General features: G+C 34.1%; 2 protein-coding genes across 2 annotated transcripts in view; one reads left to right on the top strand and one right to left on the bottom strand.

Annotated features, from left to right (window-relative positions):
* Positions 1 to 3516: 3516 nt before the first annotated feature.
* LOC124372428 (transitional endoplasmic reticulum ATPase TER94-like) lies at positions 3517 to 38740 on the bottom strand. The gene is given in 14 exon segments (XM_046830827.1): positions 3517 to 3675; positions 11692 to 11850; positions 14299 to 14423; positions 14934 to 15117; positions 15657 to 15992; positions 16187 to 16351; positions 18341 to 18589; positions 22007 to 22140; positions 23114 to 23261; positions 23263 to 23349; positions 24145 to 24337; positions 25357 to 25610; positions 27126 to 27231; positions 38581 to 38740. Coding segments are annotated over 14 exon segments (2316 nt in total). The 5' UTR covers positions 38598 to 38740.
* A 19799-nt stretch (positions 38741 to 58539) lies between these two features.
* LOC124372429 (60S ribosomal protein L12-like) overlaps positions 58540 to 63819 on the top strand; it is a 15156-nt gene continuing 9876 nt past the window's right edge. The window contains exons 1-2 of the mRNA XM_046830828.1: positions 58540 to 58721; positions 62771 to 62844. Of these exons, the coding sequence (XP_046686784.1) occupies positions 58685 to 58721; positions 62771 to 62844 (111 nt within the window). The 5' untranslated portion in view covers positions 58540 to 58684. The remainder of the gene's footprint in view (positions 58722 to 62770; positions 62845 to 63819) is intronic.

The following is a 63819-nucleotide window of genomic DNA, read 5'->3' as shown; positions in this document are numbered from 1 at the left end:
ACAATGGAAGTAGATTACCTTGTGTGAAGCACTCTTGAAATTGTTCTTAAAGTAAATCATTGGTTGACAGCTCATTTGCATCTAGTAGATTCTGAAGGCACTTTCCGAATATTGAAGTTGAAAGAGTTTTTGGAATAATTGAATTTTTTTCTTCTTCATTTGTCAGATCAGACTTCCAAGCAATAACCTAACTGTTTTCACGGTTTAGAAATGATTTCCAAGATATGGGTTAAGGTAAAAGTAGCAATGTTTTGTGCATAGAAATGATTTCCAAGATATGGTTTATGGTAAAAGTAGCAATGTTTTGTGCATAGAAATGATTTCCAAGATATGGTTTATGGTAAAAGTAGCAATGTTTTGTGCATAGAAATGATTTCCAAGATATGGTTTATGGTAAAAGTAGCAATGTTTTGTGCATAGAAATGAGTTCCAAGATATGGTTTATGGTAAAAGTAGCAATGTTCTGTGCGTAAAAGCTTTTTATGATTTTGAGAATGTAATCAAAGCCCATAGATGCCATGTAATTTGCAAAAAGTACTGGATTTTTCTAAAAATTAATGTTCTAGTATTTTACAAACTTGAGAATTTTAACCTAGCAGTTTTTAAGTTAGGTATGAGTTAATATAATTTAGACCGACAAGAACAGCCAGTTTCAAAATGAACGAAGAATTATCCCACATAATGCTCAGTAATAAAAATGTTTCATTATAGGAGGAAGTTTAGCAAGTGGTTGATTAACCAACCTCTGACACATTTAATGAATTCTTCAACAAAGATTAACTCTTTCCTTCTTATCTGTGACTAATCTAACTACCATTAATGTAACTTTGATTTCATTATAATAACCCTGTTAATTTAAAAAGATACTTGACACCATTGTATTTCTCTATTACATTAGAAAAAAAACAAACTTCTATGTAATCTTAAATTTGTTCATGCCACAAACAAAAAACTTGAGCCAAGTCTGTATTGTTAGTTGATTCACCCAGAACCATTCAAAATCTTTGAGAAAAAAGTTTTGACATATCTTTTGCTATAGATGCCACTGTATTAGCCAACAAACAACTGAATTGATTTAACAGGACACGTTTCTTTGATGGCTGTCAAGATACAATCTTTTATTACTTGGCCATTAGTAAACTGTTTGTTTCCAGCTGTTTGTTGGTTTTAGCTGAAATTTGGCTGACTTTTGCTTTGTTGCTTAGTAAACACCAGTGAAATGAATACAACTTATCATAACAGAGGCTTTGTTTGGATGATTCTCGCCCCATGTAGAGTAATCACAAGACACAGTGGTACCAAGCAAGTACAGTCTAGAATGTAGAGCAGGGACTCATGCTACTGCACAACCTGTAATTCCATACACTGATTGCTCTTGAGCCATTGCACACGCTTATATTTTATTACTGAAGAAATTTTTATTGAAAATATGTAGACAAGTACAGGAAAATCATAGGTTGTATACTATACAATTGTTTATCTACTTTTGTTTTAATAACTTTATAAACGGAGGTTACTTTCCAATGGTATGGGGATATTCATAATACTAAATTTTATTTTATTTATAGGACAATAATTACAAATGGCACAATCCATTCCTCTGAAACTTAAACTATACATTAATGTAACTGAACCTGAGGTTTCCAACACAAGCAGGGAAGAAATAAATAAAATTCCAATTTTATGAAAATTTTATTCAGTTGAAACGTGCGTTTGGTTTATTTACTTCAATGACACTCCATCATTTCATAACAGAGACTTCATAAATTAATTAATCAAAGCTTAACCAAAGCATATGACGATTTTAATAACATAATATTATTTTAACCAATAAAACAGAGAATGTATCACAATGTATACAATTTTTATACAAAACAAGTTTAGTGATACATGAAAAGTAAATTAAAAATAACTTTTGTTTAGTATAAACCTCAAATAAGTAAATGTGCCCTGGTGGGCAAGGAATTGATTCATCCAGCATGTGAGTGGGACAACCGAGGGCTAAGTTTACCCATATAGGTCTTCGTCCCCTTCGTCTTGGAACGTGGAACTGGTCAGCGCCCGTGCGGTACCACTGGCACCTTGTGTTGCTCCCGAGGGGAACCTAGGAATATAAAAAACAATTCAGCACAGTGAAAATTATTGTTTAAATCGGGTCAAAAAATACATTCCTTTTGTGCACCTATTTGATGAGTTCTCCTATCACACCTGGTCTGATGCACAAAAATCATTCAGTGTTCAATTTTTAATTTCATTTCAATATTGAAATTGTCCAATATTTTTAAATAATTTTTACAAAACAACTGTTCCTTAATATTCTCAGATTAGATATATATGACTAATTAATACGGTTTTTTAAATATTTATAAGTTTCTGATAACTGTGTTGTCATCAATTTACTGATCACATAAGTACCTTTTTTGGAGACCATATATTTTAAATGCTCAAATTATGTGAAATCTAATCTCACTTATCTCTCTTAAGCCAAAACTGTGTGCTATTACAAACTGTACTCCTTGATTTTTATATTTGAACATGGTCAAACCAGTGACAATAGCACTATACACACTAGTACATATGATAAAACTTGTAAAATTGCTCATTGCAAGTGTTTGAATTATTTCGTACTCTTGCCAATTTAATCAATACAAGATCACACATGAATTTATGTATTTTGCTAATATCATAATATGTTGAAGATTGAGCTTTTATTGGTTACTTGTTAACTTATTTACATTCAAACACATAAACCAATATTTAAAACTTTTATTTTAGTGAGGCCTTTCAATAGCAAGACTTTTATGATGTGTCTGACGAAGATAGCCTTGCTATCGAAAGGCCTCACAAAAATAAAAGTTTTAAATATTGGTTTATGTGTTTGAATGTAAATAAGTTAATATCATAATATGTGAATGTGTAATCATATACATTTATTACAATACACATTACTGTTGAATTATTAGAATTTAATTCCAGGATTATTTCCAAACTTAACTTGACAACTTATGGGTCCTATGTTTTATAAAGAAACACATATTTGGACATTTTTTGTTACACTGCAATTGTTCCAACCAGTAGAGAGCATGCCAGTAATTGTTAACAACTGGCATGATTTCTACTGTTTGAGAAAGATTACAGTGCAATAGAAAATGTCTAAATATGTTTTTTTGTGTTTATTGTAAATCAGTGTCTCAAGTTTTCAAAGTAAACCTGTTGATTTTCCTATCCATTAGAAATAATACACATCAGTGTGACAAATCTACATAACCAGAAGGATCGTTCTTACTAGCCATAACACTTTTGATATTTTAGCAATGAAGTAACAACAAAATCTTACAATGAAGTAAATATACAAGAAGAAAGAATCAACTTTGCAAAGATTAACCAATGCAAAGGAAAATTTATCCTTGTGAATAGAATTAGATAAAGACTTCTAAAGCTTTCACAATAACCTAACTCAAACCAAGAGTTACAAATTTGAATAACTGAATAAACCCCTAGCCGTAACGTAACCACCTACCGGAAGTTGGTGCCAAATCCTCGGGACTGCTGGAGTGTCTGAGCAAACATCTCGTACTTTCGGATATCATTATCAGTGACGGAACGGCGTGCAAACCTCATTGCTTCCTCAAAGTGAGCTCGAGTTATCTCGGGCACAGGGTCCTCTTCGTCCATCTAGCACAAACATTCAAAGACAGTCAAATATCCTTAAAGAGAAAAATTTCCTTACTATAGCTGGGGATAGTAGACTGATGAGTTGATGCTTTCATAACATTCTCCATATATAATTTAAATTTACCATTTGCTAGTTAAGGTATGTAGCAGAAAACACTACTTTTTCAAGTTTTAGCAATGTCTGTTATATCCAATAATGCATAAGTCCTTCAACTTTTAAATCTTTTACTAACATGGGACCAGGCTGAGTCTCCACTCAGTGATTGCACAACCATGTATTTAGACTAAAAATTAAATGGCAGTATTTGAGCTACCAGCCTATAATTTCTTGTTCAGCTCAAGTGAAACTACAAACAATTGTCCTCTCAGCTCGGTGGGCCACACCTAGGGACCAGCTGAGTCTCCACTCAGTGATTGCACAACCATGTATTTAGACTAAAAATTAAATGGCAGTATTTGAGCTACCAGCCTATAATTTCTTGTTCAGCTCAAGTGAAACTACAAACAATTGTCCTCTCAGCTCGGTGGGCCACACCTAGGAACCAGGTGAGTCTCCACTCAGTGACTGCACAACCATGTATTTAGACTAAAAATTAAATGGCAGTATTTGAGCTACCAGCCTATAATTTCTTGTTCAGCTCAAGTGAAATTACAAACAGTTGTCCTCTCAGCTCGGTGGACCACACCTAGGGACCAGCTGAGTCTCCACTCAGTGATTGCACAACCATGTATTTAGACTAAAAATTAAATGGCAGTATTTGAGCTACCAGCCTATAATTTCTGGTTCAGCTCAAGTGAAATCACAAACAGTTGTCCTCTCAGCTCGGTGAACCACACCTAGGGACCAGCTGAGTCTCCACTCAGTGATTGCACAACCATGTATTCAGACCCAAAATTGAATGGCAGTATTTGAGCTTCCAGCCTATAAATTACTGGAATTTAAGAGTAACTCTCAAAAATTTACAATGTTTATTAGCTTAAATTTAAAAATATTTTCGATTGGTCATTTAAATTCTTTTGTCGTAAACATACAAAGTACTATGTAATTGAAACTATGATTTTACCTAACTTAAAAGTATTTTTCTTTACAATATAAAAAAATAATTAGTCTTACGTAGGTCTCCAATTTCAACAGAATATATATTTATTTCCATGAATATATGTGTTTTGATAGTTTGCTCCACCAATTCACAAATATTTCAAATAACTGATAGGATATACTAAAGCAACTACATTAGTATAACCCTTGAATGAAAAAAACAACTCAAAACAAACAATGTGCTACAAATAATTTTTATAAATTATTTGCTGTATATATATATATTTACCTCAATACAGACTAAGCAAAAGTGAAAAACCCCTCTTTATATAACATATTGTTTAATGAATAAGTTAAGTTTTCAATTAAAATCAAGCCATTAAGTGACTGTTCTTTTAAATAAAAATTATACAATGTCTTACTAAGTAATGCATTTTATTCTGTAAATGAGGTTTTATTGAGTCAATGGATTGAAGATGACCTTTTATAACTGGTAATAAATACATTTTACTTGAAATTTACTGACCTGCCCATGTATTTGCTTGAAATATTTTATGGCCAATAACCTATTCCAGTCTAATAGTAAATTTGTAGTTTAGTTCCTCATTTCGATGAGAGATTACAGCAATTTCCAGCCACACCTTTATAAGGATTCAGTTTTGTAACTGTATAGTAGTAGGCCACAGTCTGCCGAGCTTAACTAGAACTGCTGAGAGTGGTACAGGAATTTGTAGAACTTTACATGATCGAAATTCACTGTTCTAACTAAAGAAACTGCCATGGCCACTCACTGTGGTCGCCTGAGCTAAGAGAATAATCACTTAAGTTAAATCATTGTTAACAGTGACCTCTTACACTTAAATAAGAGCAAGAAAGGACATTCAACATGATAGTAAATGTATTTAATAATTACTAGATGAAGCAAAAGGTAATTATTAAAAAGGTCTGCCAACAATAGTTTCATATAGCCACTAATAGGTGGCTTCACACGGAAAACTCACATTAAAGGAGGAGTGGCAGGGTATGCAAAAAATGGCATGGAAAAGCATATAAAATTCCTTGGCGCAAGCAACGAAGAGTCTGAGCTAATATGCGAAACTGCTCTTTTTGAAGTAAAGCTAAAGAAAGAGACCATCCGCGTACTAGGAGTGTATAGGCCCCCAAGAGCCAAGCAATTGAAATTTTATCAGATCAACTTGAACATGCTCTTTGCACAAAGAAGCCCACTGTCATCATGGGTGACATACATATTAACAACCTTGACGAACATGCAAATGACTCTGACAACAATAAGCTTGAAGAACTCTTAACCTCCTTTGACCTTACTAGGCTAAACCTACCAACCACTAGAATCACACATGAATCAAAAAGCTCAATAGACTGGATCTGCACAAACGTCGACCCCCAGCTCATTCAAACCTCCATACTATTATCTGGACTCTCAGATCACACGACTCAAATCACCACATTTCAGCTACCATCACTAGACAAACCAAAGACAACCATAGAAAGAAAAAAGAATAATTAACAAAAACACATTACAGCTCTTTAAAAACCAGACTAATGGACCAAAACTGGGATACTGTCTGCCTAACACAAGATGCATCAATGTTCATAGAAACATCAATGAAGGAAATCTAATATCTGGAAAAAAGATAAACAGTAGTATAAAAATAAAGGATAATAAATGTCTCGCTATGCTACATTACAACATCCAAGGTGTTTAAGAGCAAAATTGATGAACTAGAGTTGTTAATAACAAACTGTAAATATGATGTACAAATAATTTGCCTTAATGAACACAACATAAAAATTCTAATCAAACTTTTTTAAATAAATTAAATGGTTTTAAATTAACTGACGGAATTTTTTAGAAATAGATCTAGGGGAGGGTCTTTGCATTCTAATTAAAAACCATTTACAGGGTACTCCTAGACCGGATCTCTCAATCCTAAATGAAGAGTTCATCTTATGAAGGATCATTTACAGAAATCAAATCTCTGAAATGTTAATTGTGGCAATATACAGAACACCAGGCTACTCAATGACTAACCTCTTTATACATAAATTAAAACTTTTAATGCAAATACTTGAAAAGGACTCAAAAACAAAATTTGTAGCTATTGCTTCAGACTTTAATATTAATTTGTTACAAAATGATAAATTTTTCAGAATCATTTCAGGATTTAGCAAAACAATTTGGATATAAGATAAATAATAGAGAACCAACTCGAATAACTGATACAACAATGAGTTTTATAGATAACATATTAACCAGTTTAATAATGGGGCAGTAGCAGTGTTCTCAACACAGATCCTGGCCTCTCAACCATAATGTACTTATCGTTTCCTTACCATACTCAAACAATTCTCAAAATTATAAAAAACCAACAAAAAAATATCAGAATATATAATGGAGACAATTCATTTTGTTTTCTTAAATAAAACTTAGACCGTGAAATGAATGAATTCCCTTTCCTGGATTGTGTAGAAGCAAATTATAAGTGTTTTCTCCATAAATTTATATCTTGTGTATGAATGAGGATTTTCCTTTAAAGACTGTTAAAGTAAATAATATGAAAAAAATAAAATGGATTACGAAGGTATAAAAACGTCTGCTAAGAGAAAAAGAGAGTTACATGTCATAGCCAAAACAAACAAAGATCCAAAATTCCAAAACTATGTTAAGAACTAACAAAAAAATGTTTTTAAAAAAGTAGTAAACAAAGCAAAAATTATAGCAAATGAAAAGTTTATAATCAATGCAAAAAATAAGTCAAAAGCCACTTGGGCCATTGTGAAAAAAGAGCTAGGAGTACAATGTAGCAGGGATGACAAAATCATTTTAAGCATTAATGGCGATGAGATAAGAAACCCCCGTGCACTTGCTGAACAGTTTAATGCCCATTTTGCTAACGTTGTTGATACGCTACATACACCAAAAACAGTACAAACACATAACATTGATGCTAGATCAGTAAACAAACTACCAGAGTTAGATTTTCTTCATTTTGTAATCAGTTACTGAGGTAGAAAAGATAATTTCTTAGTTTAAACAATAGTAAGGCATGTGGCTGGGATGGCATACCCATATCTTTACTGAAACTTTCGTCCAAAATAATAAGCCCAATATTGACCAAGATAATAAACCAGTCATTCCCTCTTAGGACATTTCCCAGATAAACTAAAGTTGTCTGAAATCATACCTGTATATAAAAAGAAAAGACTCCCCTAAGGACATCTCAAACTATCGACCTATCTCTTTATTGAGCACATTTCAAAAGTCTTTGAAAAGGCAGTACATTCTAGATTAACAAAATTTTTTAGAAAGAAACAAATTAATATGTGATGAGCAGTATGGTTTCAGAAAGAACAGAAATACAGAGTTAGCTATGGTTTCGTTTGTAAATAGTGTTTCAACTTCCTTGGATCAGTCAAGTATACCGCAGGTATATTTTGTGACTTATCAAAAGCCTTTGATTGCGTAAATCATAAATTGCTCCTCTCAAAATTATATCAAATTGGAATTAGGGAGTCTAGCTTTGGATTATCTGCAATCATATCTAAATAACAGGAAACAAAGAACCATTATCAATGAAAATTCGCATAGAGTCACATCAGATTGGGAAAATATTCTGTATGGTGTCCCTCAAGGCTCTATTTTAGGGCCTACCCTTTTTCTTATATATATATTAATAATTTACCAATCGACATACCAAACAAACAATTTATTTTATTTGCAGATGATACAAATGTTTCTTATTACAGAAAAAAACTTTTTCAATATGGAGGAATCTATAACAAGAACTCTTCAGTTGTTAGAAAATTAGTTTTAATTCTACTGGACTTCTGTTAAATCAAACTAAAACCAATATAATAAATTTCAGACCTAGTAACAATGGTAATTAGCTTCTTAGAAAAATTCTGGATTAAATCTAGTGGACTCTCACAAATTTTTAGGTATCAAAATTGACAAAAAACTTAAATTGGAAATGCCATGTAAACCACCTTGTAAACAAATTGAGTTCGTTCCGATTTGCAATGAAGATTTTAGTAGAATCCGTATCTATAAACACATGTAAAAATTGTATACTTTGCATATATTCAGTCCAATTCTTAAGTATGGTATAGTAATATGGGGATCATCTCCTGATTTAAAAAAAGTTTTCATGGCACAAAAAGCAGTGGTAAGAGCAATGATGGGAGCAAACTTCAGAGAAAGCTGCCGTCCTATATTAAAAAAGCAAAAATACTTACACTGCCATGTTTATACATATTGGACATTTTAAATCTGGTCCACAAACATCCAAATATTTATAGTTCATACACAAACCAGCATACCTATAACACCAGACATAAGGATCTTTTGTTGTTTCCAATTCATAAAACTACCTTATTAGAGAAAAGTCCTTTATATATGGGTATTCGTGGTGTACAATAGTTTGCCAACACCATTAAAACATCTTGAAGAAGCTCAATTTCATAAAATGTATTAAAAAAAATATTATTGAAAAAAGCCCTATTATAGTACAGATGAGATATTAAATGACAAGACAATTATATTTTAAATAAAATAAATTTATTTAAACATCCCAGCACATGCACAAGCATAATAAGTGTGTATGTTGAATACTTCTGTCTTACTTTTAGGATATTCCACTGTTTTACTTTTAAATTTAACATTGTTTATTAAATTATGACAATGCACCTGTTTGTATTACAAATTGTAATAATGTTCAAATGTAATGTGCAATAAAGACTTTGACTTTGATGCCAATCAAGCCTTATGACATTTTTCACAACACAATACAGACAATAATGAACGAAGTCTGCCCTATTAAAACAACCAGAAACAAGGGACATAAACAAAGAAAATATTGGGATGACGAATGTACCAGACTAAAAAGCCTATATATTGAAGCTCTGGAAAAAGAAACTCTGCACAGCCGACCTGAGGACAAAGCTGAAACTGCAGCAAGGAAAAAAAGACTATGACCAAAGGCTTAAAACACTGAAGAAAACACAAACATCTGACTACATTACAAATGCCGACAACAAGTCCAGAGCTTTATGGCAAGTAATAAACAATGAAAGGAAGGTAAAACCCAACCAGGTGAGCAAATGAAAACTCATTGCAGACGGCAAGACACTACAGGACCCTGCTAAAATAGCAAACTGCCTCAATAGTTACTTTGCAACAGCTGCTGATAGGACACTCCAGGCAAACAACATTAACATAAAAAAATAGCAGCCAGGAGACACCCCCAATCACTAACTTCAAACTTCAACTCCAGCCTGTAACCCAGACAGATATACAAACAGCCATAGACTCTCTAAAACCTAAAACTTCATCAGGAATTGACGAAATATCAGCTAAACTTGTAAAAACCTGCAAAGAAGAACTCACTATTTCACTAACAGTTGTTATAAACAAGTCTCTATTACAAGGTGCCTTCCCAGCACAACTAAAAATTTCCAAAGTCTATCCAAAATATAAAAATGGGTCAACCACTGACACAAAAAGTTACAGACCAATATCACTCATCCCCACATTCTCAAAAATTTTTGAAAAAATTGTTCTCAACAGAGTTTCTTTCTCATCTAGAACAAAATTCACTTCTAACAAACCAGCAACACGGTTTTCTCAAAGGCAGGTCTACTACTACGGCCTTAGTACAACTCACTGAGTACATAATTGATCAACTAGAAGATGGCTGTGCAGTAACTGGCTTGTTCCTGGATTTCAGTAAGGCTTTCGACTGCCTCAATCACAAACAACTCCTCAAAAAAACTAGAAGCCCTGGGCATTGAGGGGATGGCGGGAAAATGGTTCCAGAGCTATCTAACTGACAGACAACAACTAGTTGAAATTCAGCATGTAGAGAACAACACTCTTCATAAAATACATTCTGAAATGACTGCCGTGCAAAGAGGAGTGCCACAGGGATCAGTTCTGGGACCGGTCCTGTTCCTCCTCCTCACAAATGATCTCCCAGACTATCTCCAGGAACACTGCCAAATCACAATGTACGCAGACGACACGGTCCTCACACTAAAAAATAAATCGGTAGAAACTCTAAACAGAAACGCCAACACTACTTTCAATAAGACTAAACAGTACTGCACCCACAACGAACTTGCACTCAACGAAAAAAAAACTGTCCAAATCAATTTCACTACCAAAAATAAAAACACAAACATAACACTTCCTGGGCTAGAAGCACAACAGAATACAAAGTACCTTGGAGTCATTATGGATTCACATCTTACATGGAAGCAGCACATTGACCATCTCTGCTAGAAACTTAGTTCCGGCATTTATGTCATAAGGCGAATAATGCAAATAAGCGACCAGGAAACTGCAAGAACAGCCTACCATGCCTTATTCGAGTCACATCTCAGATATGGCATGGTGGTATGGGGAGGAACTTCCAACAACAACCTCGAAAGAGTACTGATCCAACAAAAAAGAGCTGTAAGATGTCTTGCAGGCCTTAGATACCGAGAAAGCTGCAGAAATGCCTTCAAAGAGCTGAAGATTCTTACAGTAACTGCACTCTACATCCGTGATGCTATTCTCCATGCCATTTCAACAAGCCAAACCAGACATAGAGACATACATCATCACAAACACTCGAAATGCAGCAAGTTTTACTCTGCCACCACATCACCTAAGTCTGTACGAGAAAAAAACCATCCTACAAAGGAGCACTTCTCTACAACCATCTGCCCGAAGAACTCAAAAAAGAACCAGCACAACGCCTCAAGATCCAGCTCACAACATGGCTACAAGACCGACCTTTCTACACTGAAAAAGAATTTTTTGACAACCAGCTCTTCTTTTAACAAACTGACTGTAAAATAAAAAAAAATGTTTGACGCATGTACTATTCTCAATGAATACGTAAATAAAGATTATTGTCTATTGTCTATTATGCGACATTTATTAAGATATTTCAATAAGTTTATATACTTACATCCATAGCAACCTGGTTGTTGGCTCTCTCTCGTTCCCGTCTCAATTCACTTTCTATGCACTGCCGGATTGCCAATTTACAAGCTCTCTGACAGATTTCTGTGATATCAGCGCCCGAGAACCCATGTGTTACCTTTGCTATGTATGCTAGATCTACATCCTGCAAACACATGATCACAGTGAGTACTTGTGTTACCAATAAAACCCATACAAATTAGCTGCTTTAGCAATAACTTCTATATAGTGTTTAAACAAGGATGTGTTTTCAACTGTCTGGTTGTCCAAACAACTAATGGATTAGGCATATAAGCTAAAGCTATACATCAATATTATTTCAAGGGTTGGTAATAGCTCCAATGGATGGATTCCTCAGCTTCAATCTGGGAATTCATTCTACAACACTATCACTAGTAACATGTTAAAAGTTTGTTTACCACCATTAAAAAAAAAAAAATATTGTAACAAACAAAATAAATTTCGCATTATAAAAGAAATAGAAATTAATTTAAATACAAATTCCACCTAAGCAAAAAAAAAATTAAATTCAAATAAAATACTAGTGTTGCACCTTGGTGTGTTCACTGTAGTCGCACAGTCAATCAATCAATTTATTGTTTTAAAAACTTTTTAAAAGTATTAACAACGTTAGTATTGCAGGACAACGCCAAGTCTAGATATACATATAGATATACTATAAGTTAAATTACAGATAAACTATTACATTTTAAATTCAAATTTTTTTATAATTTGATAATTTTTGTACGTTAAGGTGTGAAAATAGGTGTAAAATAACGCCATCAATTAGTTAATATAAATTACTTCAATTAAATGACAATTAAAACATGTAAAACAATGGAATTAATCAACAAAACTAAAAATTCAACAATTAATAAAATATTTATAAATAAACTAACAAAAAAAAAAAAAAAAAAATAACAACAAGCTGTTAAAACTCATTTAAAAATAACAAGAAAAAAGCAACATCAAATCAACACACAACATCAAAGAGTAAAGAATTCTCAAAATGCAATTGGACTAACTCTAAAATAACTCCTGATGGCTGTAAAAAGGATTCAAATTCAAATTCAGTGAACTATTCTTTTACATGAACTATCATCTATTATATGCATTGCCTAGGCCTAGTAACAAGTATCTATCCAATTACAGCATAATAATCACTGATGTCATATGGGCTGATATTAATCAATAGCTTCTTTACACTTTTCTTGAAACAATTAATTTCAAGAGATTTAAGATGAGAAGGAAGAGAGTTGTAGAGTTTAATGCCTGTTTCAACAAAAACAATTTAAAGTGGTTTTAAGACTACATTGAGATATTCTAAGAGAATTTGAGTTTCTAGTCATATGGTTATGTACAGATCTATTTGTAGGTATGGGATGTAAATTTCTTTTTATATACAATAGGCAATCTAAAATATAAAGTGCAGGTACTGTAAGAATGCCATACTTTTTAAATAAAGGTTTACAGTGAGTCCTTATGTTTTACATTAGCTATAATCTTAATAGCACGTTTTTGTAAAATTAATAATTTTTTTGTGTTACAATCATTGCCCCATACAATAATTCCATAAGACAAAAGAAACTATGAAGGTATGCATAGTAGACAGTAATGAGGATGTTTGTAGTTACAATATATCTTAGCCTAATTAATATAAAAATACCCTTAGACACTTTATTGCATAACATTTCAATGTGCCTATCTCATTTGATGTTACTTTGAAGAATAACTCCTTAAGAATTTCACATAGTCAACGTTCTGTTGTCTAGACGGTTTTTTTAAACAAAATTCTAGAGTCTGGGTTTTATCTGAATTAAGACAGAGTGAATTGGCAGCTGACCAGTCTTTGATAGTGTCACTAATATTAGAAAGAACATCTTTAGCAAATAAAATATCATTACATTTAACTTGTACAGCCAGGTCATCAGCAAACATATAAGAGCTTGCATGGTTAGTAGCATTTTAAAAAGGCATTATCGTAATATTAATTAATTGATACTAAGTAATAAGAGTAGCCGGAGCTCAAGACAGCTGGTAACTTGCTCCAGTGATGTCACACCACAATGAGCATGACCCCTCACTGTATATTCTAGTAACCATGGTTATATCTAACGATTAAAATATTCATGGCTTAGATGAACCCACAGCAGTGGTTCCCAAGTATCAGATAGGAAGTCTACTGTGCATCTGGCTGTGAAATGCTGGCTGGCTATCTCCTCCATCCCTAGACCACACGTGCATATATTTAGGCCAAATGTGGCATTTGGATATTTTGTGATTACCAAGACATATTCTTTTTTCTAACATTTTATTTTGTTTAGATTTTTGCCCAAAAACCATATTTTGATAACATTATAACAGATGTTCTGACAACCACTTTAAAGATTTTGGCTACTTTATTATTATTCAACCAAAAGCAGGTTTTGATTTCTTAATGTTTATTTTATTCATAATAAGAAACCTAACAAATTGATAAAAATGCATTTGAAAATTCCTGTGACAAACACTGCATAGTTTTAAATCCAGCAAGTTAATTTATAGATATCTCCAAATATCCTTATACTCTGAAACACTTATATCTGTTAATTACCTTGGCTACAGGAGATTTGCGTAAATCAGCCTTAAATATAGATTCTCTGGATTTCTCATCTGGCAAAGGAATGTATATAAGCTGGTCTAATCTACCAGGACGCAGGATTGCTGGATCAATGATATCTGGAACAAAACAATGAATATTTGCATATGGACTTTAAAAAGAAATAAACTATTAGTAAGAGCATAAATTGTCTCGTGTTACCTCTAGGTTGAGCTAGGATGTGCCGCATTTAAATCTTGCGGCATTCTGTGCCTCTCTTACATTTCAATATCATTAACTCTTGAACTTACTGCAAGCCCACCTGCCTAAAGCCCTTATAGCTTTCTTTAGATACACCTCCTCAACCACTTTTGCCTCGCCCTTGTTCTGATAAGGAACATTTCCCTTTTCTCTGCACATCTGAAGTTGGTTCATTAAAAAAATTTCAGTACACGAAGAGGAATTTTGTGTAGACAGATTTTGGCCTGTACTCTCCGTAGATTTGACTGTCGAATCCCAATGATCAATTCTCAAATCGGAATCTTTGTTGAAAATTCAGTGGATTCAAGATTCGGCTTCCACACATCACTAGTATTAGTATTTTTTCTGAAGATAACACACTCAAGACAAAAACAGCAAAAGTGCCTTACCTGGTCTGTTAGTTGCTCCAATGATGAAGACATTTTTCTTGGCCCCCATTCCGTCCATCTCAGTCAGTATCTGGTTGATTACTCTGTCGGCAGCGCCACCGGCATCACCTACGTTGCCTCCTCTTGATTTTGCGATCGAGTCCAGCTCATCAAAAAATAGTACACAAGGAGCTGCTGCTCTGGCCTTTAATCAAAGTAGTGTCAATTAATATAAAAAACCTAGTCATTTGTCAGAAACAAAAGTATTGATCACAGTACTGACCCAATTTTAAATCAGTTTTGTCGTCAGGGAAAAATTGTTTTCAAGAAATTGATTTTTTTAGTTCATTATCTGACTAGCAAAGAAATCCAGTGTTTCAGTATATTGTTTTCTAATAGATTTGACTTGCCAGAAATGCTGGTACAATGATTATTCGTGCAACTCTCTGAAGGGGTACAGATTCTACATTATTTTGAACCAGTACTAATCTTAAATTTGTTATGACAAGTCATCAAGATAATTATGGTATTTCAGAAAAAATTAGTCATCAAAGTGCAAACAAAGAAATTAAATGATAATGTAAGTAGCTGGAGTAACACTTTAATCATTCTGTGAGCTGAAGAAGTTCAAGAACATAATATTGACTTCTTCAAATCATACTGGATAAAAAAAAAAACATATTGGAAAATATATATTCCTCCATGAACATTTGTATAATCGTATTTTACTTATAACCATCTCACCTTATCAAAGATGTCTCTGACGTTGGCTTCTGACTCTCCAAACCACATTGTGAGCAGCTCAGGACCCTTAATAGAGATGAAGTTGGCTTGGCACTCGTTAGCGATGGCCTTGGCAAGCATAGTTTTACCACATCCAGGAGGCCCATAGAAGAGTACACCACGAGATGGCTGCATACCGAACTTGAGGAACTTGTCAGGATGTTCCACAGGGTATTGCACCAGCTCCTGCAGTTCTTGCTTGACGTTTTGTAGTCCACCAATGTCATCCCACGTGACATTGGGCACTTCCACAACGGTCTCACGAAGTGCACTCGGGCTGCTCTTGCTCATTGCATACTGTAACAAAACAAGCAGTTATGCCAAAATTCCAAGATCTGTAATGGTTTAATTTGATCTATTAGTCATATAATGTATTTGTTGTCAATACTTTATAGACCAACTAATTATACTCTCAAATTTTATTTAAAAAATTGTTTTTTGTTTTATTAATTGTACTGTACATTGTACTTTAGACAAACATTACAACTTACCCTGAAATCATCCATGGTAACAGCTAGAGAGTTCAGTACTTCTGCATCAATCTGATCATCTTCTAAGTCTATGAGATCCATCTTTTCACGAATCTGTTGGAGAGCTGCTTCAGAACACAAGGAAGCTAAGTCAGCACCCACATGACCATGAGACTCTGCGGCAATCTGAAATTAATATTTATATATGTCATATCTAACTCTTGTTTTAGCTTATGTATGATACTAAAAAATATATTTGTTGCCAATACTTAAATCACACAAATTTGTATTAACAAAGAGAACTTGACATTTAATCCATTGGCCTACAACTACGAGTTATCTTGTAGTATGGAAAAAGGACCCACATGTACAACTACGAGTTTTCTCTACATCTCTGTTTATCTACATTACTTTATCTATTAAAAAAGGTTTTGTAAACTAAATAAATTACGTCATTGATGAGAACAATAAAGTATAAACAATGCACAGCCGAGGTCAGCTGAGAGCAGCAGACAGCTGTGTTGCCGTCTACGTCGCAATTCAGTAGCTCTAGTTGCCGGTTCGCGCTAACAAGGTTATGTTATTGTTTACATTCATTTTATTTTGAGTTTCAAAATGAGTCAAAAACGTATAAGAAGTGATTTTGAGATTAATAATGTTTTGTTTGAAAGTGAATTAGAAGATAGTGAATTTGAGGAAAGTGAATAATCTATTGTTATTGAAAGGCGTAAACGTGACATCGGTTGTGAATCAGATTCTAGTGATGAAGATATTTGTGATGCAAAAAATTATGCAAAATTAACATTTGTGCCCTATTTTTTCATAAAAGTATGTTTAAGTTATAAAATAAATTAGTTTTTAAAGGGCATAAATAATTTTGAATGTAGAAAAAAATATTTAAAATTTATGTTTCAAAATATATAATTGTAAAATTGTTTATTAAAAATAAAAAAGTTATTTCTTAAATAATTTGTAAAGGTGTCTATATAAAAGTCAGTGTAAATCTGAACAATTTAGTAAAAGTTTTATGTAAATATGTTAATATTTACTATTTGTAGGGTTATTTATCTAAAACACTACAATTTGTGTAATATTTGCTGGCCTAACAGGGCCCAGCACCGACAGATATGGGAGGTATGGCAATGGGTTAAATATGAGGAATGCTCTTTAGCCTTTTTTTACTTGGATCCCAATACCATAAAATTGTGTCTAAATTTAATATAACATAAAAAATGGGAAAACTGAGAGTTGAAATTGAAATTATACCAAATTAAAGCAATATTAATTTTAATAATAGCCGCTATTGCAATAGATATAATTCTCATAACAATGTTGGTTTAAGGTTTGATTTTGATGATGAAGAGTTTGTGAAGGTATGTTTTGGACCATTGCCATAATTGAGGGAACACTAGATTTAGAGATGTGCATCTGATCTCTTCCATAAGTGGACAACTAACCTAACACATATACTTAAAACTAGGTTAAAGTTAGTATATTGTACCAATGTACCAGTTATTTAATAAAAATTTTCCAATGAAAATTTTAGATCAAAAATTGCATTTGTAGAGCTGTTTATTTATTTTATTTTAATGAAAAAAGTCAAATTAATAAATTTTGTTACCTTTGCACATTTCATTGTGATCAGTTTAATCTGTATACCAGGTATAAAAATAACAAATGCTGAGAATGTGTTCTTGAAGTGAGGTGCACTCTACTACATGTGACTTTGCACAATTTAATGTTTAGACCAGTATAAATTTAGGGTAATATGCACAATAAATTTAACTTTAAAAATGGTTTACAGCTGAGATAGATCGCACCAAGAACTCATACTCCACCTACATACAGTTGAAGTTTCAATACAGGATCTTGACTTCAGGCCTCTGCCATTTTGGAATCATTTGAAACCTCAGAAACAGTAATTATTGAAACAATCTTTGCATGAGTTGTAGATATCCCATACAAAATGTATTACTAAAATGAAAATTTGCTATCATATCAAAACATTTGTCTAAAGTTCATTATAATAATGCAATTCTCCAAGATGACTACTGCTGAAGAGCTGATATACAATTGAGAAGTTTTGAGTAATTAAGTTTTAAAGTCCAGCTAACATGAAGTGATAAGTCAACATCCTAAAAAGCTTCACCAGTTTCAAATGCCTTCAACACTCACTTGTTCCAAGTCAACATCATCGGCCAGCTTCATGTTCTTGGTGTGGATACGGAGCACCTCCAGTCTGCCGGTAGCATCTGGTATGCCGATGTCAATCTCCCGATCGAACCGGCCAAACCGCCGTAGTGCGCCATCGATGGAGTTGGGTCGATTTGTCGCCGCCATCACAATCACATGTGAGCTCTGCTTTAATCCGTCCATCAGTGTGAGCAGCTGGGAGACAATACGGCGTTCCACCTCTCCGTGTGTCTGTACAAGGATGACGTTAAGTGATTATTTTACAAAAATTAAAATTATTTCAATACCAAAATACATTACTCCTCTTCCCCCTCCAGAACAGAGAAGAATTTAACTTTCCATTAATCCATTCCAAATTCAATATCAGATAGACAACTATATCTTACATATAGATATAACTTATATCTATATATCTTATATACAGGGGTGCTGAAAAGTCCCGGGACGGTCTAATAACTTTTGAACTAATTACAATATAAGAACCAAAATTTACATCAAGCTTTTGCTCATATAAAACTATTATTTTATGTATTTCACCCATGATACCCTGCTTATGGGGGACGTCCCGCTAGGGGTTGGTGAAAATTCTTAAATAGAAGCATAGGTCGAGTCGTACATCAAATTAAAGCTCTTTTAAATTAGAAACATTTTGGCGAAAAATCTGATGACGTAAAACAGTTGACGCATTACAAAATGGCGGACACTCAAAAGATTATAAAATACAGAACTTTTCAAATGCAAACATTCGGTTGTTAGAGAAAAACTGAGACACAATCTTTTATTTTATTTCTTTTACTTCAAATCATTTACCAAAACAGTTATAACAAATGTTCAAAGTGTTTGCCTTCAGTTTGCTGACAATATCCCAATCGAACGCTGATACTGATATCACATTGTTTATCTGGAAATTCCTTATCAGCAGGTAAGGTTATTACCTTCCTTATCTGGAAGGTAATCAGCTGGAGCAAACAAGACCAAAAAGACAACAATGAAATTGCCAGCTGACAGATACTTGTTTTATCCAACTCAGTCACTTAGAAGTCTTCAAGCCCTAATTTTTGCAAGTAGTTTCAGTAGTGCTAGTTTATTTTGCTATGGCGCTTTCCGAGAGAGAAAGAATAACTTTATTAATGATGCGCGGGTTTGGTGATCGTATTAGATCATGTGATGAGGTAAGGCATCTGTTTAATGAAAATATCTGGTTTCAGCAAGATGGAGCCCCTCCCACATTATGGCGTACATGTAAGACATTTTTTAGACAATGTCTTTCCACATAAGTGGATTGGTAGAAGGGGAACAATAGAATGGCCTGCACCGTTCTCCAGATTTGTCCCCTTTAGACTACTTCTTTTGGGGCTACCTCAAAGAAAAAGTGTTTAAAACTAAAACCTCAAAATTTGGATGAGTTGAGAAACCGTATTGTAAGAGAAGCTCAGGGTGTTTCTCTCCAAGCTTTAAACAATGCGATATCAGCATTCTACAATCGATTGGGATATTGTCAGCAAACTGAAGGCAAACACTCTGAACATTTGTTATAACTGTTTTGGTAAGTGATTTGAAGTAAAAGAAGTAAAATAAAAAGATTAAGTGTCTCAGTTTTCTCTAACAACCAGAATGTTTGCATTTTGAAAAATTCTGTATTTTATAATCTTTGAGTGTCCGCCATTTTGTAATGCGTCAACTGTTTTACGTCAGATATTTTCGCCAAAATGTTTCTAATTAAAAGAGCTTTAATTTGATGTACGACTCGACCTATGCTTCTATTTAAGAATTTTCACCAACCCCTAGCGGGACGTCCCCCCATAAGCAGGATATCATGGTGAAATACATAAAATAATAGTTTTTATATGAGCAAAAGCTTGATGTAAATTTTGGTTCTTCTATTGTAATTAGTTCAAAAGTTATTAGACCGTCCCGGGACTTTTCAGCACCTCTGTATATATATATATATATATATATATATATATATATATATATATCTTATATATAGAGAACTATATTTTTCAATCCAGCATATTCAATAACCAGTCTGTTTATTAGATTCTAAGGAAGGTGGTTATGGTGCTAAAGAATGAAAGAATGTAAAAAAGTAAATACAAAATTGGTAATTTTTCGCTAAATCCTAAATTATTTTTGTTTTCCTTAAATACACCTCAACTTCTGTATGACATGATAAAAAAATCATTAGGGTTACTTTTTTAATAGTATAAAATGAGTCAGGTACAATAAAAGTTGAAACACTTTTTATTTGAATTTTACTTAAAATTTTGTATACAAAATTACAGCTTTGAGGTATGGATGCATAGAATTATTGTTACCTTACTACTTCCAAACAACATAAACTATTCTTGCTCCACCTTGAAGCTGATTATAAATACTATATTTATAATCTGAAAAAAATAAGTCAATCCGATATGCCATTATTGTATTTTTACAATAATCTAGGGAAAAACCCCTATCTCTTGTTAATATATTTCATGTTTCTGGTCCACTTAGTTGACCTTTAACAAAGACACTGAGTAATTTTGACCCATGTTTTGATATTACCAGAAAGGTTATTGATATACTGATGAAACTCAAATTATAATAGAGATTTAATTATAAAATAAATTAAGAAATTCCTTACCTAATACACATCTGGGAATTGTTACACAATTTAATGAAAAAAGAAGGAAATGTTCATTTTCAAATGAACCATTTTTTAATACAATACTTTCATTCCTTTAAACACTATTAAAAATAAAAATTATCCATTTACTATATTTGTTGTAAATTTTTTTTATTTATGTACCTGATAAAGAATTACTCAAATGAATGTTTATTAAGTTTGTCTTAACAATATTTGTTTCAAATCATGAATGTGTTTAGTATTTTTCATAGAGTGAAGATATTTTACAGTACAACACATCCATTCCTTACAATCGTAATATTTTACAGACATGTACAAATCTAGAACATGGACATCATAGTTTTACTTTACTCATTTTTTCAAACTGATTTATACTGTGTAATCTGTATTTTTATGGGTTCTGCTTTCTCTTTTACTTCTATCAGGGTGTTAGAAACAAAATTCCCTGCTGGAATACACCATAAATTGAATCAGTTGTTGACAAAGGCTTAGTGCTGTTGCTTATTATGCATATGCACTATTTATTATGCACTATGCAAAAACATGTTTAAGTTACTAAAAGTCATCATAAAGTATTGCACATTTGACAATATCAATGGATTTAGCTATGTTCAAATGAAACATTGCATTGCATGTAGATATATTTTGTTTAAATTTTTTGTAAAAAATTATGTATTAACTTTCTTTTTTTTTCAACAAAATTTAACAATTTTAAATCAAAAGAAAGTAGAATAAAGGGGAATTGTAGATATACAAGCATATATATATTAAAAATTTTGTTTACTTACATTTTTTATCACTAAAAGTAGCATTCTATGAGGAATGCGTGTGATTCAAGGTCAAAATTCAAAGTTAGCCAATGTTTCATCCAGAAAAACATTGCCCTTTATATTCAGTAGCCTATATTTTATTAATATCAAATTTATGAATAAATTAAGTGTTAAAGGAACCATTCATTCAGTAATCTAAATTAGAAATTGTATTTAAAGTGCTTTATCAATACGTCACCAGTAGCCTACCTTTTCTCTCTTTGGTGCTATAGCATCTAATTCATCAATAAAGATAATGGCAGGTGCATTTTTGTCTGCTTCCTCAAAAGCTTTACGAAGGTTGCTCTCCGATTCTCCTGCCAATTTGCTCATGATTTCAGGTCCTGAAATAAAAGTATTTTTATTTTCGTTCGGTCTATTTTGAATAAACAAAGCCATACAAGGGCTTACAACCTAATCACTTAGCATGCTATTGATATTGATTAATGAGTTACAAATTAAATGATTTTAATGAATAGCTAAACATTAAATGTGTTAAAAGTGTATTTGATATATAGAGGAAATTTACTAACATTCTGAACTAGACATTCAGAAATTAAAATTTCTGGTTTTTATAAAATTGTAAAATTATTTCAGTTAATCTAAATATATCGCACAATAAATGGGCCATAGAGAACACATCATCACAAACAAATATGATTGATCAGACAATTGCTAGTACAGCTCTACCATGACTCACATCTTTTATTGCACAATACAGCTTCAACAAGTCATTATATAAGTTATAGCAGTCTATGTTTAAAAGAGTTTTCATTGAAACTGGGAGAGACAATAATATAAACAGAATTATATTAAATTTGATTTTTTTTTCAGTGAGAAAAAAACATAATATTGCTAAAATAGATGTTATTTTTCTGTAGAACTAATACAAATACATGTCGTTGTACCTTATAACTATTTGACTACAATATTTCATAAAAAGAAAAATAATTAAACCACAGATTGTAAAAAAAAATTAAGCATACATGTTATGAGTCCGGAGAACAAATAGGATCCTCAGAACAAATAAGTCTACAGAATTTACTAAAATTTAATGTGATTTCTCATTCAAAAGATTTTATTTCATTTCATTTCAATAAAATTAATTGAAACTAAACAATCTATTTAACAACAAAACAATTACTATGCTGAATACCACCTAATACTATATGTTGAAAAACTTAATAGCAGTTAGTTAATTTATTTGGAAATTTACAATAATCCAGTTTGCATATTGCTAACATCTTTATCTCCAAATTAGAATTTGAACATAGAAAAAAATAAAGAAACCTTAATTTCTATCTAACAAATACTGACCGTTTATGAGGAAAAAGAAGGCGCCAGTCTCGTTAGCAACAGCACGTGCAATGAGTGTCTTTCCTGTTCCAGGTGGTCCATACAACAGTATACCTCGTGGTGGCTTCACTCCGATGGCCTTGAAGAGACTGGGGTGACGCAGCGGTAGTTTCCACCATTTCTTTGATCTGAGCCAGCTGCTTGCGGCAGCCACCGATGTCGTCGTAACCAACTGCATTTAACGCTTCCTCCTCTTCCTGCCCAAACACAATTCATTCAATACTTTCATGTTATCTACAAGTATTTGTTATTTTTTTTCAATTGTTATTTTGTACAGTGAAACAATTAAGTACATTTAATGATCAAGGCTAACTTTTTATTTTATACGAACAAAAATTTGTTTGAAAAATTGTTAAAAGTGATTAATTTAACCCTTAGCACTCGGACGAAAATAACAGAGAATGCCTAGCAGGTTGGATACTTAGTTTCGAGACGAATACTCACGAGTAAGGCGCACCCCTATACACTCAAAACCCTCTGTACTATGTTACTATTATTTCAAATATGAAATAAATTACTTGTCCTCTGGACTTGACTAGTGCTACATTCTATCGGGAAATGTGGCAACTACATAAATCAGTAGTTTTAGATTTCTTTAGTTTTGTTCTAATCAATATCACACGCTTCTACTGTTAGTAAAATACCAGTTAAATTTATTATTTACAAATTTTATTTTAACATTAAATAGTCATCATGGTACATTGTCGTAATCTAGGTTCTGACGGAATAGGACAAGTCATTGACTAGAATTTGATGATAAGTGAGTTAAATATAACATAAATAAAAATATTTGCTTAAGAACTTTACCATTTAAAGTAATAGTAAAAGGCGCTTTAGTTAAATATATTCACATATTTTAAAGCTTAACAAAAAACAATAATATAGTTTGCAAAACATAACATTGTTTTCAGTTTAGTTCTAAAGTCTATTTGGATCAAAAATTTAAAAAAATCATCTAAATCCATATCTGGTGAATTCAATTTTGTAAAGACCTCTCGTTTGATGGGATCTCCCTCGCAGTGGATAACCGTGTCTGGAGCCACAATGCAGTATGGTGATGGATCAGTCTCCACCACTTTGAACTCTACAGCCCGCATGCCACCACGCACTATGAATGCATCACCTTTGTGTATCGGTCGGTACGCTTCCAGGAAATAAGGCTTCAGGTACACTTCAAACAGGTTTCTGGACATAAAAAACAAGAACTCTTTAATCAGAATCAAATTCAGGTCACATCTAGCAACTCCAGGTTAATTGGGTTGACAAAATTATTAAGGTCAATTTCACCTCTGATGAGAATTGAAACTTTACTTTATCATCAGTCAATACAATAAGAACAATAACCTAGACCCATATACAAATGTTTCATCATTAAAAATCACTGTTATTATAAAATTAATGAGATAGGCGAAAATGAAGAATTGGTTATTTGTAGAATGCCCTGTATAATATTTTTTGTCATACATTCTTGTTCTTATGATCATGATTATTAGGACCATTAATAAACTCAGTGGCAAGAAAATTATAGAACTAAACTTAAGATTAACTACATTCATGAAATAGGATTAACAGTGCTTCACTTCAAGCACTGAACTTACATCTAGACCTATCTTCAAAATTGTAGTAAATGACTTTTCAAATTACAATATTTTTCCACACAAAATATTTTAGATAATAAAGGCAAAAATTGATATAACTTCTAAGATGTCTCACCATTTTTTAATATAAATAAACAAAACGTGATGTTAAAATCACATAACTTTAATCTAAAATTATTTAAATTAATGACGAACAAACATGTTACAAACTAGTTAATTGGAAATATTTTGTAAATGAATACTGAACACTTACTATAACGTTTTTAACAAATTAATTCATCAAGACGGTGGAATGATCATTAATAAAATATTAATTGTATCTAGGTTTTGGCAGGAAATAAAATATTTTATTGTTTTTTAAATATGAGGCATAAAAGCAAATTTGGATAAGTTAACATAGTAGCCTACTTCAAAAATAAATAGAAAATATAGAAGAAAATGTATTTTCCAGATAAGCAAATAAATCAACTTTACAATTTAAAGCCTCTTAAATTAATACCTGTTGATCCACCATTTGATCCACATACCCATACAAAATCCTCGCTTTAAACTACTTTAATGCTGTATTAACACTAAAAGTTGACATAAAGCAAAACAATAACCAACCCTGTGAGTCCTTCGACCGTGTCGTCTATGGGAAGCACATGGATGCGTTTGCCATACTTAACATCAGGACAGGGCTGTACTGACACGACATCCGACAACCGCACACGGAGGTTGTTGCGCACAACACGGTTCATCCGTATCTTCTCATCAGCGCATGTGTCGTCGGACAGAACAATGCAAACTGTCTCCTTCCTCCGCTTCCCCTTCAGAAGGACTGTATCACCCCTAAACAGCTGGAGCTGATCCATTTTGGCCTGAAGTCAAAAGTCACAACATAAATAAACTAATCCAAATCCTTTAAAAACACTTAAATAGGTTTGACAAAGAAGCACACGAATTAACTGTACACCCTATATAGTCATCAAAAGTAATAACTGAATACATGGAATTGTAATGTTGCTATTAGTTCTGGCTGAAAGTTAATAAGCACCTCATCGCCTAATCAGCTGCATTACATTGTTGCTTCTCAGCTCTATAGCTGGCTAATACAATTCTGCTCTTATTGTTTAATTCAATTCAAACTCAGATATAAATAGCATCATCGTCAATAACAATATAACTATGTTATTTATATGCTAATATGAATTATACACAATTAACTGTGTTCTAAAGTAAATTAGGGGAGTGAAAAAGAGACACCTTTGTCAAGACAGGCACAGAAATCCTTCTGGTAGGACCAGAGCCAGGCTGTGGAGTAACCTTTTCCTACAGTAAAGCTGGAAAAGAGGATTAGATCCTTAACCAGGAGAAAGGCCTCAGGGCTAAGACAATCTAAAACGTTTATCTCTTCTTATGTAAAAGGATAGTTAACACTCCTTGAACAAGGTAAGTCGGATATACGACTAGTATTACGGATGTTTAGAGGACACGACTCACTTAGGAAACATCTGATTAAGGTTGGTCTAAGCCAAACAAATGAATGCAGACTCTGCGAAGAAGCAGAAAAATATTTGACTAAACTGTCCTGCCGTATGCAAAATCAGGGGAAAAAATCTTAGGGGTGTATCTTCTCATCCCTAAGGATATCAGAGATCAGGAGCCCTCAAATCTTATAGTAAAAAGCTTCAGATTTCGAGGGTCTGAATATTAAGTAAGGGAGGTACAAAGGTCCTTTCAGGACTATATGCCAAAAAATTTGTCTTTCCTTCTATAAAAATATGTATTTACTTTACATATATATATATGGAAACCTCAAACAGTAATAATACAGAATTCCGCAAAAAAAATCCTTGATGGAAACATCATGTAGTTTAGTTGTTTTAATTAAAAACTTAATATGGCTGACCAGTGTCGTCCCAGTGATAATTCTGGTGAAAAAATTTGACTCCAGATACTTGTAGCCGTACAAATGACAATAAATGGGTTGTACCATACGACCTACAATGAATTGTAAAGTATCAAACTCGCATTTCTTTAGTTGTCCTGTAATTTTTATGTAAAACAATCTTTTCTTAATGATGCAGTAAACATTTTCAATAATCTGACACTTAACTTTCATTGGCATTGAAAACAGTATTGCACTTTTTCATTAAATATTTTTAAGTATTCTAAGGAAATAATCTTTTTGCATACTGGAACAAATGTACCTTTTTTTGTAACACATTCTATAGTCCATGCTGATTTAAAACTATACAGTGTACTACATCTTAGGTTTTCTACTTATATTTGTATAATTAAATTTATTAACTAATATATAAACAATTGTTTAATAGCAAAATGTAATATTACTAATTAAGATCTACTGGTTGAGATTTTACTGTGCAAATTACCTGAGACAAGGCAACGACTGAGTTGTCATCGTTAACTGCCTCCTCCACCAGGAGCCTATTGGGCTTGTCCTTCTTGCGCAGGATTGCTGTAGCCAAATCATCGGGACTGAAAAATATTAATGTTTACTGGACTTCATTCAGAAAACATAGTTTCTTTAATTCTCTGACTGTTTCTGCTAAAAAATAAGTATGATCCTTATGACTCAAAAGCTTTAGTTACTACCCTGACATGCTAGATTTCAGCTATGGAAGGTTTCAGTATTTAAAACTTATTGTAAATAAACAAATGTTCATATCTAAGCGATATACCTGTAGCTGTAGACTAAACAGAACAATCTACAGCATAGCAAACAACAAACTAACAGTTGTCTAAACAACTAGAGATTGAACCCCCTTATTTACAAGATGAAGATAAGCTTTCTCAATTAGTCACTATTTACCACTGTTCTATGCTTGTGTAGTTAAGTGAGTATTGATTAAGCTTGAGTCAATACTCAAGTGGATATTCAATATCCAAACCTGAAGTTGTGATTTATGCCATTTTAACCCTGTAACTGGGCGTTAGCACCATAATGGCTGGCTCGCTTTTTAACAAAATTGTTGCTCATCTATCTTTAACTATCATCAATTAATCAATATATCTTTCTTCAATATTTTAGTAGATGAATTGCTTCAATCAGTTTAAGATCTTCTTCAGTTTTGGTGTGCTATTTTGTGTTTTTATTTGAAGAGGTAATTTTGAAAAAGGTTTTAACCTGCGGTAGCTTGTTTTTTTTTTTTGTTTTTTTTTAATGGATTTCTAAATTTCACGTTTCCAAAACAATTAAATTCCAATTTAGAATATTGTAACCACGAGTTACTGTTAATTGTTTAACAGGTCATTTTGAAATCTTCAAATGAAGTACTGTTTGTAGAATATACAAACTATACACTATCATAAATCCCAGCTGGATAAAACTGGCCCTGGCAGCATCTCTTCATTTAAGCTTTAATATTTCCTTAACAGCTGTTTGTGCTAGGAGAATTTTGTCCAGATTTGCTCAACTAGTTGCACCATATAGACTTAAGCCAAATACAATGTGGGATTGAATAAGAGAAAAGTAGATGATTTTTTTAATGTTTCTAGATTACAAAACATAACCACATATTAAGGTAAGAGAGGTTAAGTGGTAGAGAGGACTTTATAGACCTAACTTCGCCTCCAATAAAGACATTTTTCATTTCATTTCATTAAAAATATTAGTATCTTTAAAAATAAACATAGTTAACATAAGTTAAAATTTTTATTTGACGCTAAAAAACATGTAAATATAAAAAACATCTTAAAGAATAATTTTTGTTTCAAATGTACATTACATTATCCAGCAATGTAAAGATTTTGTTAGGACTAAATCTAAAATGCACAAAAAATGTTATGATCGAACTCAAATATTAAATTTAAAAGCATTTGAGTAAAAGAAGTTTTTGGGTACTTTTGAATATTGTTTGTACAAATAGTAAAATATTCCGTAAGCAAATAATTTTTGTATGTATGACTGTTTGGCTTTCCATTGGATGTATGGTTTCAATACATGTAAAAGAAATGTATTATAAACATAGGGGATGTTGTAGGAAGGTTTTTTTAAAGCACTAAATTTTGTTTTTTTTGTTTTTTTTTTGTTATCTTCCTCCACCCAGAAACCCAGATCAAAGGATTAACACATTCAATGCGGATGACGCGTAAGTGCGGCATTTAGTTGCCTCGTCATGTGCTGATGACGCGTAAGTGCGGCATTGCGCGCGCACCCATATAACCCACAATCCTCGGTCCTACGTTTAGTTTGCTGATGTTAATGGCTAATGACAGTAGTGTATAGAGGTTATAGTATTATAAATTGCCCTTCGTTTTTAATGTATATTGTTTCATAGTTTTAAACATGAGTGATAAGGAACCATTAGATGTTCGTAATCCCGATTGCCTAACTCTAAGTGAAATAGATAGGTATGCAAACTATGAATCAGATTCCGATGAGTACAGTAGTGGGGACAGTTATAAACCAAGTGGAAATGAATCCAGTGACAGTGATGAGCCTGATGATGGCCTTGAAAACTCAGTAAGTATATGTAATGCTTCATCCTGTCTTCCCGATAATGACGTGCCCGGTCCTAGTGGCCTTCAAAACATGGACAATGCCACACCTCCCTTATCTCTACCAACTCAACTGGCAACAACACGAGGGAAAAAACCTCCCCGTGTTGAGTTACAGTGGGATGAATTACCTGAGATGAAAACATTTTTGTTTAGCCAACCTACAGGATTGAAAGTTCCGTTGCCTGGCAACAATCCAATAGACTATTTTCAACTTGTTATTGACGATTGCTTCTTACTTAGCATTATCAGGGAGACTAATCTGTATGCCGTTGATGTCTTTTTAAATGGAAATCTAAAACCGAAATCACGAATTAACCATTGGAAAGACATTACATTGCCTGAATTTAAAACTTTCCTTGACCTATTATTCCACACTGGCATCATGAAGCTGCCTCAACTCCAACAGTATTGGATGAAAGATGAATTATTTCATACATGTTTTGGTAAATATATGTCGAGAGACAGGTTTTTTATTATATTAAGATGTATGCACCTGGCATCTGAAGACCAAACTGACAGATTGCAGAAAATCAAACCGGCTATGGAATATTTCAATAACAGAATGTCTTGTATTTATGCCCCTTGCAAGTAGTTATCTCTAGATGAGTCCATGGTCTTATGGAGGGGTCGGTTGGTATTCAAACATAAAAAACAAAAGACATAAATATGGCATAAAGCTGTATGTTCTGTGCGAACCTAATGGCCTTGTAATGAAGTTTGCTATATATGCTGGTGCTATGGACATACTTTCTGGTGAGGGACACTCAAAGAAAGTAGTACTATATTTGATGGACGAGTGGCTCAACAAAGGGCACTCAATATATGCGGATAATTTTTATAATAGTATTGAGTTGACAAAAGCACTTATTGAAAAGAGAACTTACATAACAGGAAACTCTTCGAATAGACAGAGTTGATAATCCCAAAGAAGTTGTAAAACAAAAAACTGAAGAGAGGTGAAACAGTAGCTAAATATCACAATGGAGTTATGGTGGCAAAATGGAAGGACAAAAGAGACGTATTGTACATTAGTAGTCATCAACAAAAACTAGGGGACCAGGAGAGAATTGGGTTCAAAGTGGGGATAACTAATAATATTGGAGGGATAATAGGGCAAGGTAACCCACATGAAAGAACTGCTAACTAAGAAAAAAAAAAAAAAAATAACCACCAGTAAAACCGACCCTTTACTAATTGAAACTCTTCTCTAGCTACCTGTAGGGCCAACCTGAGCCAACCATTATAACTTATTTGCTGCCACAACTTCCTTAAATAATTTTTAATCACTCTAAATGGTCCATTTCTGCTTTAGTATACGCTATCGGAGGAGTTCTGAATGGTTTTTAGGACAAAAAAACTGGATGTCTCTAAACTGAATAAATACTTAATAATAACGAAAGGCTAGATCTAGTGTGGTTACAAGTACATGACTTTCTTGCTGAAATGTCACTAACCCAGAATGCTAAAACAAACACAATATTTGTTTGGTTGGTCTCAAGACAATGAGGTAGAGTCGCCAATCACCAAACGACGATATACCCATATTAGTCACTGTGATATAGCATACATTTATATAACATATTTAGCTTTACAAATTTGTTTGAAATAGCAGTTTTTATCAATATTCAATAACATACTGGATTTTGATTGTAACACAGTGTAGGGTACTTTGGGATTATACCGACCACACCCAGACATGAATCGTTATTTCACATTTTGCTTCTACTGATTACTAGATTAGTGTAGAACAATATTTCATCAATATAAAACAGGAATTGTCTTATTGCAAACCCCTCCCCATCCTCAGACAGAGGTCAAAGTCGAGCAGTCTAGTAGATAACGTGATTGCAGAGTCTCACCGCCCATTCAGCTGGTGCGTCGCTTTGTTGAACTTCCGTGTTTTACCCCTACATTTCTCCAAACACAAAAATTCAATAAAAACAAACATTACCAAACAAAAACTAAACTCTTTATTGAAAAAAAACACTCAAAAATTGTTTTTATTCTTGATTACACTCCGCCACCCAAAATGTAAGTGCCTCCGGCCGTCAGCACGGGCTTCGGCACCGCGGTGCTGCCCCGCGCTGATGTCAACGAAAGAAAAACATCCCTCGAGATAGTACCTATCAGTAAAATACCAAATTCTAGAGGGGCTGATCAGAAATATAAATTGAATTGTAATGGAAAGACAATTATGTACCGTGCAAAAAAACTTAAATAATCATGTGATGCCGCGCGGCCTGCCGTAATCGGGATTCTCGAGAAAGATAAGATAACAGCGACAACAATACTTGGAAATGCTTGTAATTTTGTAATTAAAAAGTTGTTTTTTTCGTTCTATCATGTTTGTTTCTATAAATTTATATTTTTGTGTTCTTCATACTGGTGTGGTCGGTATAATCCCAAAGTACCCAGTGTAGTAATATAACAAAAATTCTCAAAAAGCAATATTATATTATTATGCTTTAGCTTTAGAAAGTTGCCTAATTAAGGTCAAAGTCTATGATTTTGAACATGGTATTGATTAGATAAACACCATCAAGTCACACTGATCTACAAGTGTCTCTCTCCCAAGAAACACCTTTGCTTATAAAATTGTTTCAAAGAAATGAACTTAATGTTGTACTCAGCTTTCTTTCATATTATGAATAATAGAGATCTACCTAGAGTAGATGAGCCTAACTATGATGCTGTTCTAACATTCTGACCACTTCTTCAACAGTGCAATAGATTGTTTAAATTTTACTATAAAGGCAATCAGCAGCTTTCTGTTCATGAATCAATCATTGGAACCAAGAGCCAATCTCAACTTATGCAATATATGCTAAATAAGCATCACCGCCATTGAGGATAAAGTTTGGGGTTCTTTGTGACTCCATTTCCAACTACTGTCTTAGCATATGTTATTACAAAGGAAAATGGAAAAAGGAGAATGCCCAATATAGAGTTGAAATTTAAGAAAACAGTCTTGGCTACTCAGTCGTACAAATCTGCTGATGGGTTGCAATGACTTACCAAAAGGTTATCATGTCTTCATGTACAATTTTTTTTCTGATATAAAATTAGTGAGAAATTTATATACAAACAGAACATTTTTCAAGAGAACTTTAAAATGGGACAACCAGAACTGGGTGCCAACAAGAATTGCGTTGAATGGATTGCCGCCTCGCATTGCCACAACAGTGGGTATTTTTTTGTAGGGAAACAAGTGAGATTTCTTGTTAGAGTACCTAACCGCAGAGTAAACACATTAAAGGAGCAAATTGCCCCGCTTATTAAACCAAGCAGCACTATTATAACTGGTAGGGGTATAAAACTCGCAAATTGGAGGATGCTGGTTTTACTCATTACACAGTAAATCGTAAATAAAACTTCTTGGACCCAGACACAGTCGCAAGTACACAGCAAGTCGAAAGGATGTGGGGTTAGCTAAATGGCGAAACTAAAGACATCATGGTACAGCACGGCACTACCTCGATTCTCACCTAGCTGAGTACATGTGGCGGTTGGAGGTAGCAGCAGAGTACGGCAGAAATTCATTCGACGCAATTCTTGCCGACACTGTCCAGTTCTGGTCATCCCAGTTAAAGCGGTACACCTTAAATATTGTAAGTTTGTATTTTCGTCAATAAAGATTTGTTTCAGTTTGGTTACTTTATCTTTATTTTCAGAAATAATAGGGTGTGGTATTTTCATAGTACAATCAGCAACACATACGCAATTCAGCAACACGATTAGATAGACCGCACAAGAACGCAGTGGACAGAGTAGTAAGACGCCACGAATGCCCGTCCAGCAGACACTGACAGGCACCGGGTGGAGTCTCGTTGGCTGTGGGGGGGGAGTGGTCTTGTAGGGAGTGTTGTGTGAGTAAACAATGTTTGAGTTCTATTCACTAGAGATGGTTCTATATAGGCTAGTTTTTGAACAAAACACAACTAAATACACCCGTTTTCAGAAATAATAAGTGTAGTTGGTATAATACCAAAGTTTTATGGGATGAAAATGGTCAAAATATTGAATTTTAAAAACATTAAAAGTGGAACTTTTCTTACAAAGATAGTAGGAAGTTATGGTTAGGTAAATTTATAATATTTGTTTGCTTTATCAATTTGCATTTATTTTATTGGGTCAAAATTCCCCAGATTTCAGCATTAGTGGTAAGTGTAAACTTAACAGCCAGAGTGGCAAAATACGAGTTTCGCTTTATTAATCTATTGCTATTGTCCTCCTGAACCCAATGACACTGAAATATAAGGTTTCAATGTGTGTAAATGACAAATAACGAAGTTATCGAACATTAACCGTTTGAGTGCCACGGGTATTTTCCAAAGGCATATACATAAAGTGCCACGCTGTTTTTCGCATATTTGTAAGCTTTTGGGAAAAAAGCTGTTTAAAATAACTACCAAACAGATTTTCATCATTCTGTTGTTGTTTTTTTTCTTATAAAATGCAGAATATGATACATATTGTTACAAATAAAATTTGATTTATAAAAATATCAAAATTTTAGTATTTATAAAAAAAGTTTTTTACTTTTGTATAAAAAGTTAAGTTTTGACCTAATTTGTGTGTATACGGTATTTTTAAGATTTTTTTTCTTTAAATACCATGATAAAGGCCATATGATTCTAAATAAAACCCATGTGTAATATCTTATTCTAGAATTTTAAAAACATGGTATTATATGTATTAACAAAATGCTGCCCGGTATCGACATTTTATAAACTGTACTTCATTTGTCAGAGTTTAGAAATTACTTAGTAATGATGTAGTTTTCCCAATAAATCTAATAAAACATCAATATAACACAAATAAATATGATTAGTAAATGTAGAAACAAATACTTGCTAACATATTTACATAAAAAATTACATTTACTAAATAATAACCCTAATATTTACACTGAAAATTCACAATTTTAGCTTGGACACAACTCAAATCACTACAATAATTTTGTAAAGAAATACAGTACAATACTGTAACAGTTACTATTTTATTTTGTATTTACTCAAATGCTTGGTTATTGGCACATAAACAACAAGAAAGTCCGTTACGCAACACGGTACTCGTCCGCTACGTAGTGTGACTGGAAGACGGAATCATTGCACAGGTACTTCGATAGGCCTATTAACACAGCCCACTATTTTTGGACGAGTTTTCCTTATCAGAGATCAAAATAAACTTCATTATACGTTCCTTCTTCCATAATGAATCGAAAAATACTCGATGAGTCATACTTCCTATCTCCAAATCGTCTCGAAATAGACACACGACATTTTCGAATAATGAAACGTTGTTCTTGTAGTTTTTTATTTAATTGATTGTCGTAATAACTTATAAATTCCAAAATAGGTTAAATAAAGTCAGTTGTTTTTCTAATGTAATTTATTTTGTCCCCAATAAGAAAAACTCGTCCAAAAATAGTGGCTTCTTGATAAGTACCCAAACAACATAAGTTTCACAGATAAAATAGTAGAGAAACAACATAAAACTCGTATTTATTAATAGTTTGGAACCTATTGAATACAGCTGTCTGGTAAGTTGGCCAAAATAATCTTGTACTAAATAAAATATTATCAAAATTCGAAACGTCAAAATTGGCGACGCTGGCACTTTATGCACTCTTCATACCGTCAAAATTAGCGACGCTGTGGCACTCAAAGGGTTAAAAGTGGAACTACTTTTTTCACACCATGAGTAATAATTTCATTGTTCTACGAGGGTCACATGGTTTTGTTATGATCGTAAGTCAACCTCATATTGGTTGCTGCTGAAGTCAGCTGTTATGCCACCTTTGGATACATAAAATGACAATAATGCTGAAATCAGGAAAATTTCACCCAAATAAAGACGTGTTTGTTAATTTGGACCTTCTAAGAATAAAAGTCCCATATCAGCTTGACACAATTCCCTTCGGCCATCAGTGCAGGGAGCTCCCACTCTGATGGCGAAATATGAGAAACATCCCTCAAGATAGTACCTATCAGTAACTAGACCTAATCAGATTCTAAATGGTCTGATCACGAATACCTCCGGCCATTATTGCTTTATAGGAAATGTAACTTGAAATTCATCTGATCATAACTTCCTACTATCTAACAAGAAACGTAGCCCACTACGCTTTAGTGGATTGTTGTAGTTCCACTTTTAAAGATCTAAAACTAATTATTAGTCATTTTCATACCGTAAAACCTTATATTGTTTTGTTCAGTAGGACGATTGCATGTAATAGGTTAATATCATGAATCTTGTTTCTGGTTTGGATAAAAAATAAATTTGAAAATAATGCATAGAAATTGCATCAAAATTTCAACAAACCAAATAGTGTTTAAAATAGGATAGCTCTTCTCAATTTAAGGGGAGTCCAACGTCCCTATACCGCCCATGTTAAATTGACATATTTTCGGTACAATTATCTCCTGTTCTACTAATAGTACACTTTTGAAATTTTTTGCAGTTACTTATGTATGGTTGCTGAGGCATTGAACGAAAAATAAATGTTCAAAAATACATAAAAAAGTTTTAACAATTTTTATTTAAAAAACATGTTTTTTACAATTAATTTATTTATAAAAATATTGGTACTTTGGGATTATACCGACCACACCAGTATGAAGAACACAAAAATAGAAATTTATAGAAACAAACATGATAGAACGAAAAAAACAACTCTTCAATTACAAAATTACAAACTTACAAGCATTTCCAGGTATTGTGATCGGTATTGTTGTCGCTGTTATCTTATCTTTCTCGAGAATCCTGATTACGGCAGGCCGTGCGGCATCACGTGATTTGCACGGTACATAATTGCCTTTCCATTTCAATTCAATTTATATTTCTGATTAGCCCCTCTAGAATTTGATATTTTAGTGATAGGTACTATCTCGAGGGATGTTTTTCTTTCGTCGACATCAGCGCGGGGCAGCACCGAAGGTGCTGTCGAAGCCCGCGCTGATGGCCGGAGGCACTCGCATTTTGGGTGGCGGAATGTGATCAAGAATAAAAACAAGTTTTGAGTGTTTTTTTAATAAAGAGTTTAGTTTGGTAAATGTTTGTTTTTGTTAAATTTTTGTGTTTGGAGAAATGTAGAGGTAAAACACGAAAGTACAACAAAGCGATGCACCAGCTGAACGGGCAGCGAGGCTCTGCAATCACGTTATCTACTAGACGCTCGACTTTGACCTCTGTCTGAGGATGGGGAGGGGTTTGCGATAAGACAATTCCTGTTTTATACTGACGAAATAGTCTTCTACGCTAATCTAGTAATCAGTAGAAGCAAAATGTTAAATAACGATTCATGTCTGGGTGTGGTCGGTATAATCCCAAAGTACCAAAATATTTTTTCCTAGTTCAGTTTTCTACCAATTTAAAATCTTTTAGGTCCAAAGCTTACTTATAGAATAAAGGAAGTGCAGAAAAAATTTCATCAAAATATCTCCAACGGTACTTAAGATATGTGTACCTAAGTATGAAAAAAACTTATTTTCGGAAATCAACGATAAACAAAAAATTCTTTGAATATTGTACTTTAATTTGACAATTTACTGATAATCTTTGATCACACACTTTTAAAATCCTCCAGGGCAGTACTCAGTATCATCCACTTCTTCTTCTCTCGATCTTTCCCTTCTTCTCTTGATCCTGGACTCCTTGGATGCCAACCCCGCTGCGTACTCCGATTTTCTGATTCGAGCTTTTTCAGCAACCTTCAAAGCGTCTATTGTGTTACTACCGATATCTGAGATTCCCAAATGCTTAAAAACTTCTAATCTACCCAGGTTTCCATTATTGAAATTATTATGGCATCGTACACCCCTAGTTCGAGTGTTTTACGGCCAACAAAAAACATTTTTCGGCAACCTGGTCCACACAACGTTGTTGAAACTGAAAGTCGTCAGCTGATTCAACACAACACAGATTTCTGGGTAATTGAAACAATAACTATTGCCAACCTGATAAACAAAAACTACAAACTAAAACCACTCAAATAATACATGTACTATAAATAGCTATTGTATGAAAACCCACTGATGTGAGGCAATTGGTGCTGAAGTTCTAGCAATCAAAATGTGCGACGGCATGTTTTCAAAAATTATTTAAAAATATTTAAAATCAAGTTGACACCATGTTTTTGGTATTAAAATGTTCAGAAAATACTAAATTTGTTAATAAAACAAAAAAACTAAATTTTAAAATTTTTTAGTGTTGGACTCCCCTTAAAGTAACACACGATTTTAACAACTAACTCATACTCTCACTTTGAAAAAACACAAAGACCAATTAAAAGGAATAAAATTAATTTCCTAATATTTTAACTGCTCACGTAATCCACAACCAAAACACATAAATAACTTTCAAAGATCAAATGCATTCTCAAGAATATCAATATTTATGATTCGATTGTCGTGGTAGCCGCTTATTAAACTGCAGCCTAACTATTTATAAAAATAGTTTTTTTTAATTAATTGTTAATATATTCATTTCAAAGGTTTAAAACCAGGAGAACTTCATTGTTATTTGGAACATCTATTACGTAATTTGATCCGACAATTTGTTGTTTTAAGTACTTGTAAATAGTAATGAACATTGACGATTCGATTGTGTTGGTGACCGCTTATTATACTGTAGCCGTTATAAATAATATAAATTAAAATATAAAACGCTTAAATCATTGGAAGAATTTGAATATCCATAGCAAATGGGCCTGGGCTATGCCGAGAACTACAATAGATGGTTGAATTATATAAGTCTATCTTGATTAAGGTCATATGAAATCCTAGCTAGTGAAAGGACCAATCTGTGAAACTATGGTAGAGCAAGTTAAATACTTGAAAACTTAAGATTATTTTTTATCTTTAATGTTATAGTCTAGCCTAGGCTATATTTATTATTTAACTTAGGCTGGCTGATTTCACCAGGTACATGATACATATTATAAGTATCCTAATCTTAAATTGATTAATCTTAATCTTAAATTAAAGACCTTAGACATTTCAACAACCCATAGTTGCCCTAGGCCTTTTAGGAAAATATACCAAAGTATAGAATAAACTTTACAGATTATACATTAGATCATATTAAATAAACATCTAAAACTATCAGCACTCCTCAATTTCAAAACAAAATCTGTGATAGAATAAGACAAGCTGAAACAAAGAAATTGTACAATGCTACAATCGCAACACCACAATGACAATGTACTTTTGAAGGAACAGAGCCATTCTCTGAGATAAAAATAATTTACTTTATAACGTATTAATACAAAATACAAGCTAATAGGAAACTATATCAACTGCTAATAGATAAATTTGTACTTACTTCTTCGTCTCAGCCATTATAAAAGGCTAAAGGTAAATTAATAGAAACAATTAACTTTGTCCAACAGTATCACCTTCTTCCCAACTCGCGTTGCTCTAGAGTCTCAATCTCATCCACAGACCACGACCGTATAGCTGATTCGTGGTAGGTCGGTGACTCGCACTTCGTACTACGGTATACATACTTGAAATTTGACAACGTTGCCAGAAGTGAGAACTCATAGAGCAACGTTGCCAAACTCACGATGAGCTGGATATGGTTAGTCAAAGACTAAACAGTATAAACACTTTCCATAGTATAATATTCGCAGGTAATACAGTACCGATATTATGCTAAAATAACAAATTTTTTTCAGAATTACACTCATAATATATTTACCAACTGCGTGTGCCATTTTTCAATAAGATAATAGTATATAAATGTAATTACAAAACGAAAGTTCAATAACTTGAAATAATACTTATTCCGTACTTACCGCTTTTTCACATGATGCTCAAACTTTTGAGTCGATCATATGCTCATCAACGTTCCATAAAAAAGGCTGTACAGTTGTAGAATTATAATTTATTTAGGCAGAGAAGGAGTCAAGTCGTTTAAGTTATTATTTGTTGTTTCAAAATATTATTTCGTCACTTATCAGTGACATTATCTAAAACAAGTACCGTATACTAATTAAAATTTCCAAAATTAAATTTCACGAAAATAATTCATTAGCCTTTTAGCAATAAAGAAATGTTTAAACATCATTGTGATAGACATTACATTTGAAAAATAGGAATGAAAAAGTATAATAAAATTGATTAATCGCTTAGAACATTGGGCTAAAAACAAATTTATAATTTTGAAAGTGTTAGTCTTGAAACATTGAAACAATAAAAGAAGTTTCAAAATAAACTAATTTGGTCCTATGTAGTGTTGAAAAATTGTCATTGCTAGCAAACTATTACTACTAAAATTGACAATTTATTACAAGAAACTATGTTAAACGTATTAATTTTATTTCCAGATTCGTTGGAATATGTTATTGTATGAATGTTCTGTTAAGATAGCACTGACTCATTATCTCTCTGTAAGATTATTTTTGTTACTTCTATAGTTCGTTTTGTCACAGTATAACTCCTTCTGCCATTTACGGATTTCAAGATAAATTTAAATTGTCTACTTTATTGTCACTCGAAAACACAAAGTAGTAAGCTTCTTCCTAACGTTTTGCAGTAGGGATATTTTTTATGATATAAGGATAACAAAAGTGTATATTTCACGATAAAACATTAAAATACTAAAATATTCATAAGATGGAAGTGGTATTTTCTGTAGAAACGTATTTTCCGTAAATTTTCTTTTTATTTTATACAATTTATGCAACTGAAGACAAGTTTTACCGTAATGTAGTGCGGTAATGATTGAAAAAATTTTTTTTTTTACACTTATTTATTCATAGTAATGTGTGTGTATATATGTATATATAATTTGGTGGTATATTTATAATTAAACTATTTAGGTTACGTCAAAATTATGAGGTTAAATATAGACGCTAGAAGTAATTCAATGTATATTTAGGTCAATAGATTTACTATAAGTAAACAAAAAGACACTGGGAGATTTTAGTTCACGCAGGGTGGGATAAATACACCTCCACCGCTTTGATGCCGCCCTATCTAAGCTTCTACACCATTGCTCGGCACTATCCCCTGCCCTGATCACTGCTAGTGCGCGGCTAACCTCACACTAAAACGCAATCTCCCTACATAAGTCATGGTGACATTAGTCTGTTAAATTGATATATTACGTTTAGGCTGCGACGCTTGTATAGGCTTACACGTAAAAATACAACAAAGTTATAGAATAGGTAAGTAGCTGCAGTGTAAACAAAACGACGCGAGCACACTGCTGATGAAACAGAGACGAAGATGTGCTTGTACCACTCCCCACCAAGGGACTCCCACCTGCGGCTTCTCAGATATTTGCTTTTGCGCAGATTTCTTTTTGCGAGCGGTTTATCAATAACTGCTGCTAATAAAAATAATGTATGATGATTTAATAAAATTAACATCGTATATAATAGGTAGTAGCTTAACTGAAAACTTCAAAATTCAAAATATATATGTTTTTTCTTTTTATGCTGATAATAATTGTTGTTGTTATTGAAAATTATGTAAAAAAATTATGGTTGCCTGTAAAGTCGGTTTTACGGGCGAAGATTTTACGTGACAACGTCTTTTTCTCGGTAGAATATTTATTGATATGAATATTATTAAATTGCACAATAGGAACAAGGAATTGAATGAAAATAAGAATTGCACAAATTTTAACTATAGAAATATATTTTGTTTACTAAAACATTGTACATAATTTGAAATTAATTAAAATTTGTTATTGTAAATGGTAAAGTTGAATAAAACATTTACTAAAATTGGAATTTGAAATTCTTGCTAAACACAGTTAAATTCTAACTCCGCGCGTGGTGATTGGTCGGTTTAGTTCGTTTGTTTGGTCGCACTGTTATGACAGGTTAGAGGTTATAATTTGTTATTTTAAATGTTTGACTAGCAATACGCGCTGTTTCTTCTCAATCGACTGAATTACGATTGATTGCAGAGTGATTTAAACTAATAATTTACTTAACACTATCAACATTAATTTGTCAATAGTATGACATAACCTATAAACTCAGTTTCTCAACTTTTGTGTCAATCTAACAATTAATCAATCAATCATAGTTTACGATAATGAAATATCAGTGTACAATTATTTACCTTTATTGTTGTAGTTGTTGTAAATGACGAATCTAAGCACTCCACATTTTCACGAATAAACATAGTTATCTGCTTTATCCCGTGCGGCGGACCCACATTTATCTGCTTTATCCCGTGCGGATTCCGTGCGGCGGACCCACTGGACGGGCATCGTAACGTTACCGGGCGTTACACTTTTTCATGAGTGACTCCGAGCCGCAACCTAATTTAAGACGTTGTCACGTCAAAAAAATTGATTAACTCATTGTTAATCATTGTTTAACTTCAAGGTATAATATATTCTAATTTTTACAAACATTTTAATAAAATACAGACTTATCCAACATTTCCTAAAGAGTTAATCAAAGTCCAGCCAAATCTATTCTTTTATGTGCACTGTTCAAAAATAAAATCCAAATAGTTTTCACGTTTAAAACACACACACACATGTATATTTCTTTTATAAACCAAGAACCCTATGTCGTAGAAGTTCTTGAAATGTATATACAATTTATTATTTTGATCGTAAATACTGCAATGTTAAGGAACAGGAAAATTATTTTCAGTATGAATCCAAAAACATGCCCTATACTGATCAGTTCTCCCAATTCTCAAGTAAAATCAGTGCTTGAGTTTCCTTTAACTTCTAATGCTGTTTTTCTCCATTCGCTATTGAAGAAGAAACTTAAGTTTGCTAATTTTCTTTATATGATAAGTTAACGCTAGTCCAAATTTTTACAGTTTCATGTTGTGACATTTTCAAAATTCAGTAGCTTACTTAAAGTTAAACTGTTAAAGGCTTGACTAAAAATGTTTAGATAACGGATTTCTTCTAAATTCTCCTTTTTTTTTAATAGCCGAGAAGAAATGTTAAAGCCCATCTTGACTAATTTGCCTTGTGAGAAAATCTCTCTCTCTCTCTCTCTCTCTCTCTCTCTTTCTCTCTCTCTCTCTCTCTCTCTTTCTCTCTCTTCTCCTCTTTCTTCTCCTCTCTCTCTCTCTCTCTCTCTCTCTCTCTCTCTCTCCGTCTCTCTCACTTCATCTCTCTCTCTCTCTCTCTCTCTCTCTCTCTCTCTCATCTCCCGTTCCCGATTCAGGATTCCGCCCCACTGGTCTCTAAAAGTTACAGAAATACCCGTAAGAAATGCATTGCAGCAAACATATGTTATTAAGTGAAAAAGCCTTTTCAAATTTAATCAGCTGTTCTTTGTAAACATGTATAATGCGACAAAAGAAACATATGTTTATATCATTTAATTACTATTTTACATTTCTTTACACTTATAGTTTGAAAGCATAGAGTAAGCTGAGAAACAGCAAATTTTGTTTCAACTGTTTCTGCAATCACTGTTAAACATAGACTTTACTATCCAGATAATACAATTCAAATTTTAATTTTTTACAATTGAAAGCAATTATCTCTGCATCTCCAAGTCAGATTACATTATTTGCTATCATCATTTCGACATGCTTTCCATCGAACCCATCTAACCTATGGCACAAATACAAGGATAATATGGCAGAAGATATTTTACATCAAATTCGTGTCAATTCAAGAAATCCCAATCTTGAAATGAATTAGGAGATACATAATAGGGCCTTGCTTTTGATTGAAGACATGTGCTATCTCATATGCGGTAGTTTATTAGTCAGGTTAGGAATGCCAGTGCCAAATTGTGAAATGAATGACGCATTTAATCGAGAACTGGAACGGAAACGTAAATATGATCACCAGGAATTAGATTTAGAAGTTCAAACGAATGTACCCCTGATGAATCCCCAACAAATGGAAGTTTATGATACATTAATGAAGGCAACTGATGATGGAAATGGTGGTTTCTATTTCCTGGATGCCCCTGGTGGAACTGGTAAGACATTCCTCATGTCAGTAATTTTAGCCACTGTTCGTGCAAGATCCAACACTGCGGTTGCAGTTGCTTCTTCTGGAATAGCAGCCACATTACTAAAAGGATGTCGTACGACACATTCTGCATTAAAATTGTCGTTAAATCTGGAATATATTGAAAAACCAACATGCAATATGGCACTCCGCTATGGCCAAAGTTTTATCAGAATCGAAGATCATCATCTGGGACGAATGCACAATCGCGCATAAACGTGCATTGGAAGCACTCTACCGAACATTGCAAGATCTACGTAATGACTCGAGATGTTTTGGAGGCTCAATGATTTTACTGCCTGGCGATTTCCGCCAAACATTGCCAGTAATTCCCAGATCGACTGCTGCCGACGAGATAAACGCTTGCCTCCAAATCATCGAATCTATGTTAAGAAAACTTCAGCTGACAACAAACATGAGAGTTGCATTGTTGAACGATACATCTGCTGAAAATTTCTCTGAGCAATTGCTGACTATCGGTAATCGTCGAGTACCTGTCGACGAATCGAGCGGATTGATTTCATTTCCTCCGAATTTCTATAACTTTGTCTCATCGAAAGACGAACTCATTAACAAAGTATTCCCAAACATCATTACTAACCTCAAAAAATAATGAATGGTTGAGTGAGCGAGCAATTTTGGTAGCTAAGAATAAAGATGTAGATGACTTAAACTACATAATTCAGAATGAGATCATTGGTACACTGCATTCTATCAAATCTATTGACTGTGTAGCAAATGAAGGTGATGCCACCAACTATCCAATTGAATTTTTTAAACTCCTTGGATGTACCTGGCTTACCACAGCACAATTTACAACTAAAGTTTGGTTGTTGTAATCATGCTTAAAAACTTAAACCAGCCAAAAACTGTGCAACGGAAACACATTTGGTGGTAAGTAAATTGATGAACAATTTTATTTACGCCACAATACTCAAAGGAAAATTCAAAGGTGAGGAAGTTGTCATTCCGAGTATCCCGATGATCCCAACCGACATGCCATTTCAATTTAAACGACTTCAATTTCTGATCCGTCTTGCATTCGCCATGACTGTAAATAAGTCACAAGGCCAATCGTTAAAAGTTTGTGGTCTTAATCTCGAACATCCATGTTTTTCCCATGGTCCATTATATGTGGCATGTTCACAGGTCGGAAGACCTTCCGCGTTATTTTTTCGCGCCTAATAAAAAAAACAAAAAATGGTTTATCACAAGGTGCTACAATAAATGGCAAATAAAGAATCATTGAATAATTATATTTTTTATTTACAATTATCCTAATTTAAAAAGTACAAAATGTGATCATGTGATATTGCCTTTAAGGCGGAACAAAGTTCGCTGGGTCAGCTAGTATCTATATATATAAAAGAAAGTCGTGTTAGTTACACTATTTATAAGTCAAGAACGCCTGATCCGATTTGGCTGAAAATTGGTAGGGAGGTAGCTAAGAACTGGGATAAGAACATAGGATACTTTTTATCCCGTTCCCGATTCAGGATTCCGCCCCACTGGTCTCTAAAAGTTACAGAAATACCCGTAAGAAATGCATTGCAGCAAACATATGTTATTAAGTGAAAGAGCCTTTTCAAATTTAATCAGCTGTTCTTTGTAAACATGTATAATGCGATAAAAGAAACATATGTTTATATCATTTAATTACTATTTTACATTTCTTTACACTTATAGTTTGAAAGCATAGAGTAAGCTGAGAAACAGCAAATTTTGTTTCAACTGTTTCTGCAATCACTGTTAAACATAGACTTTACTATCCAGATAATACAATTCAAATTTTAATTTTTTACAATTGAAAGCAATTATCTCTGCATCTCCAAGTCAGATTACATTATTTGCTATCATCATTTCGACATGCTTTCCATCGAACCCATCTAACCTATGGCACAAATACAAGGATAATATGGCAGAAGATATTTTACATCAAATTCGTGTCAATTCAAGAAATCCCAATCTTGAAATGAATTAGGAGATACATAATAGGGCCTTGCTTTTGATTGAAGACATGTGCTATCTCATATGCGGTAGTTTATTAGTCAGGTTAGGAATGCCAGTGCCAAATTGTGAAATGAATGACGCATTTAATCGAGAATTGGAACGGAAACGTAAATATGATCACCAGGAATTAGATTTAGAAGTTCAAACGAATGTACCCCTGATGAATCCCCAACAAATGGAAGTTTATGATACATTAATGAAGTTAACTGATGATGGAAATGGTGGTTTTCTATTTCCTGGATGCCCCTGGTGGAACTGGTAAGACATTCCTCATGTCAGTAATTTTAGCCACTGTTCGTGCAAGATCCAACACTGCGGTTGCAGTTGCTTCTTCTGGAATAGCAGCCACATTACTAAAAGGATGTCGTACGACACATTCTGCATTAAAATTGTCGTTAAATCTGGAATATATTGAAAAACCAACATGCAATATGGCACTCCGCTATGGCCAAAGTTTTATCAGAATCGAAGATCATCATCTGGGACGAATGCACAATCGCGCATAAACGTGCATTGGAAGCACTCTACCGAACATTGCAAGATCTACGTAATGACTCGAGATGTTTTGGAGGCTCAATGATTTTACTGCCTGGCGATTTCCGCCAAACATTGCCAGTAATTCCCAGATCGACTGCTGCCGACGAGATAAACGCTTGCCTCAAATCATCGAATCTATGTTAAGAAACTTCAGCTGACAACAAACATGAGAGTTGCATTGTTGAACGATACATCTGCTGAAAATTTCTCTGAGCAATTGCTGACTATCGGTAATCGTCGAGTACCTGTCGACGAATCGAGCGGATTGATTTCATTTCCTCCGAATTTCTATAACTTTGTCTCATCGAAAGACGAACTCATTAACAAAGTATTCCCAAACATCATTACTAACCTCAAAAATAATGAATGGTTGAGTGAGCGAGCAATTTTGGTAGCTAAGAATAAAGATGTAGATGACTTAAACTACATAATTCAGAATGAGATCATTGGTACACTGCATTCTATCAAATCTATTGACTGTGTAGCAAATGAAGGTGATGCCACCAACTATCCAATTGAATTTTTAAACTCCTTGGATGTACCTGGCTTACCACAGCACAATTTACAACTAAAGTTTGGTTGTTGTAATCATGCTTAAAAACTTAAACCAGCCAAAACTGTGCAACGGAACACATTTGGTGGTAAGTAAATTGATGAACAATTTTATTTACGCCACAATACTCAAAGGAAAATTCAAAGGTGAGGAAGTTGTCATTCCGAGTATCCCGATGATCCCAACCGACATGCCATTTCAATTTAAACGACTTCAATTTCTGATCCGTCTTGCATTCGCCATGACTGTAAATAAGTCACAAGGCCAATCGTTAAAAGTTTGTGGTCTTAATCTCGAACATCCATGTTTTTCCCATGGTCCATTATATGTGGCATGTTCACAGGTCGGAAGACCTTCCGCGTTATTTTTTCGCGCCTAATAAAAAAAAAACAAAAAATGGTTTATCACAAGGTGCTACAATAAATGGCAAATAAAGAATTATTGAATAATTATATTTTTTTATTTACAATTATCCTAATTTAAAAAGAACAAAATGTGATCATGTGATATTGCCTTTAAGGCGGAACAAAGTTCGCTGGGTCAGCTAGTATCTATATATATAAAAGAAAGTCGTGTTAGTTACACTATTTATAAGTCAAGAACGCCTGATCCGATTTGGCTGAAAATTGGTAGGGAGGTAGCTAAGAACTGGGATAAGAACATAGGATACTTTTTATCCCGTTCCCGATTCAGGATTCCGCCCCACTGGTCTCTAAAAGTTACAGAAATACCCGTAAGAAATGCATTGCAGCAAACATATGTTATTAAGTGAAAAAGCCCTTTTCAAATTTAATCAGCTGTTCTTTGTAAACATGTATAATGCGACAAAAGAAACATATGTTTATATCATTTAATTACTATTTTACATTTCTTTACACTTATAGTTTGAAAGCATAGAGTAAGCTGAGAAACAGCAAATTTTGTTTCAACTGTTTCTGCAATCACTGTTAAACATAGACTTTACTATCCAGATAATACAATTCAAATTTTAATTTTTTACAATTGAAAGCAATTATCTCTGCATCTCCAAGTCAGATTACATTATTTGCTATCATCATTTCGACATGCTTTCCATCGAAACCCATCTAACCTATGGCACAAATACAAGGATAATATGGCAGAAGATATTTTACATCAAATTCGTGTCAATTCAAGAAATCCCAATCTTGAAATGAATTAGGAGATACATAATAGGGGCCTTGCTTTTGATTGAAGACATGTGCTATCTCATATGCGGTAGTTTATTAGTCAGGTTAGGAATGCCAGTGCCAAATTGTGAAATGAATGACGCATTTAATCGAGAACTGGAACGGAAACGTAAATATGATCACCAGGAATTAGATTTAGAAGTTCAAACGAATGTACCCCTGATGAATCCCCAACAAAATGGAAGTTTATGATACATTAATGAAGGCAACTGATGATGGAAATGGTGGTTTCTATTTCCTGGATGCCCCTGGTGGAACTGGTAAGACATTCCTCATGTCAGTAATTTTAGCCACTGTTCGTGCAAGATCCAACACTGCGGTTGCAGTTGCTTCTTCTGGAATAGCAGCCACATTACTAAAAGGATGTCGTACGACACATTCTGCATTAAAATTGCCGTTAAATCTGGAATATATTGAAAAACCAACATGCAATATGGCACTCCGCTATGGCCAAAGTTTTATCAGAATCGAAGATCATCATCTGGGACGAATGCACAATCGCGCATAAACGTGCATTGGAAGCACTCTACCGAACATTGCAAGATCTACGTAATGACTCGAGATGTTTTGGAGGCTCAATGATTTTACTGCCTGGCGATTTCCGCCAAACATTGCCAGTAATTCCCAGATCGACTGCTGCCGACGAGATAAACGCTTGCCTCAAATCATCGAATCTATGTTAAGAAACTTCAGCTGACAACAAACATGAGAGTTGCATTGTTGAACGATACATCTGCTGAAGATTTCTCTGAGCAATTGCTGACTATCGGTAATCGTCGAGTACCTGTCGACGAATCGAGCGGATTGATTTCATTTCCTCCGAATTTCTATAACTTTGTCTCATCGAAAGACGAACTCATTAACAAAGTATTCCCAAACATCATTACTAACCTCAAAAATAATGAATGGTTGAGTGAGCGAGCAATTTTTGGTAGCTAAGAATAAAGATGTAGATGACTTAAACTACATAATTCAGAATGAGATCATTGGTACACTGCATTCTATCAAATCTATTGACTGTGTAGCAAATGAAGGTGATGCCACCAACTATCCAATTGAATTTTTAAACTCCTTGGATGTACCTGGCTTACCACAGCACAATTTACAACTAAAGTTTGGTTGTTGTAATCATGCTTAAAAACTTAAACCAGCCAAAACTGTGCAACGGAACACATTTGGTGGTAAGTAAATTGATGAACAATTTTATTTACGCCACAATACTCAAAGGAAAATTCAAAGGTGAGGAAGTTGTCATTCCGAGTATCCCGATGATCCCAACCGACATGCCATTTCAATTTAAACGACTTCAATTTCTGATCCGTCTTGCATTCGCCATGACTGTAAATAAGTCACAAGGCCAATCGTTAAAAGTTTGTGGTCTTAATCTCGAACATCCATGTTTTTCCCATGGTCCATTATATGTGGCATGTTCACAGGTCGGAAGACCTTCCGCGTTATTTTTTTCGCGCCTAATAAAAAAAAACAAAAAATGGTTTTATCACAAGGTGCTACAATAAATGGCAAATAAAGAATCATTGAATAATTATATTTTTTTTATTTACAATTATCCTAATTTAAAAAGTACAAAATGTGATCATGTGATATTGCCTTTAAGGCGGAACAAAGTTCGCTGGGTCAGCTATTAGTATCTATATATATAAAAGAAAGTCGTGTTAGTTACACTATTTATAAGTCAAGAACGCCTGATCCGATTTGGCTGAAAATTGGTAGGGAGGTAGCTAAGAACTGGGATAAGAACATAGGATACTTTTTATCCCGTTCCCGATTCAGGATTCCGCCCCACTGGTCTCTAAAAGTTACAGAAATACCCGTAAGAAATGCATTGCAGCAAACATATGTTATTAAGTGAAAGAGCCTTTTCAAATTTAATCAGCTGTTCTTTGTAAACATGTATAATGCGACAAAAGAAACATATGTTTATATCATTTAATTACTATTTTACATTTCTTTACACTTATAGTTTGAAAGCATAGAGTAAGCTGAGAAACAGCAAATTTTGTTTCAACTGTTTCTGCAATCACTGTTAAACATAGACTTTACTATCCAGATAATACAATTCAAATTTTAATTTTTTACAATTGAAAGCAATTATCTCTGCATCTCCAAGTCAGATTACATTATTTGCTATCATCATTTCGACATGCTTTCCATCGAACCCATCTAACCTATGGCACAAATACAAGGATAATATGGCAGAAGATATTTTACATCAAATTCGTGTCAATTCAAGAAATCCCAATCTTGAAATGAATTAGGAGATACATAATAGGGCCTTGCTTTTGATTGAAGACATGTGCTATCTCATATGCGGTAGTTTATTAGTCAGGTTAGGAATGCCAGTGCCAAATTGTGAAATGAATGACGCATTTAATCGAGAATTGGAACGGAAACGTAAATATGATCACCAGGAATTAGATTTAGAAGTTCAAACGAATGTACCCCTGATGAATCCCCAACAAATGGAAGTTTATGATACATTAATGAAGTTAACTGATGATGGAAATGGTGGTTTCTATTTCCTGGATGCCCCTGGTGGAACTGGTAAGACATTCCTCATGTCAGTAATTTTAGCCACTGTTCGTGCAAGATCCAACACTGCGGTTGCAGTTGCTTCTTCTGGAATAGCAGCCACATTACTAAAAGGATGTCGTACGACACATTCTGCATTAAAATTGCCGTTAAATCTGGAATATATTGAAAAACCAACATGCAATATGGCACTCCGCTATGGCCAAAGTTTTATCAGAATCGAAGATCATCATCTGGGACGAATGCACAATCGCGCATAAAACGTGCATTGGAAGCACTCTACCGAACATTGCAAGATCTACGTAATGACTCGAGATGTTTTGGAGGCTCAATGATTTTACTGCCTGGCGATTTCCGCCAAACATTGCCAGTAATTCCCAGATCGACTGCTGCCGACGAGATAAACGCTTGCCTCAAATCATCGAATCTATGTTAAGAAACTTCAGCTGACAACAAACATGAGAGTTGCATTGTTGAACGATACATCTGCTGAAGATTTCTCTGAGCAATTGCTGACTATCGGTAATCGTCGAGTACCTGTCGACGAATCGAGCGGATTGATTTCATTTCCTCCGAATTTCTATAACTTTGTCTCATCGAAAGACGAACTCATTAACAAAGTAATCCCAAACATCATTACTAACCTCAAAAATAATGAATGGTTGAGTGTGAGCGAGCAATTTTGGTAGCTAAGAATAAAGATGTAGATGACTTAAACTACATAATTCAGAATGAGATCATTGGTACACTGCATTCTATCAAATCTATTGACTGTGTAGCAAATGAAGGTGATGCCACCAACTATCCAATTGAATTTTTAAACTCCTTGGATGTACCTGGCTTACCACAGCACAATTTACAACTAAAGTTTGGTTGTTGTAATCATGCTTAAAAACTTAAACCAGCCAAAACTGTGCAACGGAACACATTTGGTGGTAAGTAAATTGATGAACAATTTTATTTACGCCACAATACTCAAAGGAAAATTCAAAGGTGAGGAAGTTGTCATTCCGAGTATCCCGATGATCCCAACCGACATGCCATTTCAATTTAAACGACTTCAATTTCTGATCCGTCTTGCATTCGCCATGACTGTAAATAAGTCACAAGGCCAATCGTTAAAAGTTTGTGGTCTTAATCTCGAACATCCATGTTTTTCCCATGGTCCATTATATGTGGCATGTTCACAGGTCGGATGACCTTCCGCGTTATTTTTTCGCGCCTAATAAAAAAAACAAAAAATGGTTTATCACAAGGTGCTACAATAAATGGCAAATAAAGAATCATTGAATAATTATATTTTTTTATTTACAATTATCCTAATTTAAAAAGAACAAAATGTGATCATGTGATATTGCCTTTAAGGCGGAACAAAGTTCGCTGGGTCAGCTAGTATCTATATATATAAAAGAAAGTCGTGTTAGTTACACTATTTATAAGTCAAGAACGCCTGATCCGATTTGGCTGAAAATTGGTAGGGAGGTAGCTAAGAACTGGGATAAGAACATAGGATACTTTTTATCCCGTTCCCGATTCAGGATTCCGCCCCACTGGTCTCTAAAAGTTACAGAAATACCCGTAAGAAATGCATTGCAGCAAACATATGTTATTAAGTGAAAGAGCCTTTTCAAATTTAATCAGCTGTTCTTTGTAAACATGTATAATGCGACAAAAGAAACATATGTTTATATCATTTAATTACTATTTTACATTTCTTTACACTTATAGTTTGAAAGCATAGAGTAAGCTGAGAAACAGCAAATTTTTGTTTCAATATCAACTGTTTCTGCAATCACTGTTAAACATAGACTTTACTATCCAGATAATACAATTCAAATTTTAATTTTTTACAATTAAAAGCAATTATCTCTGCATCTCCAAGTCAGATTACATTATTTGCTATCATCATTTCGACATGCTTTCCATCGAACCAATCTAACCTATGGCACAAATACAAGGATAATATGGCAGAAGATATTTTACATCAAATTCGTGTCAATTCAAGAAATCCCAATCTTGAAATGAATTAGGAGATACATAATAGGGCCTTGCTTTTGATTGAAGACATGTGCTATCTCATATGCGGTAGTTTATTAGTCAGGTTAGGAATGCCAGTGCCAAATTGTGAAATGAATGACGCCATTTAATCGAGAATTGGAACGGAAACGTAAATATGATCACCAGGAATTAGATTTAGAAGTTCAAACGAATGTACCCCTGATGAATCCCCAACAAAATGGAAGTTTTATGATACATTAATGAAGGCAACTGATGATGGAAATGGTGGTTTCTATTTCCTGGATGCCCCTGGTGGAACTGGTAAGACATTCCTCATGTCAGTAATTTTTAGCCACTGTTCGTGCAAGATCCAACACTGCGGTTGCAGTTGCTTCTTCTGGAATAGCAGCCACATTACTAAAAGGATGTCGTACGACACATTCTGCATTAAAATTGCCGTAAAATCTGGAATATATTGAAAAACCAACATGCAATATGGCACTCCGCTATGGCCAAAGTTTTATCAGAATCGAAGATCATCATCTGGGACGAATGCACAATCGCGCATAAACGTGCATTGGAAGCACTCTACCGAACATTGCAAGATCTACGTAATGACTCGAGATGTTTTGGAGGCTCAATGATTTTACTGCCTGGCGATTTCCGCCAAACATTGCCCAGTAATTCCCAGATCGAACTGCTGCCGACGAGATAAACGCTTGCCTCAAATCATCGAATCTATGTTAAGAAACTTCAGCTGACAACAAACATGAGAGTTGCATTGTTGAAACGATACATCTGCTGAAGATTTACTCTGAGCAATTGCTGACTATCGGTAATCGTCGAGTACCTGTCGACGAATCGAGCGGATTGATTTTCATTTCCTCCGAATTTCTATAACTTTGTCTCATCGAAAGACGAACTCATTAACAAAGTATTCCCAAACATCATTTACTAACCTCAAAAATAATGAATGGTTGAGTGAGCGAGCAATTTTGGTAGCTAAGAATAAAGATGTAGATGACTTAAACTACATAATTCAGAATGAGATCATTGGTACACTGCATTCTATCAAATCTATTGACTGTGTAGCAAATGAAGGTGATGCCACCAAACTATCCAATTGAATTTTTAAACTCCTTGGATGTACCTGGCTTACCACAGCACAATTTACAACTAAAGTTTGGTTGTTGTAATCATGCTTAAAAACTTAAACCAGCCAAAACTGTGCAACGGAACACATTTGGTGGTAAGTAAATTGATGAACAATTTTATTTACGCCACAATACTCAAAGGAAAATTCAAAGGTGAGGAAGTTGTCATTCCGAGTATCCCGATGATCCCAACCGACATGCCATTTCAATTTAAAACGACTTCAATTTCTGATCCGTCTTGCATTCGCCATGACTGTAAATAAGTCACAAGGCCAATCGTTAAAAGTTTGTGGTTCTTAATCTCGAACATCCATGTTTTTTCCCATGGTCCATTATATGTGGCATGTTCACAGGTCGGAAGACCTTCCGCGTTATTTTTTCGCGCCTAATAAAAAAAAAACAAAAAAATTGTTTATCACAAGGTGCTACAATAAATGGCAAATAAAGAATCATTGAATAATTATATTTTTTTTATTTACAATTATCCTAATTTAAAAAGTACAAAATGTGATCATGTGATATTGCCTTTAAGGCGGAACAAAGTTCGCTGGGTCAGCTAGTATCTATATATATAAAAGAAAGTCGTGTTAGTTACACTATTTATAAGTCAAGAACGCCTGATCCGATTTGGCTGAAAATTGGTAGGGAGGTAGCTAAGAACTGGGATAAGAACATAGGATACTTTTTATCCCGTTCCCGATTCAGGATTCCGCCCCACTGGTCTCTAAAAGTTACAGAAATACCCGTAAGAAATGCATTGCAGCAAACATATGTTATTAAGTGAAAAAGCCTTTTCAAATTTAATCAGCTGTTCTTTGTAAACATGTATAATGCGACAAAAGAAACATATGTTTATATCATTTAATTACTATTTTACATTTCTTTACACTTATAGTTTGAAAGCATAGAGTAAGCTGAGAAACAGCAAATTTTGTTTCAACTGTTTCTGCAATCACTGTTAAACATAGACTTTTACTATCCAGATAATACAATTCAAATTTTAATTTTTTACAATTGAAAGCAATTATCTCTGCATCTCCAAGTCAGATTACATTATTTGCTATCATCATTTCGACATGCTTTCCATCGAACCCATCTAACCTATGGCACAAATACAAGGATAATATGGCAGAAGATATTTTTACATCAAATTCGTGTCAATTCAAGAAATCCCAATCTTGAAATGAATTAGGAGATACATAATAGGGCCTTGCTTTTGATTGAAGACATGTGCTATCTCATATGCGGTAGTTTATTAGTCAGGTTAGGAATGCCAGTGCCAAATTGTGAAATGAATGACGCATTTAATCGAGAATTGGAACGGAAACGTTAAATATGATCACCAGGAATTAGATTTAGAAGTTCAAACGAATGTACCCCTGATGAATCCCCAACAAATGGAAGTTTATGATACATTAATGAAGGCAACTGATGATGGAAATGGTGGTTTCTATTTCCTGGATGCCCCTGGTGGAACTGGTAAGACATTCCTCATGTCAGTAATTTTTAGCCACTGTTCGTGCAAGATCCAACACTGCGGTTGCAGTTGCTTCTTCTGGAATAGCAGCCACATTACTAAAAGGATGTCGTACGACACATTCTGCATTAAAATTGCCGTTAAATCTGGAATATATTGAAAAACCAACATGCAATATGGCACTCCGCTATGGCCAAAGTTTTTATCAGAATCGAAGATCATCATCTGGGACGAATGCACAATCGCGCATATAAACGTGCATTGGAAGCACTCTACCGAACATTGCAAGATCTACGTAATGACTCGAGATGTTTTGGAGGCTCAATGATTTTACTGCCTGGCGATTTCCGCCAAACATTGCCAGTAATTCCCAGATCGACTGCTGCCGACGAGATAAACGCTTGCCTCAAATCATCGAATCTATGTTAAGAAACTTCAGCTGACAACAAACATGAGAGTTGCATTGTTGAACGATACATCTGCTGAAGATTTCTCTGAGCAATTGCTGACTATCGGTAATCGTCGAGTACCTGTCGACGAATCGAGCGGATTGATTTCATTTCCTCCGAATTTCTATAACTTTGTCTCATCGAAAGACGAACTCATTAACAAAGTATTCCCAAACATCATTACTAACCTCAAAAATAATGAATGGTTGAGTGAGCGAGCAATTTTGGTAGCTAAGAATAAAGATGTAGATGACTTAAACTACATAATTCAGAATGAGATCATTGGTACACTGCATTCTATCAAAATCTATTGACTGTGTAGCAAATGAAGGTGATGCCACCAACTATCCAATTGAATTTTTAAACTCCTTGGATGTACCTGGCTTACCACAGCACAATTTACAACTAAAGTTTAGTTGTTGTAATCATGCTTAAAAACTTAAACCAGCCAAAACTGTGCAACGGAACACATTTGGTGGTAAGTAAATTGATGAACAATTTTTATTTACGCCACAATACTCAAAGGAAAATTCAAAGGTGAGGAAGTTGTCATTCCGAGTATCCCGATGATCCCAACCGACATGCCATTTCAATTTAAACGACTTCAATTTCTGATCCGTCTTGCATTCGCCATGACTGTAAATAAGTCACAAGGCCAATCGTTAAAAGTTTGTGGTCTTAATCTCGAACATCCATGTTTTTCCCATGGTCCATTATATGTGGCATGTTCACAGGTCGGATGACCTTCCGCGTTATTTTTTCGCGCCTAATAAAAAAAACAAAAAATGGTTTATCACAAGGTGCTACAATAAATGGCAAATAAAGAATCATTGAATAATTATATTTTTTTATTTACAATTATCCTAATTTAAAAAAGAACAAAATGTGATCATGTGATATTGCCTTTAAGGCGGAACAAAGTTCGCTGGGTCAGCTAGTATCTATATATATAAAAGAAAGTCGTGTTAGTTACACTATTTATAAGTCAAGAACGCCTGATCCGATTTGGCTGAAAATTGGTAGGGAGGTAGCTAAGAACTGGGATAAGAACATAGGATACTTTTTATCCCGTTCCCGATTCAGGATTCCGCCCCACTGGTCTCTAAAAGTTACAGAAATACCCGTAAGAAATGCATTGCAGCAAACATATGTTATTAAGTGAAAGAGCCTTTTCAAATTTAATCAGCTGTTCTTTGTAAACATGTATAATGCGACAAAAGAAACATATGTTTATATCATTTAATTACTATTTTACATTTCTTTACACTTATAGTTTGAAAGCATAGAGTAAGCTGAGAAACAGCAAATTTTGTTTCAACTGTTTCTGCAATCACTGTTAAACATAGACTTTACTATCCAGATAATACAATTCAAATTTTAATTTTTTACAATTGAAAGCAATTATCTCTGCATCTCCAAGTCAGATTACATTATTTGCTATCATCATTTCGACATGCTTTCCATCGAACCCATCTAACCTATGGCACAAATACAAGGATAATATGGCAGAAGATATTTTACATCAAATTCGTGTCAATTCAAGAAATCCCAATCTTGAAATGAATTAGGAGATACATAATAGGGCCTTGCTTTTGATTGAAGACATGTGCTATCTCATATGCGGTAGTTTATTAGTCAGGTTAGGAATGCCAGTGCCAAATTGTGAAATGAATGACGCATTTAATCGAGAATTGGAACGGAAACGTAAATATGATCACCAGGAATTAGATTTAGAAGTTCAAACGAATGTACCCCTGATGAATCCCCAACAAATGGAAGTTTATGATACATTAATGAAGTTAACTGATGATGGAAATGGTGGTTTCTATTTCCTGGATGCCCCTGGTGGAACTGGTAAGACATTCCTCATGTCAGTAATTTTAGCCACTGTTCGTGCAAGATCCAACACTGCGGTTGCAGTTGCTTCTTCTGGAATAGCAGCCACATTACTAAAAGGATGTCGTACGACACATTCTGCATTAAAATTGCCGTTAAATCTGGAATATATTGAAAAACCAACATGCAATATGGCACTCCGCTATGGCCAAAGTTTTATCAGAATCGAAGATCATCATCTGGGACGAATGCACAATCGCGCATAAACGTGCATTGGAAGCACTCTACCGAACATTGCAAGATCTACGTAATGACTCGAGATGTTTTGGAGGCTCAATGATTTTACTGCCTGGCGATTTCCGCCAAACATTGCCAGTAATTCCCAGATCGACTGCTGCCGACGAGATAAACGCTTGCCTCAAATCATCGAATCTATGTTAAGAAACTTCAGCTGACAACAAACATGAGAGTTGCATTGTTGAACGATACATCTGCTGAAGATTTCTCTGAGCAATTGCTGACTATCGGTAATCGTCGAGTACCTGTCGACGAATCGAGCGGATTGATTTCATTTCCTCCGAATTTCTATAACTTTGTCTCATCGAAAGACGAACTCATTAACAAAGTATTCCCAAACATCATTACTAACCTCAAAAATAATGAATGGTTGAGTGAGCGAGCAATTTTGGTAGCTAAGAAATAAAGATGTAGATGACTTAAACTACATAATTCAGAATGAGATCATTGGTACACTGCATTCTATCAAATCTATTGACTGTAGCAAATGAAGGTGATGCCACCAACTATCCAATTGAATTTTTAAACTCCTTGGATGTACCTGGCTTACCACAGCACAATTTACAACTAAAGTTTGGTTGTTGTAATCATGCTTAAAAACTTAAACCAGCCAAAACTGTGCAACGGAAACACATTTGGTGGTAAGTAAATTGATGAACAATTTTATTTACGCCACAATACTCAAAGGAAAATTTAAAGGTGAGGAAGTTGTCATTCCGAGTATCCCGATGATCCCAACCGACATGCCATTTCAATTTAAACGACTTCAATTTCTGATCCGTCTTGCATTCGCCATGACTGTAAATAAGTCACAAGGCCAATCGTTAAAAGTTTGTGGTCTTAATCTCGAACATCCATGTTTTTTCCCATGGTCCATTATATGTGGCATGTTCACAGGTCGGAAGACCTTCCGCGTTATTTTTTTCGGCGCCTAATAAAAAAAACAAAAAAATGGTTTATCACAAGGTGCTACAATAAATGGCAAATAAAGAATCATTGAATAATTATATTTTTTTTATTTACAATTATCCTAATTTAAAAAGTACAAAATGTGATCATGTGATATTTGCCTTTAAGGCGGAACAAAGTTCGCTGGGTCAGCTAGTATATATATATATATATAGAACCTAAAAATGGTAAATATGTGTCTTGTTATAATAGTACACTCGTCACTATTAAGTGTATTCTCTTTCTCTTTGTGAAAGTTCTGTTATAAAGTGTCTCTTTCCGGTGTCTGGTCTCGTGTATGTTTTTCTTCTTCGTTCCTTAGTGCTCCACTTTATTCTAGACTCTGGACGTTTCTCTTTTGCAGGTTGTTCGTAAGGACAAGCAGTAGGTCTCTTTCGTAGAGTCTTTAAAGCTTATATTTTTTTAGTTAAATCTTTATCCATAAATATAAAATGCCTCCAAAGTTCGATCCCAGTGAAGTAAAAATTGGTAAGTGGTTTATAAGTAGTCAAGTTTACATTCGGAGTGTGTTTCGTAACCTATTGATTGAAACACGTGGCGTTTTTATTTTACTGGATTTTATCCTTTAATGCCAGCCATTATTTGCAAGAAATTTATCTACTACAATTTCTTTGGTAATTTGCTGCTTTGCGTATGTGTTTAAAAACAAGCCCCATTTTGTTAGTTTTACTGCTATGAAAGTAAACGAGACCGGGAAATGCGGCCTTATAAAATGTCATTTTAAAGTGAATTACGACCCTTTCGAAATTTTAAATATCAAACTAACTAAAGACAAGCATGGGATGGTGCTTCAGAACTAAAGACAAGCATGGGGTGGTGCTTCAGAACCAAAGGCAATTGAGATGTTGAGGGGTAGACTTTAATAGATGGCCTACACACTAGTTATTCAAATGGTTAGATGTTTATCAAAGGAATAATTCGACACACTACAGTTTATTTAGCTTAGCCTATGATTTTCAACTTATTAGTTATAGTAATTGTAATCTAAACAATAAAGAACAAGAAGAAACTAGTATTTTGTGAATTAAAAAATTACATGAATATGAGGGATAGGCCATAGGGCCTCATAGATCTCATATGATATAGATGTGAGATATTTCTCACAAGTGAAGAGGTTTGTTTAACCCTAGAACACTACCGTGTGTAAGTTATACGTATATGCGTCATGTTTATAGTCACACCTACTCTCCTCCCACCTTCCGGTTTAAAGCTTTGGGCAGTGCTTCTACTGATCAATGGTCGTTAGTCCTCCGAAGTGTAAGGGTGTGTGTAGTTTTTTTTTCTTATCTCAATATTGATTTTTATTTTGGCCGTGTGTCAATTTTACGTAGCGATAGTATTGCTTGATAAAAAATGTATATTTTACGTATAAGTGTGTATAGTAAAATAAGTAGCTAAAACTTTTTAGGTTGTTTTTTGGTAAATAAACGTCTGTGTTGGTAGACAATTTGTAGGCTTTTTTGGAAAGGATGAGTTTCTATGGCATTGTAGATATAAAGATGAGGGTTAGGAAAAACACCATATACCCACACATGCACGCATTACACACACGCTTAAACACATGCATCATCACCTTAAGTAAGCACATAGGCAAGAATATACACAAACACAATACACAGGCATGAAAATAAACCTTTACATAACATAAAACACAAAAATAAACATGCTATGTAAAATTTATGTATCGGTAGTAACAAAGGTATATCAAAACACGGTAGTGTTCTAGGGTTTAAGTAGCTTTAACATGTGGGGTTGACTCCTGAACGAACAGTAGCGGTCGCTCGCTATTGTTATACTCACTTCATATCTACGTTTGAACTGGATTCCGGTTTATTAAAAATATCTCCATATATTGTTAAAAACAAAATAATTAAATACAATTTATTTTTTATGAACTAAGTAATAAATATCGATCAATTTCAGACGATCATAAGTTTCCAATTTCGATCAGCTCATATTACGACACACAAATTATACCATTAAATGCGATACTAGTTACTATTATATTTACTGAGGAAAACAACCAATCAGAAGCACTAAAAAGTAGAGAGTAAACGGTACTTTGGGATTATACCGACCACACCAGTATGAAGAACACAAAAATAGAAATTTATAGAAACAAACATGATAGAAACGAAAAAAAACAACTCTTCAATTACAAAATTACAAACTTACAAGCATTTCCAGGTATTGTGATCGGTATTGTTGTCGCTGTTATCTTATCTTTCTCGAGAATCCTGATTACGGCAGGCCGCGCCGGCATCACGTGATTTGCACGGTACATCATTGCCTTTCCATTACAATTCAATTTATATTTCTGATTAGCCCCTCTAGAATTTGATATTTTTACTGATAGGTACTATCTCGAGGGATGTTTTTCTTTCGGTGCTGCCCCGCGCTGATGGCCGGAGGCACTCGCATTTTGGGTGGCGGAATGTGATCAAGAATAAAAACAAGGGTATCAGTTTACAAAATCGTGACCATGGAAAGGTATGTTAATTTTTTTTTCCTGAAAACTACAATTTTTCCTGAAAACAATAGTGAAGAAAAAATTCGTCTGCAACGAAAAATCAAAGGAGTTACGATTTTTTGAAATCCTCTGAAAACTCTGTTTTTGACAGTAACCTCTGGCAATTTTACTGAAATGATGACGTTAATCCTGTCAACGATGCCTGCCCGCTGCGCAGTGCTGCGCACTGCTTGCTCTTTTAGAAAAAAAATTTAACTCGAGCTTGCAAAAGTCGAATCCCAGATCACGTGATGCCCCTGATCCTTAACCCTCCAAGTGTTGTTCGACAAAATTTTGTCGGTTATTTTCCATCCTTAATGCAATAATGGCCGAAAGGCATCAATATAATACAATGATATACTTTCCCCCCAGTTTATATGCACCTGTGATAATAATACTTGGCTATAAATGCCCAACCCATGAAAAAAAGTCCATTTTTCATGGTCACGGTATTGTAAATAAATACCAAAACAAGTTTTGAGTGTTTTTTTAATAAAAAGTTTAGTTTGGTAAATGTTTGTTTTTGTTGAATTTTTGTGTTTGGTTAAATGTAGAGGTAAAACACGGAAGTACAACAAAGCGATGCACCAGCTGAACGGGGCGGCGAGACTCTGCAATCATGTTATCTACTAGACGCTCGACTTTGACCTCTGTCTGAGGATGGGGAGGTGTTTGCGATAAGACAATTCCTGTTTTATATTGACGAAATATTGTTCTACGCTAATCTAGTAATCAGTAGAAACGAAATGTGAAATAACGATTCATGTCTGGGTGTGGTCGGTATAATCCCAAAGTACCGAGTAAACTCATATATGAATGATTTTTCAACTTCAACATACAACTGCGATCTGCAAGATATTTTATAAAACTTTCGAAAACTCTGAACGTAGACATTAAACACTCTTAGTTGACAAGTGAAGACGATCCCCCAATCTATCAGACATTAATAGAACTATTTGGAGGGAAACTTAAAAGCAGACCGCTTTTTGCGACCTGAGCTTGTCATCGTGCTGTTAGGCCCAGCCGCTGCGTGACGAGCGCAGCTCACTAGTGATCTGTAATGGGTTAAACCAAAACATCGAAAATATGCAAATAAATAACAGATTACCGAAACTGCTGGCTAATGTTGTATATTCAGCAGTGCCAATACACTAGTGGCCTAACTGCCGTATATACAAGGTAGTTGCCAGTGTTATAATGGTAAAACAATTATGCTCTCTGTTTGACTCATTGAGAATTGAAATTGAGGTGGAAATCACAAAGAGCCTAAACTATGCTTTATAATAATTTAAATAAACATTCCATTTTTTGTTTATATATGCGTATTGTGCTTTTTGTTATCTATAATTTCACTGTTATCTGTGCCCGATAACTTATCTGAGTGTTCACTGTGGTCAGAACAGTGTACTGTCCTGTGTAATTGCATTCACTACTTTGGCGTCCATTACTTAAAACTATTGTGGTGTGTGGTCTAAATTAACAAAAAACATCATTCTAAATTATCGCAAAGTCATTATTTGTGTTAATGTATCCAAAAAAGGTTAACTGGTATGTGTTTGACTTAAGTGACATTCTACGCACGAGTGTATAAGTAGTTTCACTTTTATGTCCTATAAATTTTGTATTTGTCATTCATTTAGATGGTCTCTGTGATGGAAGATTTTGATAGCGGAAAGTCAATTGATTGTGCAATGCCTTTTCAGTGCAGCCATTCTATACTGATTTGACATTTCATGAAATTTAGCATTAGTTCTAGCCAAATTCTGGTTGCACTACTTTGGAACAAATTAATCTGAACTGCTAATAACACAATTTAACATATCACATTATTATGAAGGTATTATTATAAAAATGGAATAAAGAATATGACATGTTATGTATGTAGTGCAATTTGTATTAGCTCATAACAATATAGTCAATGTGCCAGTGAGTGATGTGTGAGTGGGCTGGTAGGCCTAAGTATGACTCAAGGAAGGCTGGTTAAAAATGGATTTTCATTTGTTTGCAGTTTACCTGAGGTGTGTTGGAGGTGAAGTCGGAGCTACTTCCTCCTTAGCTCCTAAGATCGGTCCATTGGGTTTGGTAAGTTAGCGTTTTATACATTTTACTTAGTTTTTTAACATATTCCAGGATTATTTAAACATACAAAATAAAAAACTAGCACATACAATCCTTCTAAATAAGAAAATGAAAACTATAATCTGAATCGAAATTCCTTTATTCTATTAACCCATTCGTGACTGAATAAATTACTAACATTTTTGGACTACAGGACTGGATATTTTCCATGCTTCCGTGTAAGAAACAGGTGCACTTTGCATAACACTTACTGTATAACATGCTATGAATATTATAAATGTACCTTAGTTATTCATTGTTTATTGTATGAACACAAAATATTAGTTTTTTTAAATATACATAAATATTTACACTATTTACAAATGTTTATTATACTTTCTTTAGAAGCTGGTTTGGGTCTGAAATACTTCAAAAACATGTTTCCAGATGAAGTGGAACATGAAAATTTTTACATTGGTACACTGTTTCACTTCTTTTCCCCTGTAAGGCACAAACTTTACATTTTCTTGAGGGCCTGGCTTTGGTGGTTGGAGGTATCTTTTCAATAAAATGCCCCAAAACTTTCCTTGAAGGAGTGGTGTTTCTCCACAAGCGGGAGGCCTACCAAAGGGTTACCTGAAACCCCTAAAGGTTTCGTCACAGAAGTGATTGAACACATGTGATTCAGTGCAGTTTTCTTCTAACTGCCTCAAAATTAAAGGATTTATTCCATGATTGCTGGTAAAACGTATTGTATTAACATTATTTCGTCCAACAATCCACGAAAAATCACAAAGCCTACCGGTGGGTTATCGTCACTTTCATTATCACTGCTGTCATCGTTTGTACCATCAGACATTTCATTATTTTCATGTATCATGTCATCTTGTTCACTGTCACTTTCCTCATCACCACTTTCATCTAAAACATTAGCAACGTAAGCCGCAAAATCATCCGAATTTACGAACACATCCTTCCGGGTCGCGAGACGCCATCTTG

The sequence above is a fragment of the Homalodisca vitripennis genome, unplaced genomic scaffold (assembly GCF_021130785.1).
Source record: "Homalodisca vitripennis isolate AUS2020 unplaced genomic scaffold, UT_GWSS_2.1 ScUCBcl_3167;HRSCAF=8517, whole genome shotgun sequence".
Lineage (NCBI taxonomy): Eukaryota > Metazoa > Arthropoda > Insecta > Hemiptera > Cicadellidae > Homalodisca > Homalodisca vitripennis.
The sequence above is the reverse complement of the archived record's forward strand: the minus strand, read 5'-3'. Positions and strand labels throughout refer to the sequence as shown.